This window comes from Pseudophryne corroboree, chromosome 11 (genome assembly GCF_028390025.1).
Source record: "Pseudophryne corroboree isolate aPseCor3 chromosome 11, aPseCor3.hap2, whole genome shotgun sequence".
NCBI classification, from domain to species: Eukaryota; Metazoa; Chordata; class Amphibia; order Anura; family Myobatrachidae; genus Pseudophryne; species Pseudophryne corroboree.
In genome coordinates, this window is record NC_086454.1 from 298381623 (window position 1) to 298453711 (window position 72089).

Consider the following 72089-nt stretch of genomic DNA (forward strand, 5'->3'; position numbering starts at 1 on the left):
TTAAGGCAGATAAATGTTTAAATTTAACCCCTTCAGCCAGTAGACAGGCAGTGTGCCCGCAGAGAAGGCGGGGCCACAAATTGCCCACCCCTATCACAGGGTTATGTCACAAGGTTTTGTCACAATGTGCCCGCATAGGGGAGTGCATGTGCGTGCAGCACAATCTTGCTAGATATGCATTTAATCAAGCATAATTAAGATCTGAACATTTCACAATTTTTTTGAAACATACTTCCCATATGATACATCAAGGGCTACTCATGTTGAATTTATCTTGATGAGTTCTTATGTATGAATAAGAGTAGAAGCGAAAGACTACGTTATCAAGTTTTAGGCTCATCACTTACTGACTATTACTTAGATAATTTAAAAAGAGTGCGCCCAAACAAGAGTCATACTTTTCTCCTTGTACATATACTATTGTTTTCCTTTCGTGACGCTGGGCGCACCGCCATACGGACAGATAGGAATTTCCAATCATTATTGTCCATCTCTGGCTCTCATATAATTACGTGTGTACTTTGAATCTAGGTCTGTGCAGGATCCAAAACCTTCTTTTCTGTACACATCACAGTGCTCCCAGGTCATATTATGCTACATCACAGTGCCCCTGGTCATATTATGCCACATCACAGTTCCCCTGGTCATATTATGCCACATCACAGTGCTCCCAGGTCATATTATGCCACATCACAGTGCCCCTGGTCATATTATGCCACATCACAGTGCTCCCAGGTCATATTATGCCACATCACAGTGCCCCTGGTCATATTATGCTACATCACAGTGCCCCTGGTCATATTATGCTACATCACAGTGCTCCCAGGTCATAGTATGCCACATCACAGTGCTCCATGTCATATTATGCTACATCACAGTGCTCCCAGGTCATATTATGCTACATCACAGTGCCCCTGGTCATATTATGCCACATCACAGTGCTCCCAGGTCATATTATGCCACATCAGTGCTCCCAGGTCATATTATGCCACATCACAGTGCTCCCAGGTCATATTATGCCACATCACAGTGCCCCTGGTCATATTATGCTACATCACAGTGCCCCTGGTCATATTATGCTACATCACAGTGCTCCCAGGTCATATTATGCCACATCACAGTGCTCCCAGGTCATAGTATGCCACATCACAGTGCTCCTGGTCATATTATGCCACATCACAGTGCTCCCAGGTCATATTATGCTACATCACAGTGCTCCCAGGTCATATTATGCTACATCACAGTGCTCCCAGGTCATATTATGCTACATCACAGTGCTCCCAGGTCATAGTATGCCACATCACAGTGCTCCTGGTCATATTATGCTACATCACAGTGCTCCTAGGTCATATTATGCCACATCACAGTGCTCCCAGTTCATATTATGCTACATCACAGTGCCCCTGGTCATATTATGCCACATCACAGTGCTCCCAGGTCATATTATGCCACATCACAGTGCCCCTGGTCATATTATGCCACATCACAGTGCTCCCAGGTCATATTATGCCACATCACAGTGCTCCCAGGTCATATTATGCCACATCACAGTGCTCCCAGGTCATATTATGCCACATCACAGTGCCCCTGGTCATATTATGCCACATCACAGTGCTCCCAGGTCATATTATGCCACATCACAGTGCTCCCAGGTCATATTATGCCACATCACAGTGCTCCTGGTCATATTATGCTACATCACAGTGCCCCTGGTCATATTATGCTACATCACAGTGCTCCCAGGTCATAGTATGCCACATCACAGTGCTCCTGGTCATATTATGCTACATCACAGTGCTCCTAGGTCATATTATGCCACATCACAGTGCTCCCAGTTCATATTATGCTACATCACAGTGCTCCCAGTTCATATTATGCTACATCACAGTGCTCCTAGGTCATATTATGCCACATCACAGTGCTCCCAGGTCATATTATGCCACATCACAGTGCTCCCAGGTCATAGTATGCCACATCACAGTGCTCCTGGTCATATTATGCTACATCACAGTGCTCCTAGGTCATATTATGCCACATCACAGTGCTCCCAGTTCATATTATGCCACATCACAGTGCCCCTGGTCATATTATGCTACATCACAGTGCTCCCAGGTCATAGTATGCCACATCACAGTGCTCCTAGGTCATATTATGCCACATCACAGTGCTCCCAGGTCATATTATGCCACATCACAGTGCCCCTGGTCATATTATGCTACATCACAGTGCTCCCAGGTCATAGTATGCCACATCACAGTGCTCCTGGTCATAGTATGCCACATCACAGTGCTCCCAGTTCATATTATGCTACATCACAGTGCTCCTAGGTCATATTATGCCACATCACAGTGCTCCCAGGTCATATTATGCCACATCACAGTGCTCCCAGGTCATATTATGCCACATCACAGTGCCCCTGGTCATATTATGCCACATCACAGTGCTCCCAGGTCATAGTATGCCACATCACAGTGCTCCCAGGTCATAGTATGCCACATCACAGTGCTCCCAGGTCATATTATGCTACATCAGTGCTCCCAGGTCATATTATGCCACATCACAGTGCTCCCAGGTCATATTATGCCACATCACAGTGCTCCCAGGTCATATTATGCCACATCACAGTGCCCCTGGTCATATTATGCTACATCATAGTGCCCCTGGTCATATTATGCTACATTACAGTTCTTCCAGTTCATATTATGCCACATTACAGTGCCTCCACTTCTATTGTACCACATTACAGTGCCCCAGTTCATATTATGTAACATTATAATGCCCTCCAGTTCATTTTATACCACATTACAATGAGGTCCAGGGGCATAATTAGATATATATTGCAGGCCACAAGGTAAACGTTTGTAAGGGCCCCTGTGAATGGTGAAATAGATGTAACACATGTAACTGTGACAGGGAAGGAGGGCCCATCTCAGCTCTGGGCCCCATAGCAGCTACAATACCTGCACCTATGGCAGCTACACCCTTGAATGGCGGTAATCTTTCCACACACCCCGCACCGACCACCTACAGTATTCAGCTCCACGCCCCCTGCTGTGCCAACCTGGCGGCCCCTTCCCGGAGAGCAACCAGAAAGTCTGCAAGTATGGTACAAGTGACAAAAGGGGCTAATTTATCATAAATCGCATATTCAGTGTGATCTGGGCGTGATCTTATCGCCCGGGATTGCATTGCAATATGCAGTCACATCGAGTGGATGTGATATGCTGTGAGGGCTCCGATGCATGTGCGGCGACCGCGTGTGCACAGCGGTCACTACTGGGGAGTAAGTGACCACTGCCGCCTGCAAATGCGGTGAGTAGCCCATAGTATACAATGTGCTACATCCATTTTCAGATGGCGATAGCTGCACGGGGGAACTTTGCACCATAGTTGCCGACTTCTGGGCTGCTCTCTCCGGGAGAGCAGCCCGTCGGCTCAGCAGGGGGGGGCGGGCAGTGAGGTGACGTGACAGGGGGGGCGGGCCAGAGGCAGAACGGAGGCGAGACAGAGGTGGAATGGGGCGTGGCTTCTGGACCGCATCATTTAAGCCACGCCCCCGCTGTGTAATGCCGCAATTACCGGCATTATACAGCAGGGGGCGTGGTTATGATGATGCGATTCAACAAGAATCGCGTCCTCGCCTGCCCGGACTGCCCACTTTACTCGTTAAGTGGGCGGCGGGCAGGGGGTGACCCGCGGATATCGGGAGACTTGCCTGCTCTTCCGGGGGCCCGGGGGGGGTCACCCGTTTTTCGGGAGCCTCCCGGCCATTCCGGGAGGGTAGGCAAGTATGCTTTGCACTGATTGAGGAGATTGTTTAATCTGTCAGCATTGCATTCCACATAAAAACCTATGAGGATGCGGCTGCTGGCGGGAATGGAGGGATTGTCATTGTTACAAAAATGACGAAAGAAAGGTCATCTCCCCTTACATCATAAAACAGCACAGCTCCTTAGCACATATGCAATATATACAGTTGTTATTCAAAGTAATAGCAGCTAGCTTCTTTAGGCCACTCCCTGTTACAGAGAGAGACGAGAGGACTGCCACAGTGCCACAAGGAGGCTAATACTGTACTGTGTGTAATATATTCCCAGGCTCTCACAATGGTGTCTATGATGTCATCCATTCAGGGAACAGGAGAAGCCATCCAGTGACGCGGCTGCAGAGCAGGAGGTGAACTTTCAGGAACTAGTACAGACAGAGGAAGGAAGCAGCAGCAGCTCTGAGCACAGACAGAAACAGTATATAGTATTATTGGCTGAGACAGTGTCAGGACTCGGCAGCATCATCTGTCTGTTACCTCACTGCATGGAAGTGACTCCGCTTTCCCAATACTACCAGCTGTGACCTAATCAGGCGTAGGAGGTACGGAGGCTCCCGCTTCTCATATAAGCTCCCCAGCAGCCCCCCACCAGCCACCATGGACAGGATGTCAGTGACAGAGGTGTTTGCCGGCATCCAGCTGCCTGGACACCTCCACAATGCACAGTCCCTGCAGTATGCTCAGGACTTCCAGTTCAGAGAAGAAGATGTCGTGATTGTCACCTACCCCAAGTCAGGTATGAACTCTGTGAGCTGCACTTGCAACCTGCAGGTGGCGCTGTAGCTGCTGGTGCACTACAAGACTCAGCATACTAACGGGACATGCAATCATAACTAAACTTTAGGTTGTCTGACAGAATTCTGGCGTCCATTGCAGTCTAGAGCTGGAGTCAGATTACTGGGGGCTCATTTCTACAGCTGCTTTCACTGATTATTACTGAGTGTTACTGATTATCACTAGTATTACTGCAGCTGCTGCATAACTGGGGGCATGACAGCCCTACTGTATCATAAGTGATGAGTATCTTATATGGGGGCTGTTATACTGGGTCATTTATAGGATGCTATACAGTCCTATTAATCTCATGCTTGTAAAAATGCTTTCAGAATTGGCTCTAAAATTATTTTCATTTTATTACACCCAAGTAATCAATTACATTGGGCACAAACCTGTTATCCTAGATTTACACTTGATGTACTTTCTGGTAATAACGTATGTAAGGGTTTAAAAAAATTATTATTATTTACCTTTTATATGGTTTGGTTTGTGCATGTTCTCCTGCAACTTATTGTATCATCTGCCCGGCCCCTCTGTGTGTGATTTCGTACTGGTACAGCTGTTGTAGCCCTGGCATGTGACACATCTCCTGTGCTCTGCATTGCAGACAGTTGTGTCCAAGGTCAAAAAACCCAGAAACCTTGTTTGGTAATGGACATACTGTAGGAGATGAGAATATTCGGGGGATGTAGTCATTAGATCGACAATATCAATGTCGGCATTGTTAAAATGTCGACAGTCTCAGAACATTGACTTGTGAAATGCCCATATTTTCCTAATGTTGACATTAGGGCTAGGCTGTGGGGTGGAAGGGTTAGGCTACGGGGGTTCAGTATGATTTACCGACGGACACAATACCGACGGTCAAAGTCCAGACTGCCACTGACAGACAGTCAAAATACAGACAAGATCACAATACTGACATTCATTATGCCGACATGTTCAAAATGCAGATAGAATACTGACGTTTGAAATGCCGACACTTCAGAATACCAACATGAGTTTTTCTTGAATTTTTGTGTGTGTCAGTGTCGACATAGGTCAACATGGACATCGTGTAAGTGTACCGCTTCGGGCACACTATTATATTCCCCCTCCAGGTCCACAGGGATGGTAAAGTATGAACAGGTCTGTTTTGGGGCAAAATTCCTTAAAAAACATGTTGGCATTTCGACATGTCGGCATTTCAAACGTCTATTCTGACTGTCGGCATTTTGAACATGTCTGTATTTTGTCTGTCTGGATTATAACCGTCGGAATTGTGTCCGTCGGCAAATCAACTGCTACCTGGCTACAGGGGGGGATAAGCTGGGAGCACTGGACGATATATCTGTAGTGCATCAGCGGGTGTGTCCACCTGTTATGTTTGTAAATGATGTTGTTCACAGACATAGCGTGGGTCCTGCAGCACAGCCAATGTAGATATATATGGACATGTCTGGCCATTTATACGGGTGACCTGCTGACCACCTGTACACTGACTGCTGACGCTGACGTCATTGCTGAGTGGGTAAATTCAAATGCCCACCCAGTTATGATGTCTGGACTGACATACTGAGCGTCTGATCGGTAAGTGTATATGCTTATCAGAAACATCCACCCGTTTGACGTGATGACAGGTCGGCGGATAAATATTTTGGGTGTGTATCCAGCATTAGGCTACAGGTGGTGGAGGGGGTCAGGTTATGGGGGACTGTACTTACCGGAACGCTGGTTCATCAGATCACTCCACTGGACCTGATGACCACACGACCACCGGGACCCAGAAGCCGCTGGAGATACCGCTGCTGCTGCTACCTGGAATGTGGCTCTCAACACATCATAGCTAACTAGGATCGTAGTCAGAACATTTTCCTGTCCTGAGGCCCCCTGTGTCTGTCCTGTCCTTGTCGGCCAGCGGTGGGTACTGTGACAGTGGCGTCAGACAGAACGTTGAGGCTGCGCTCTGAATCACTGTCACTATGGAGCTTAGGGAGTTATTTATCAATGCCTCTGATTTTTCTGCTCTAAAATGCATTGTTTTGCTGCTTGCCACAATGATACAGAATGTGATAGTATCGGTATTTATCAAATTTGCTCCGGCCACTGAGGTTCTTTGCCAACCTACCTATCAGATTTTCCATGTCTGCTTATAGGGGATGTGAATTCGAGATGTATAACTGTACTGTGTATGCACAAACCAATAAGGCTACACATGCCAGGTACTGTCCTGTAGTACAGTTCTGCAATCCAAGCAAAACCCTAAACCACGCCGTAACGGTTCTTCACGGCTGTACTAGAGCGTACTTATACAGTCGCTCACAGAGCGACATCGTCTAATGTTTCCCCCTCCCGTGCCGGCCGGTCGGCGGCCGCCTTTACACACTGAGCGATATGACCGCTCATATCGTTCAGTGACGTCACGCCTCCGCCAGCCTGCATGAAGGTCGTGGACGACAGTCCACATCCTTCATGCATGCCCTACCGACAGCGACGATCGTTGCCGACCCGCGGGGCCGCGCATCGGTCGCCGCTGGCGGCATACACACTTGACGATAAAATGAGCGACGTCGCTCAAGGAGGGGGAAAATGATCGACGTCGCTCATTTTATCGTTAAGTGTGTATGGACCTTTAGTTTCTTATTGTTTACCAATTCCTTCAGTCTGTAAATATCTTGTTGTAAACCACATTATGGGGGGTTGCCAGTTACTTGACCGCGGGGGTAGGAGGCATCCGAAGCATAACCCACGATAAGTGGGCTGCCGTAGCCTCGATAACACTTGGGATCAGGGACTTATCCCCGATCTAAATCTGTCTCATGGTGAGGTATGTAATTGCCTGGACCTCCAGACCGGGATCCGGTCTGAAGATCGACAGTGTCTAGGTCGACAATGTTTAGGTCGACCACTATAGGTCGACAGTCACTAGGTCGACATGGATGGAAGGTCGACAGGGTTTCTAGGTTGACATGTGCTAGGTCGACAGGTCTAAAGGTCGACATGAGTTTTTCACAATTTTTTTTTTTTTTTTTTTGGTGGAATTTTTCAAACTTAACGATCCACGTGGACTACGATTGGAACGGTAAAGTGTGCCGAGCGAAGCGGTAGCGGAGCGAAGGCACCATGCCCGAAGCATGGCGAGCGGACGCGGTGCACTAATTTGGGATCCCGGTCACTCTACGAAGAAAACGACACACAAAAAAAAAATCCTCATGTCGACCTTTAGACCTGTCGACCTAGAAACCCTGTCGACCTTCCATCCATGTCGACCTAGTGACTGTCGACCTAGTGACTGTCGACCTATAGTGGTCGACCTAAACATTGTCGACCTAGACACTGTCGATTTGATGAACCACACCCCTCCAGACCACCCCTCTCTCTCTCTCTTCCAGCTGATCAATGTTGGCCTCTGACGAAACCACTGCAGAAACAATGGCTTCTCTTGATCTGCGGATGTAATGTTTAGTATGTACAGTACTCCTGTAATCACTGGCTATGGACGGCGGCACACTGCTACCACCTCAGTACTTCTGCAGTTGGGTTTCTGCCACGGTCCTCGTAAAACCACTTCTGTTTTACTGCGCACCCAGTCAGAATCAGATAATGTCTATTGACTTTTGATGGTAATTGCTGATAGCTTTGGGGGCAGACGTAGAGCCACAGCTGAGCTGTCTGATGGGAAGTGGGCACATAAATCAACGTCATCAATGTCTGGCAAATGTAAGATTAGACATTTACCACATTTTATGTTGTAACAGAGAATATTTACTATATATGGAAAAAATATGCAATATTCCAGCGCTCCTCATTTAAACACGTACACTTAAACATGGCACAGTGAATAGTTATACAAGTGGCACTTACAAACACCAGTGTAGCAAAAGGAATTAGTGTACCGCGTCCCCTCTCTTCGGGCAAGGTGCCTAGCTCTGTTGCGGCTGTGCTCGGCACAGGTTACTATTCCCATTTGTGGTCCACGTGGATGGTAAAGTATGGAAATAGTTGATAAAAAGTGAAAGAAAATAAAAAACCTCATGTCGACCATTTGAACCTGTCCACCATAAGCAGGGCCGGATTTAGGCTGGTGGGGGGCCCCGGGCAACGAATGTGTGGGGGCCCCCACCACTAAAAATTGCAGCCAAAGAACCCCCCACCACGTGCGCGGACGGGTCGGCGGGCACACTCACACACTTACATTCACACACACATACTCACCCACATACGGAGCAGCAGCTTCACAGCAGCACACGCCGGCGGCTCAGTCAGTGTCTCGCGGGTGAAATCCCGCGAGACGCTGACTTAGCCGCCGGCGTGCGTTACTGAGTCACACGTTAGGGGCCCCCATAGACAGCGTTTTAAATCGGAGCAGTCTTTGCCAGCAGCCGCCGAGGAGCTCCGTGTACACTCTGTACACGGAGCTCCTCGGCGGCTGCTGAGGGAAACTGCTCCGATTTATAACGCAGTGTGTGGGGGCTCCGGGACGGCCACCCTTCTCGCCCCTAGGATAATCCGGCTCTAACCATAAGCACTGTCGACCTTTCATAGGTCGACCTAATGACCATGTTGACCATTTCATGGCAACTTATTGACTGTCTAACTAGACACTGTAGACAACATACCTTTTAAAATGTCCTATAAGCATAAGAGATCCACGTGGATAGTCCATCTGTATAATAAACCCACAGGTCATCCCACTATAATAAAATGATGATATATGGATATAGCCGCCTCTTATTTCCTGAAACACTGTACAGGTGAAACTAAGAAAATTAGAATATCATGCAGAGCCGGCCCTAACCAATATGATGCCCTAGGCAAGATTTTGGCTGGTGCCCCCCTAGCACCACCGCTAGTTCCGCCTCTGACCCTACACCCCTTTCCCAGCACCATCACCCCCCACCCATAGCAGTTCTTTTTATTTTTTCCTACCTACCCCCTGTAATTTAAATAAGAACAGTGTGCACATTCGGTGCACAGCCCAAAAAGGTATGTGTTTTTTCTGGCAAGGTGCATGGCCACACAATAGTACCCCAAATTCAAATTATGCCTCACAGTAGTGCAACTTTATTCACAATTTATCATGCGATAGTGTCCCTTATTCACATTACATCACACAGTAGTACCACTTTATTTTATATACGTTACTCCTCACAGTAGTGCCCCTCATTTACATAACATCATACTAAATTGTTCCTTATTCACATTACACCACACCATATTGCTCCTTATTCTCATTACACCACACCATATTGCTCTTTATTCTCATTACACCACACCATATTGCTCCTTATTCACATTATACCACACCATATTGCTCTTTATTCACATTACACCACCCCATATTGTTCTTTATTCACATTAGACCACACAGTAGTGCCCTTTTTATACGTTACGCCACACAGCAGAGCACCTTGTACACATAATGCCACACATTGGTAATGCATTTATACACAATACCACACAGTAATGCCTCTTACACATATGACACCCATTATTAATGTCCTTATAAACATAATGCACCTTACACATTATGCCAACCTTTATTAATGCCCTTATAGACATAATTTCCCTTACACATATGCCGCACATTGTTAATGCCCTTATAAACATAATGACACACATAATGTCCCTTACACATATGCCGCACATTATTAGTGCCCTTTTACACATAATGACACACATAGTGCCCCTTACACATATGTTACACATTATTAATGCCGTTATACACATAATGACACATATAGTTCCTGGCGTGAGTCAACTGGCAGTTCTGCTAATGTCGGATGCCTATTTTTTATGAAAATGCATCTTATTTGCATTGCTATGTGGCTAGGGTGCACAAGCAGCTTCTGCTGATTAAAATTATATGTGGCATGCCTATATACTGTGTGCGACTGTGGCTGTATCTGCATACGAAATGCTACACACAGAATATAGGAATGCCGCATATCATTTTAATCAGCAGAAGCTGCTTGTGCCCCTAGGCATACCAGATGCCCTAGGCAATTGCCTAGTTTGCCTATACCTAGGGCCGGCTCTGATATCATGCAAAAGTTCATTTATTTCCGTAATTCAACTTAAAAGGTGAAACTAATATGTCATACAGACCCATTACATGCAAAGTGAGATCTTTCAAGTATTCATTTGTTATAATTTTGATGATTGTGACTTACAGCTAAAGATAACCTCAAATCCAAAATCTCAAAAAATTATAATTTTAATAAAATCAATATAAAAAAAATAAAAAGGGATTTTAAATACAGAAATTTCTGCCCTCTGAAAAGTATAATCATGCATATGTACTCAGTACTTGGTTTGGGCCCCTTTTACATGAATTACTGCCTCAGTGCGGCGTGGCATAGATTCTATCAGCCTGTGGCACTGCTGAGGTGTTATGGAAGACCAGGATGCTACAATAGCGGCCTTCAGCTCTTCTGCATTGTTCGGTCTCATGTCTCTCATCTTTGTCTTGGCAATGCGCCATAGATTCTCTATGGCAGGGGTGTCCAAACTTTTTGCAAAGAGGGCCAGATTTGGTGAAGTGAAAATGTGTGGGGGCCGACCAGATACACAAATGCCCCCAGCAGTGCTGCCAGATACACATTATATGCCCCCCAGCAGTGCTGCCAGATACACATTATATGCCCCCCAGCAGTGCTGCCAGATACACATGATATGCCCCCAGCAGTGCTGCCAGATACACATGATATGCCCCCAGCAGTGCTGCCAGACACACATTATATGCCCCCCAGCAGTGCTGCCAGATACACATTATATGCCCCCCAGCAGTGCTGCCAGATACACATGATATGCCCCCAGCAGTGCTGCCAGATACACATTATATGCCCCCAGCAGTGCTGCCAGACACACATTATATGCCCCCCAGCAGTGCTGCCAGATACACATTATATGCCCCTCAGCAGTGCTGCCAGATACACATGATATGCCCCCCAGCAGTGCTGCCAGATACACATGATATGCCCCCAGCAGTGCTGCCAGATACACATTATATGCCCCCAGCAGTGCTGCCAGACACACATTATATGCCAGCACCCTGAATGATAACAGTAACCAGATATAAATTCCACATAATAATAGAATTCAGAGATCTTCGTTACACATATTTGCGCAAATGTGTGGTTAAGCTCCAAAGCCGCTTCAAGGCGTCTCTGTATATTTGGGGTCCCTAGCGCTATATCTAGGTGCAGGGTGTGGCACCCCAAAACACCAGCTTAAGCCAGAAAGCCCAGCGTAGCATACCAGTGAAAAAACTATAGTGTTAATAAATTAGTATTTAGGAAGCCGAAGCTATAGAGAAAGTGATACAAAAATGAAGTGTAATTAAAATAGAGAATAGTGTTAAAAAATTAATAAGTGAAAAGTGTTAATAGAATGTAAAGGTATGCCACACTAAAACCATCCAGCTCAGCCAGTCCAGAGGCACCACACCTCACACCTCCATTACCCCAATCTGGGTCTAAGATTTTTTTTTCTTGCTCAGAAATACCCCTCCATTTCGAGCACCTGAATGATATCACTAAGCTAATTGAGCATCTACCATTTATATATACACATTATATGCCCCCAGCAGTGCTGCCAGACACACATTGTATGCCCCCAGCAGTGCTGCCAGACACACATTGTATGCCCCAGCAGTGCTACCAGACACGCATTGTATGCCCCCAGCAGTGCTTCCAGACACACATTATATTCCCCCCAGCAGTGCTGCCAGACACACATTGTATGCCCCCAGCAGTGCTACCAGACACACATTGTATGCCCCCACAGTGCTACCAGACACACGTATGCCCCCAGCAGTGCTACCAGACACACATTATATGCCCCCAGCAGTGCTACCAGACACACATTATATGCCCCCAGCAGTGCTGCCAGACACACATTGTATGCCCCCAGCAGTGCTGCCAGACACACATTGTATGCCCCCAGCAGTGCTGCCAGACACACATTGTATGCCCCCAGCAGTGCTTCCAGACACACATCATATGCCCCCAGCAGTGCTGCCAGACACACATTGTATGCCCCCACAGTGCTACCAGACACACATTGGGGTCAATTCTATTCGGCAACTAAAGAATAGCGCCGGGAATTAGCTCCCGACGCTATTCAATTCTGCTACTAGTTGCCCGCAATTGTCGGGAATTCTTCTCTCATCCCCGGGGGATGAGAGAAGAAACCCGACAAAAGTGCTGCCTCGCGGCCGGCGCAAGGCTGATTCTGTCGGGAATCAGCCTTGCGCCGGGTAGTTAAGTCGGAGAATGCCCGTTCTCCCGACAAAACTACCTGTTAAGTCGGCGAGAACGGGACATCGCCGACTTAACTTTAGCTGAATTGAATAGCGTCGGGAGCTAATTCCCGGCGCTATTCTTTAGTTGCCGAATAGAATTGACCTGTATGTATGTCCCCAGCAGTGCTACCAGACACACATTATATGCCCCCAGCAGTGCTGCCAGATATACATTGTATGCCCCCAGCAGTGCTACCAGACACACATTGTATGCCCCCACAGTGCTACCAGACACACATTGTATGTCCCCAGCAGTGCTTCCAGACACACATTATCTGCCCCCAGCAGTGCTGCCAGACACACATTGTATGCCCCCAGCAGTGCTACCAGACACACATTGTATGCCCCCACAGTGCTACCAGACACACGTATGCCCCCAGCAGTGCTACCAGACACACATTATATGCCTCCAGCAGTGCTACCAGACACACATTGTATGCCCCCAGCAGTGCTGCCAGACACACATTGTATGCCCCCAGCAGTGCTGCCAGACACACATTGTATGCCCCCAGCAGTGCTGCCAGACACACATTGTATGCCCCCAGCAGTGCTACCAGATACACATTATATGCCCCCAGCAGTGCTACCAGATACACATTGTATGCCCCCACAGTGCTACCAGACACACATTGTATGCCCCCAGCAGTGCTACCAGACACACATTGTATGCCCCCAGCAGTGCTACCAGACACACATTATATGCCCCAGCAGTGCTGCCAGATATACATTGTATGCCCCCAGCAGTGCTACCAGACACACATTGTATGACCCCACAGTGCTACCAGACACACATTGTATACCCCCACAGTGTTACCAGACACACATTGTATGACCCCAGCAGTGCTACCAGACACACATTATATGCCCCCAGCAGTGCTGCCAGATATACATTGTATGCCCCCAGCAGTGCTGCCAGATATACATTGTATGCCCCCAGCAGTGCTGCCAGATACACATTATATGCCCCCAGCAGTGCTGCCAGACACACATTGTATGCCCCCAGCAGTGCTACCAGATACACATTATATGCCCCCACAGTGCTGCCAGATACACATTATATGCCCCCAGCAGTGCTGCCAGACACACATTGGAGAACTACTTACAAGTGAAAATGCTTTAGCCCAGAACACCTATGAGGGGGTGAAGCACTGAACTTATAGAGACCGCTGATCACCGCACACTGATGCAGAGCTGCAGTAAAGATGGCCACCGTGATGATCCTCCCTGGTGTCTCCTTTTATGGATTCATACACACAGGAGGGCTGGGTTTGTCTCGGCGGGAGAGGCAACCCCAGCCCTCCTGTCTCACCAGATCATCAGCAGACCAGCCTATAATTTAAAATCCCTTTTTTTTTTTTTTTTTTTAAATTGATTTTATTTAATATTCTAATTTTCTGAGATTTTGATTTGGGGTTACTTTAAGCTGTAAGCCACAGTCATCAAAATTATAACAAATAAATGCTTGAAATATCTCACTTTGCATGTAATGAGTCTATATAATATATTAGTTTCACCTTTTAAGTTGAATTACGGAAATAAATGAACTTTTGCACGATATTCTAATTTTCTGAGTTTCACCTGTTTGTACCCTTCTCCCAGGTGCAGAAGCGACATAGGTAGGGAAGACACAAGAACGCAAACAAGCCATAGTGCAGAGACCTTTGATATATTAAAAGGTTTTAATAACAAAATGCACTTTAAATATGTATACATTTTATAAGCATAATATAACTCGTTGGTGGCAAAGCAGGAACAAACATGTCACTATTCAATGTCCCAAGCAGACAGATAGGGAAACAGCGGGGTTTCCGTTCTGGATCCTGTACCCGCCTCACAGTATGCCCACCAATGTCCAGCAATCACCAATGGAGTGTCGCAACAGTGTCATGTTTGACACGTTTCAGACCTCAGCGGGTCCTTCCTCATAGGCATGGCTGGCTTTTCCTACCGTCCCCTTTATATTTCCCTCTGTTAAATGGATCCAGCTGCACCTCATTTCCAAAACCACGCCGTTCTTCCATTCTATAAGCTGCGATGGTAGTGGCACATGTGGAAACAAGATCCAATATGGCCGCCGGATTGCATTCCACCTCTGTTTCCAGCACAGATGAAGGCATTAATTTAACATTGAACATGCAGGACCAACGCTTCTGACCTCGTGTTCCAATATGTGTTCCACACACTCTCCTATAGCCTATAAAGGCTTAATATGCGTTCCAAGTATAATTTGTGTTCCGCATAGCAACAGTGTCCTATATGCTATGCGGATTTTGGAAATGATACCACATTGGGTCCAGTTTCCGCATATGTCACTTCTGCCGTGGCTAACAGAATGGAAGAGTGGCGCAGTTTTGGAAATGAAGTGCAGCTGGGTCTATTTAACAGAGGTGTATATAAAAGGGATGGGGGAAAGAGCCAGCCATGATTCTGATGGAAAGACCCGCTGTGGTCTGTTACACGTCAAGCGCGGCTCTGTTGTGACACTACATATTGTAAGTTTATTAAAACCTTTGTAATGTTTCAAAGGTCTCTGCACTGTGGCTTGTTTGCCTTCCCTACCTATGTTGCTTCTGCACATGGAAAAAGGGTACATACAGTGTTTCAGGAAATAAGAAAAGGAATCTATATCTGTATACCATCATGTCAATATTGTGGAATGATCTGTGGGCTCATTATACAGAAGGACTATTCACAGGGGATCTCTTATGTGTCAAAGTAAAAAAATATTGAAGAACACACAGCACGTATAAACTGCACACACATGCCCACTGCGCGTGCACTTGTTCTGCAGTGCGTGCACATGTACACACTTTGCGTATGGTCGCTCCCGCGGTCCTGCGCATCGGCGCGTGGTATGGGTATTTACGGCAGAGTTTGTGTACGCATGGAGGGCCATCAGAACACATTACATATTTAATCCAAATAGTGCACAATGTACACATAGTCTCCTTGCACCACATCAGAAAGTTATAGCTGTTTAAATGGTTGCAGAACAAAGGGATTCACCTTTACAGGATAAGAGGGGACAGACTAAGGTTATAAGGTGGTATTTGGTATCCAGCTGTAGGGTATTTTAAGGGAAACATTCCGGTGTTGGTCTGCGGAAGATCGCATGTTCCTGCGGATAGTTATGTGCAGAATATAGATATAAACTGTATTTACTGTATATTATGTATGTGGCGGGAATCCAGAGGAGACCACCCACAAGAGCAGTTGAGAAAGACATCGCCTACCTTTTCAAATCAACCGATGACCTCTCCTGTACTGTAAAGGTGCATCCCTGTGTCCAATGGACAAAGGGATTACAGTATCCATTGTATTGCTTTTGGAAGACTTGTATAAATAAAGCCTGCTGCAGAGCGGCCAGTCACAAGACTCACAACGTTATCTATTTGATTACGGAGGACTGGACCAGGAAGCGCATGCGAATATTCTCACGTATGTACATTGACTGTAGCCATTATTCTGTTATATATATTGTCTGTATTGTAGTGTATAATTTGTATTGTAAACCCCCTTTCAGAAATAATCCACTGTGGTGTCGGAACCCAGCGGTTAATCACAATTGGTGTCATGTGCTCATTGCCCTGCTAAGGTTTAAAGTGTATTATTATTGTTATTATTGCATTGCATTGCTGTAGAAGGTTTTAAGTGTATCTCTGGGTGTGTACGCGCTGAGAGTACTTTGTACCGTCAGCGCGGCGTGTGTACGCAAAGTCCGTACACTGTACGGGACTCTGTCCACAAATAGAGTAAAAGGTGCGTAGAGTGTGAACTAAGTATAGCGGCCGCAGCGGCTAAAGGTTTAAAGTGTACTGACGGTGTGTTTAAGGTATAGCTTTTATTCCTGTAAAAATAATCGACATTATCAATTGGGGGCATTGTCCGATTTTCCACATTTTTACTGCTTAACAGGTCACAAGCAGACTTAATCTATCAGCATAAGGGTGGACAGGGATCCTACGTATCCTTTTCTTGGTCGGTGGATATACTGAAAACCCTACTTAATTGCTGATTAGATGGTGTCTGCTCTGTATGGTTTGTAGGGATGCTGGTAAGAACTCGTAAGGTAAGCAGGAAAAAAGCTATTTAAAATCTGTGAATTTATTTTTGTCGCCAAATGCGTACACAACAAAAGTGTACACCCATACCCTGTGCATACTCTCCCACATTGTTGCCATAACATTCAGATTACTAGATTCGTAATATAAACAAAGGAAGTAAGTGTAAAACACAAATGCAGTCTGGCCTAGTTATAGAGGTTTATACAGAAAAGAAACTGTGTGGCGTGTTAAGTGAGCAATTATAATTAATATTGCTCACATTTATAGAAATTGTATGATTTGTGCTATTGCGGACGTACGGTTTTGTACACGTGTCTCGGACAAGGTACGGAACTGCACACGCGGCGTAAGCACGGTCGCGTGTTTACGCAAATTGCGTAAGAATACGGTCGCTAAGTACAAATTACACGATAGTTCGTTTAGTTTAAAGGTGGGATAGTAGCCACGCTACAATAACACAAGATTGCCCAGCTTCCAAAGTTTAGTATAAAACCCTTATTTACTGTATTGCCTCTGGGAGTAAAGCTGCTTGTCTGAATGACAATTTTCTGTACAGAAAAATAAAGTGCATTTGAGTGAGCGAGTGCAGGAGTGAGTGGATACTGAACCCAAGAACTAAGTGAATAAGGTGGACTAATAAGTGGTCTAAGTGTGCACACTGGGTTAGTAGAGATCCGGTGGCGTAGGGTTCGCAACCCTGCGTTATTAAGAGTGGACTAAAGTGGTCTTAGTGGACTGAGTGGTATCCCATACAACTCTGAGGTGGTCTACTAAGGTGGTACTAGGTGGTCTACAACAATCGTAGGGCATATAGATAACTAGTATCTATAGGCTGTGTTATTGCATCACACGTCCGTTTGTTTTGCACAGAGCAACGTGATATTATTGTATCATCTGTGGAAGAGCATACGCAGACGTGATTGTATAGACCATGGGGTTTTTCTTTGATAACTTCGGGAAATCTCCCTGGTGGGCTTCACTGGAAAGAGTGAAAAATAGTTATCTAATTTCTCTGTTTTTCACCCTACAAACAATTCCAGTGAAAGAAACCGAAAAGGAAATTTTCACTGCCTCTCTCAGGAAAATATTCCAAACAGAACTTCCACCGAAAGAAATTACGGTGTAAGGTCTGATAGGAGCCCTAAGCTGGGTACATTGCCTTCGCTATCAACAGTGTATGGTAGTACTGGCCAGCGTGGGCGCGAGTGAGTGGAAGGCGCTCAGGTATACCTCCACCGTCTACTTATATTGAGTATTTTGGAGTTTGTGGGAATTTTTTAAAAGGTATTAGAAGAGACCCACAAATATGGGAGCCAGTTGCTCAAGTAAGAGACGTTTAGACAGGGTTCAGGCAGAATCGTGGCCAAAAGGCTCCGCAAGGTTAATCATGTGTGAAAAATATGGTTCACACACAGAAGGTTTATGCAATGAGTGAATATGTATGACTAACAATGATAGGGAACCATTCCCTAGGGTGGGCAGCTTTGAACCAGAGGTACTGCAGAATGTAAGCAGTAGAATGTCTTCTTAAATCCAGAAAACAAAGGATTAGACATAATGATTGTTTAAAATTATGGCAACAGGAGGGGGATATGCAAAGAGAACAAATTCGCAAAACAGGTTCAAGACCTAGCGGGAATGAGAACACAAACACACCAGTGTCGACACAGGTCGAAGGGGAAGAGATGGCTACAGTCAATGGTATATCCGTAAATTATAGTAGTGTGCAAAAACAATGTATTAACCCTAATTTTTGCAAGATGTATCCTGTTTTGAAGTCTTTTCAAGGTTATAGGTCACAAGAAGATGAAGGATCCAGCCAAATTCCAGCTCTTCACCAAGCAGTTATTTTGCAGGAAACTCAGGTGGGACCTGTCCAACCAGGTAGAGCAGTAACAGTATTCCCCAATGAAAGAACTGGTGAGCTCACAGCTACCGGTAAGTATGAGACAGTTCATTGCACAGAAACAACAACACCACACAGTAAACAGATTAGGAACGGAACGGTAGGATTACACCCGGTCTTGGAAATAGTAACTCCCAATGGGGGAACCGATAGTCAGGAAGTAGTCCTCACCAGGAATAATGCAATGTATTGCCCGTGGCCCAGAGATGAGCTGCGATCAATCATTTCAGAATTCCCCGACCCTCGGAAGCATTTAGCCAGATGTCAGAAATTTATCAGAGATCTGGGTAATGCGTATGAACCGACAAAAACACACTGGCGGATAGTTTTGAAAGCATGCCTACCCCCTAATATTGACACCCAAAAATTTACCACTGATTGTAGGCTAGAGTCGGATAGTCCTATGACTGACAGAAACAATCAGGAAAATATAGAACGAATTAATAGGTAACTAGAGTTGTGTTTCCCCACTGAGTGGAGAAGAATTTTCTCCATAAAACAGAGGGAAAATGAAATGACATCTGAATATTTCCATCGGGCCCTGCAAATAATGGATAGATACATGGGGGTATCAGATACAGGGAACGATACGAATTACAGGAAGGTAGCTGTCTCGGTGCTAATGGACGGACTCAATAAGACAGTGAGGGACAGAGTACAAACATCTTTGCCTAGTTGGAAAAAGGTCACAGTAGCTTGTCTTAGAGAATGTTCGATTGAACACCATAAGAATATTGCTAGGCGTAGAGAACTGCAGGAGGAGAGGCTGAGGATTGAAAGAATACAGGCCCTGACACCAAAGTCTCCTCAACCTAAACCCCAAAACACGGATAGTAAGAAAGGACCTAGGATATGCTACACTTGTAGGAAGGAAGGGCATTTTTGCCAGGGATTGTAGGAGTAGTAGAACACATAGCCAATATAGACCCCTAGTCAGAGAAAACAAGCCACGTTATTAAACACATAGACGGGATCAAGGGACATATAGTAAGGAATCACGATACAGTATAGAAAAACACAGATTCGGTTAATGGGAAGAACAGAAGAACAGAATAAATGCAACTTTACCCTTTTGACAGAACTTACTGGGGTTAGGAGGAGGCCTCTAAACTTCTGCTTCTCTCTCTAGCAGAAGTGACCTCTAAATAACTTAACAAGAGTTTTGTTAGAGATGGTAAACATATTGAGCGCTCCCACCCAGGAAGCACAAAATATGTTAGATACCCACGAAGACTAATGTTGCATTTTCACTGTTTTAGATGCATGTCCATCACAAGTTGAGGAAATTATCTCAAAGATACCGGGTTCCCTATGAACTTAGAATGGACAAGACACTAGATTGATGGCTGGGATAGTCCCAGTAGAGATATAACACACATAGAATTGTTTTAAGGGGAACAGACCGATTAGGGAATCATTCCCTGTAGTGCCCAATCCAGATGTCAAACTTTGTAAAATCTTCTTTGCCTTTACAAACTTACCTGTTACTAAACCCTGTGATTTGTCTTCAAAGTTTCCTCTTCATTTCTTACGTTCACTGACAGGATTACAGTTCAAACGTCACATGCCTACTCGGTCTTTTCAGAGTTCTGCCCAAACCCAGTATATCTCACCAGTATCAGTGTGCCTGGCCATGCACAAAGGGTGGAGAATGGGAATACTGGTGAAGGGAGACTGTGCATAGATACCGATATACATGATGGTGTGACAGCCTGATGGTGAACGCAAATCTGACAAATTTTCTTTTTATTATTTCCCCTCTCTTTTCACTTTCCAAAGATGGTTCACTTCACACAACAGTTAAACACATTGAAATGCAAGATTTATGTTCCCTACAGAAAGGTCGCTGACCCGGAAAGAACCCTTGACAAAGAGCAGAGTGTAGAGAACACCGTATCACTGGAGTGTCTGTTCCGGGAAGGTTGAGAGGCAGTACTGTTGAGACGGCACCTGAGCGCGGAGAACAACAAGACCATAGGCGGTTGTCGCACCAGTTTTTTTATTTTCTCCATCCCCCACTACCCTCCTTCTCTCCTTCTCTTTCTCCCCCTTCTTGTTTCCCTTCTCTTCCCTTAACAAGATGGACTTACCCCAAGAGACTGCGTTCCGGGTTTTCCTGTTAATCCTGATGTTGACCAGGACAGTCTGTTTCGGTGAGGGTCCCAGAGAGGTCGAGAAAGGATCTGGAATGGGTTCTGATGGCGGGGATGGATTTGTAGAATCTCAAGAGCAACACATCACTCGAGCAAAGGCGAGTATCAGAAAGCGATCTGGTAGTCAGGGAGCTCAGAGGCACTGTGAAGGATTATTGGCTGAGGAAAATTGCATTTGTAGGAATTGTGAGAACCTAGTCGAGGATGGTTGCATCCAGAGATGTCAGTCCAGCCTTAATATCGACATGGACCGTCATCCGTTAAGTGATTACCACTCACTAGTGGGTAAGGTCTTAAACCAGACAGAATGCTGGGTGTGCTCACAAGTACCTCAAGGTCAGAGCAAGTCAGGATTAGTACCGTACCTTTAGCAATAGATGAGGTACTCGAATTACGGGGTGGGAGACCGGTGGACAAGAAATTCCATATTTCTAGGCCCCCTAGTTTGAAGCTCCACCAGTATCATGTAGATAGATCCTTATTATGTTTCAATATTTCCAATTACCGAAAACCGGGAAATTGGGAAGTGACGTGGAATAACCAGACAATGGCCTTTTCGCACAGAGCTGATGGGATACCCATAGACTCTGAACTTGTGCGCCAAATAGCCAAAAGTGGAAGGTATTTTCGGTATAGGTATACTCGAGGAAGCAAGACCATGTGGATTGGAGAAGTATCACCAGGGTACTGTGCTCATATCATCCAGCCTGATACTTGTACTAAGCAGATGGGAAAACTAGGGATTGGGTTTTTCACTTGGAAAGTTTGTAATATGGTAATGTCATATTCTGTCCCCTATGTTCTCCCCGATGATGCCTATTTCATATGTGGGAGGAAGGCATATAAGTGGCTTGCCCCGAACTCAGAGGGATTGTGTTATGTTGGAAGAGTGTTGCCAGAGGTCATGACCATAACCCATGATAAGATGAAAGATGTTCACCGCAGTGCTCAGGCTCCTTATACTCATACTCACTATGAACACATCGTCAAGAGACACCTCATAGAGAGGACAGAACACGTAGCCTCTGGTTTGATCCACGAATCCACCGGGATTCAATTCCTTCTCGCATTAGACATCACCCGTACTGCCAGAGGAATTATAAATTATAGGTATATCCATGCGCTAGCGAACTTGATAGATAATATCACTGAGATGTATGACGACACCTTCAGGTATACGGGAAGGGAGTTACAAGCTTACAAGACGGAACTGATCCAGCACAGGATGGTCCTTAATTATATCACAGCCGTGACGGGTGGGTACTGTGTCACTTTGGCAACTCAGTATGGTGTGAAGTGCTGTACGTATATTACAAACAGCACTGACGACCCCACAGAGATTATCGATCAAAAGATGGATGATATATTGCAGTTGAAGTGGGAGTTCCGGAGGAGACACAACCTTACCCTGACGGCTGTGGGTAATGAGCTGACCGGCTGGGTCTCATGGTTGAACCCACGAAATTGGTTCTCAGGATTAGGAGAGTGGGCTCAAAATGTTGTTATGAGTGTAGGAAAGTTTCTCCTTTGTATCCTGGGAGTCGTCATAATTATTGCTTTGATATTTAGATGTGTTCGAATTCTGACGCGGCGCAAGCACGGCACAAATTTGATGAGTTTAAGGAGCAAGGGCATTGTTATAGCAGCAGATTTCATTTACGACCCATCCATAGAGACAGTGTTATGATAAGGATTGCAAATGAATTCCATGGCCTGTTTCTTTCACCCATTTTTCCTTTGTCTCCCCCTCTGCCCAGATACACCCATCCGGAAAAGACATCAGCCCTACCCAAGAATGTTTATGAAAATGTTATGTGAATGTATTTTAGATATGTGTCTTATCTTCATCTCTACAACCTTCAGTTAATGACACACATAGTCGACAGGTGATATCCACATATACTAGCACTCGCATATGTTTCCCCTCCATGTATCATCAACTAAATGTGCACCCCATTTGTTGGAACAAGAAGCCGAAAAGAGCTCGGTTGTGTTTGTCGGCCCACTTACAGACCCTTAATACGGGATAAGAAGGATTTAATGTATACTTCGCAATACCTCGAAGCTTATCTAAAACATATACGGCACGATGATACATGCCCCTCAGACATGGATTCATACATACATGCTTTTTACTATCCCACTAGGTCATACATTTCCCACCTACAACTCTCCTCCGACCATCCAATCGTCTGTAGATATTGTATTGATATTTTTCTGTTTAGTGATTAGATAGTGGCAGTTATTGGGGACTGCCAAAGGGTGGACTGTCAAAGTAAAAAAATATTGAAGAACACACAGCACGTATAAACTGCACACACATGCCTATGCGCGTGCACTTGTTCTGCAGTGCGTGCACATGTACGCACTTTGCGTATGGTCGCTCCCGCGGTCCTGCACATCGGCGCGTGGTATGGGTATTTACGGCAGAGTTTGTGTACGCATGGAGGGCCATCAGAACACATTACATATTTAATCCAAATAGTGCACAATGTACACATAGTCTCCTTGCACCACATCAGAAAGTTATAGCTGTTTAAATGGTTGCAGAACAAAGGGATTCACCTTTACAGGATAAGAGGGGACAGACTAAGGTTATAAGGTGGTATTTGGTATCCAGCTGTAGGGTATTTTAAGGGAAACATTCCGGTGTTGGTCTGCGGAAGATAGCATGTTCCTGCGGATAGTTATGTGCAAAAGCAGAATATAGATATAAACTGTATTTACTGTATATTATGTATGCAGCGGGAATCCAGAGGAGACCACCCACAAGAGCAGTTGAGAAAGACATCGCCTACCTTTTCAAATCAACCTATGACCTCTCCTGTACTGTAAAGGTGCATCCCTGTGTCCAATGGACAAAGGGATTACAGTATCCATTGTATTGCTTTTGGAAGACTTGTATAAATAAAGCCTGCTGCAGAGCGGCCAGTCACAAGACTCACAACGTTATCTATTTGATTACGGAGGACTGGACCAGGAAGCGCACGCGAATATTCTCACGTATGTACATTGACTGTAGCCATTATTCTGTTATATATATTGTCTGTATTGTAGTGTATAATTTGTATTGTAAACCCCCTTTCAGAAATAATCCACTGTGGTGTCGGAACCCAGCGGTTAATCACAATTGGTGTCGTGTGCTCATTGCCATGCTAAGGTTTAAAGTGTATTATTATTGTTATTATTGCATTGCTGTAGAAGGTTTTAAGTGCATCTCTGGGTGTGTACGCGCTGAGAGTACTTTGTACCGTCAGTGCGGCGTGTGTCCGCAAAGTCCGTACACTGTACGGGACTCTGTCCGCAAATAGCGTAAAAGGTGCGTAGAGTGTGAACTAAGTATAGCGGCCGCAGCGGCTAAAGGTTTAAAGTGTACTGACGGTGTGTTTAAGGTATAGCTTTTATTCCTGTAAAGATAATCGACATTATCATATGTTTATAGGACATTTATACTTTTGCTACATTGGTGTTTGGAAGTGCACCTTGCGTTGTATTAGTATTCACTGTGTGGTGTTTAGGTGAACATGTTTAAATGGGGGGGGGGGGCGCTGAAGTATTGCAGATTTTTTCCATATATAGTTGTTATTTGGAAATGATAGAGGAACACTATACAATCCTAGAGGCACTTTCTTTTTCACTGCACACTTTCTGGAGTACATTTTTACAGAGTAGATCTGCTGCCTACAGAAAACAAAATGATTAAATATTACAATGAAGAATTGGAGTTTTTGCTATGCACAAAATGTGGAAATATGAGTACGTTTGAGTGTAGTTTACGTTTCGGTACATATGTGATTGACCAATTCCCTTACCTAAGTTTCTTTCTTGTGCCAGTAACAAGCTATGGAATTAAGAGGTTGGAGACAGTTCTAGTAGTGTACAAATAAAGCAGCCGCCTATCTATTGTGTTAATCCCCAGCGCAGACAGTCTTCAGCAAATTGTGGCCATGATTTAGAGCATAATCAAGGACTCTTAATGGCTGTTTGTACTGTGGGTTCTTTCTATATATTAGTCTGTAGTACTGCTAGGTCCTACATATAGGGGTATTCAACTTACTTGGGGTGTTTGCAGGGTATCCACCTTGTGGGGGAGGCCAGTAAAGACCTATATTACCAAACAGATGCTAGCAGTATTTATCTAAATATATATTGTTTTACATTTACTGTATAGATTTGTCTTTTTCATGCTTATATATATTTACATCCTCTACAACAGGGACCACATGGATGCAAGAGATCTTGACACTGATTTACAGCCAAGGGGACACGGAGATTGCCACAACTGTTCCAAATTGGATGCGGGCTCCTTGGCTGGAGCACACATACTTCAAAGAGACTCTAAAGGAAGGAGAGGGCCCCAGAATCATAACCACGCACCTCCCGAGTGATGTTCTTGCTCCTGCCCTGCAGAAGTCTAAAGCAAAGGTATGCTGGCCGATCATTGGACAATGACATTCTGAAATTGGTCATTAAAATGTGAGGGTATGTTACACTAAATACTGATGTTGTCTGTATGCTATGGAGATAAAATAGTTCTTAATGAACCTTTATTTGTGTTATGTATGTTTGGTGCAATATGCTTAGCTCTGTGATGGGTGACATTGTCTATAAAGTTGTGTGAATTCAAAAGTTAGGTGTAAAACGAGTATGTGTGCCGTTGTTCTTCTAGCTCTGTAGTCAGGTGGTTATGCAATGGCCCTCTCACAGTGACCTCTGCAATTGCTGTACTGCTTCAGTGCCAGCTGGAGAGCGGTACTCAGGGATGCGGAAGTCCCCATTGAGACAATCGAGTTGGATCACCCACCTCTTACTGGACAGCATTCATTTGCCTCCTGTTGGACAATTACTATACCTTACTGCTTATCTAAATTACAGGTTGAGTATCCCATATCCAAATATTCCGAAATACGGAATTTTGAGTGAGAGTGAGCTATCAAAACCTTTGTTTTCTGATGGCTCAATGTACAAAAACTTTGTTTAATACACAAAGTTATTACAAATATTGTATTAAATGACCTCCAGGCTGTGTATAAGGTGTATATGAAACATAACTGACTTGTGTGAATGTACACACACTTTGTTTAATGAATAAATATTGGCTAAAATGACCTTCAGGCTGTGTGTATAAGGTGTATATGAAACATAAATGCATTCTGTGCTTAGACTTGGGTCCCATGACATAATAAAAAAATAAAAAAAATGCAATAAAAATTTGCTTCTGGTCACTTTTATGCTGACTCCAGTACTGCAGGGTGAGGCCGCCTGACTAAGTATCGCCATGTGGGACTCAGAAGTCACTCCGATGGCCCCTCCTACAGGGAGAATCTTTATACATTATGAGGTTTTCCTCTGTTATGGCGCCATAGCTGTGGGTGACCTCCTTGGCATGGGAATTTTAAGGACAGGTTGGGGTGTAGATATTTGGGTTGAGGGTCATGGTACGAACATTCTGCGTGCCTGACGTATGACAGGATCTGACACAGACTGCACTTTTGTGCAAGACACTTTAGTCTGTGTATATTGCACCACAAAATGGATTTTGTAACGCAACACATGTGTTTTGTCTCATGAAATGTATTTCATGAAAGATACTACAAGTAGTAACAAATGTAGTCTGTGCTACTATTTATCTTTATACTTTTTTTTTTAATTTTATTTAAAGTTCCCTCTATTAGTGGCAGGAATTGTAATGTGCAATGACAACATTTTTCGTCCTCTGTACATGTGACTCTGCATAACTCGGCTGCTGTAGGTTTTCCATCCATCTGTAGTAGTGTACTCTGTTTTTGATTACACAGAATAGCCGTGTTAGATATATATATATATTAGCTGAATACCGTGCTTCGCTACAGGATGAGGATGGTAAATTAGAATTATAGTTGTTTGTTAATTTACGTTGGTTAGAGATCCAGTATATAGGCATATCTTGCTTCCCTGACCCACTTTGTGTAGTGGCCGGACCCTTTTTGGTCCCCCAAGGGACCCTGCTCTTCTACTATACAAATCTCAGTCTGTGGCTTCCTGCTGCCTCCATTCCCCTCCTCACATCATGTCAGTGCCCCTGTAAAATTATCATATTTACAGTTTCTTATATAGCGTAGCGTAAGCATCTCCTGGTATACTCTGTGCTGCTGTGAGACCCTGCTACTTCTACTATATAACTGTCAGTGTGTGGGTTTGTGCTACCTCCATTCCCCTCCTGACACCATGTCACTGCCCCTGTCACATGCAGCCAGAGCCGTAACTACTTGTGTGCCAGGTGTGCCTGGCACACAGCACAGTCGCCTGGAGGGCGCAACTGACCGCATCCCCATGATTTTGGTCAGCGGCATTGTAATGAGTCAAACTGACTCATAACAAGCCGCCTGAGAGTAGAGGAGCAGCAGCGCCGGAGGCAGGGGAGAAGGAGGAGGAGGAGGGAGGGGGACTCGGGAGCCGCAGCAGCGCACTGTAATTGGTGGCAGTGCTGCTGCAGCTGTCCCTCTCCTTCCACATAGGCTGGCCGCCGCCGCTGTGTATGCTGGGATGCACTTCCCTCATCCCAGCATTCACAGCGGTGGCGGCCAGCCAATGTGGAAGGAGAGGGACAGCTGCAGCAGCACAGCCACCAATTACAGTGCACTGCTGTGGCTCCCGAGTCCCCCTCCCTCCTCCTCCCCTGCCCGGTATCTGCCAGCAGCTACACCGAGGAGCCTGACTGCCTGAGCCAGCGAGGAGAGATTAAGTATCTATCTATCTGCCGTAATGTGTAAAAAGGGGACGCTGGCTGCTGTAATGTGTAAAAGGGGCTCTACCTGGTGTAGTGGCGCTACTGTGTGGCTTAATTTGAATAATGGAGACTACTGTGCACCGTAATATGAATTGGTATTATTTTGTGGACACACCCCTTCCCCATGAAGCAATGCCCCTTTATTTTTTTGCGCGCGACTACAGCCCCTATTTTACATAATGGGGGGGGGGTGCCGATGCCGTTTCTAGCACACAGCGCTACAATGTCTAGTTATGGCACTGCATGCAGCCCTGTCTTGCCTGACATATCATGCATCTCCTAATATACTCTGTGCTGCTTGGGACCCTGCTCTTCTCACTATATGACTCTCAGCATGTGGCTTCCTGTTACCTCCATTCCCCTCCTCACATCATGTCACTGCCACTGTCACATGAAACCCTGTCATCACTGACATGTCCTGATATAGTCTGTGCTGCTGGCCCACCCCTAGGGGTGTATTACCCCCACAGTGTTTGTTCCCAGATTGTATGTCATATGTGTAGCAAGTTTGGTGTAAATTGCACCAGGCATTCCAGAGTTATGCTGTCTCCTGAAATACTCTGTGCTGCTGCCTGTGCGGGTGCTAGGGGTGTGTTACCCCACAGTGTTTTTTTCCCAGATTGTAAGTCATATGTGTATCAAGTTTGGTGTAAATTGCTGCAGGCATTCCGGAGTTATGCTGGAACGAACATACATACATATATTCATTTATTTTTGGTGATTTCCGTGGATGGGCAGTGACATTTGTAAAACCGGTTCTTAGCAAGCACCTGGGACCTAAGGAGAAGCTACCTGCCAAGTTTTAAGATTGTAGGCCTTGTGGTTTAAGAGATTTCGTAATGAGTCAACCAGTGAGTCAATCTCCTATATATATATATAATTTTTTTTTTTTTTTAATCCGATTTGAAAATCTGCATAGAACAGATGTGTCCCCATACGCTTGGCGCAAGATGCCTGGCATGATTGAGCTGCGCTGAGTGGTGTATTATCTTTTTCATGTGACTGTGCGTCTTAGTCACAGTCAGATGCAACAAAACGCTTCACTGATTAATTTGATATACGAATCTGTAAACAAAATATTACAGAACTTGGCAGGAAAAAAAGCTGCTGCATCGTAGCATTTTGTGTACAGATTCAGACCAATTTGCATACAGGACGTTAATATGCTGTCTTACAGAGATTAGATCAAAAATATGTCTTGTTTTCAGGTCATCTACATAGCAAGAAATCCCAAAGACGTGGCCGTTTCCTTCTACTATTTCCACAAAATGGCAAAATTCCTCCCAGACTTGGGATCCTTTTCTGAATTCCTGCAGCTCTTCCTTAAAGGCGAAGGTAAGAGTTCAAAATGATCACCATAGTACCTGTTAAAATGATCTTGTCTAGTAGGTTTGCCCAGAGCGTCCTCACTAGAAGCCCGGACGTCACGCCCGACCTCCTCTTACTACAACATGCTGGCCACCCAGAGTCTGTAAAGAGCAGGGGGCGGGGCTACTGTACAATCCGCCACCAAGAGTGCCGGGAAGTGCGGAGCTGTGATGGGGGTGTTGCCAGCAACTGTTCTGACCAGATGCCGCCCATGTATCTAGCCACAGCACTGTTAATCGCCCTAACGGTCATTGTTCTCCTATTGCTCAGTTTACCCATTTATAATAGCAGTGTCTCTCCTCTGTATGTACTGTACGCCCTAATTACATTTCTGTAATATAGAGCTCAAGACAAAAAAATGAAAGAATAAAATGACTAGACGTGTTTTCGGTGAATGAATGTCGGTGATCCACAGGGACTGTCCTGAGCTATTTCATATGACATAGAGCCTGATTCAGAGATGTGCATAAACCCAGTGTTAACATAGATCCCTGATTTTGGATCTGTGCAGAAGCCACGCATCTGGGGCCGCAATGTCACTTGTAGTGCCTCAAATGCAGCGGAATGATTGGCATGCTGCTTGTGTTCGGGAGTGGCGACTGGCAGGGTTGCAGAAAACAGGGGTGTGTTGGCCCCATTTTCAGGTCATGCTATACCCAGTGGCTGCCTCCTTGAATGTCGCTTCCTTGGCTTCAGCAGACTGAATTTCCTGGTCATCAAGACTAACCTGAGGGTCACTCAGATGGCCGCTGTTTATGCAGATTATCCGATGGCGGATCAGAGAAGCCGGCAGGAGGCGTCTGTTTACACATGACGCCTTGTGCGGCCAGTTGCATATTATCGCGCGGCCGCTACGTACAAAGACACAGTGTCGGTGAGATCTGCGTCCATCTGTGATACAGGCCCATAGTTTGAAATGCTATGTGCCCTGATGCTGGCTGGCTTAGCGTGCTGGGAGTTGTAGTTCAACAACAGAAAGTCAGTTTGTCATTGCTTATGTCTGTTTCATCCCTCAGTGTACTACGGATCGTGGTTCGACCATGTGAAGGGCTGGTACAGGCAAAGAAAGAACATGGACTTCTTCTATATCACATATGAAGACCTGAAGAAAGTAAGGGACTTCTCTGTAGTTGCAAACTTAGGATATATTTTATTACTTCACTTTTGTAGTGGAAATAAATATTTTCACGTATTTATAGCGAGTCATTGGTGATGCCGGTGCATCAGTGAATGCCAGTGCGCCAATTTAAAGGGTACATTTTATATTTGAGAAATATGCTAAGCTAGTTTATAGTGTAACACCAGGTAGGCTGGGAGACCAAATCACCCTACACCTAGCACCTACAATTGCTGAACGCTGATACGGGCAGTGTTTCCCAACTCCAGTCATCAGGGACCTCTAACAGTACATGGTTTCCAGATCTCCTAGATGGTGCACAGGTGTAATAGTTACTGACTAACCCACAGGTGGAGCTAATTATTTCACTTGTTGATACTGGGGAGATCTGTAAAACATGCAATGTTATGGGTCTTTGAGGATCGGAGTTGGGAAAATACTGAGGCAGTGGTTCCCAAACATGGTCCTCAAGGCACCCCAACAGTCCAGGTATTAGAAATATCCCTGCTTGTATACACCTATGCCTAAGCATGGGTAATGTTAGAACTTGGACTTTTGGGGTGCCTTGAGGACTGTTTGGGAACCAATGCACTGAGGTAAGGTATTACGGATAACAACCCTTTCACATTGCCAAAATATTCTGGGTTATTGCCAGGTCGACCTGGGTTGAGGTGCAGTGTGAATGCGCTACTTAACATTTTCCCGGGTCCATTGACCCGGCATTTCAACCTGGGATTAAAGCAGGGTTATACACTGGTACGACCCGGGTTGAAGTGCAGGGTCGATGCGACCCGGGACTCATTCACAGTATAGGAAAGCCGGCACTTGGAGATAATCTCATCTCCAAGTGTAAGCCCCGGATGCATGACCGCTGACCCGGCAATAAGCTGGGACCAGCTGCAGAGTCTGAAAGGGGCCAAAGCCGGAACGCACCAAGTTGGACCCGCGTACAAAGTCCCGGGTGTGTCCTGGCGATGTGAAAGGGGCGTAACTTTGGTTGTAGTAATAGTAAACGCTAGTAGAGCTTGGTGTGCCAGGCCAAATGCCTTGTGTTGTCATGTATGCACATTATTTAGTAATCACAGGAAGTACTGTACAAACAAAAGATCTTTTTATTAAGTGCTAAAGAGCATCAGAAATCTGCATTGGTGCTGACTCCTCTCATCCGTCACCCCAAAGAGGTACTGTAGCACTTGCTTTGTTTCGCTGGGTTTTCTGATATCTAAAGTTGTGCCCCTTTAAATTGGATATCTAGCCCATGCCTCAGTTATAAACAGCTAAAACTGTAACAACGCACATATCCAACCTGCCGCTAGTGAGTCACACAGCATATTAAACCTTTGATATTTAGTATAGATTCCATTTTCACACTGCAGAAATGAGGAAGTGTGCTTCTTGGCAGCAGGTGCCGTGCTGGTCTGTTACACACATCTAGGTTCCCTGTTTACACCCCAGTGCTCTAGAATAGTCTTCATATATGCCATGGACACTCCTGGTATAAAACTGCTGATCCGGATCAGACCATGTAAAGAGCCTAAAAAGCCAGTTACTGTTCCAAAATGGGCCATTTGTTGAATTTTATGTGTTTATCTTATAGCCGTACCCAAAACATCCAACTCTCCTGATTAGGGCTGCACGAAAATCCTGTCGCCCATTACCTTGATCAGGCAGTTTATGCTAGTATGTAGTTGGCCATTTTTTAGATTTTATTTTTAATAAATTCTTTACTTTTTATTTATGGAAATAACAATCTCCACATAGAACAAAAAAAAGGAAAAAAACGCAATTTCCGGAAGTTCCGTAAGATAATAACAAAAGCATGGTGACAGTACATCTGGAAGCATAATAACAGACTGTCCACCATGAAAAGTTATCAAATATAATAAAATGATCAAAAATGAAGTATCCAACACATAACAAGAAAAAAAGTGGGGGTGGGGGGGGGTGGGTAGAAAAGGGTGACAATGCTAAATTCTTTTGTCGTATAAACAACCCTTAATGAAGTCTAAGAACACTGTACGCTGTTTACTTAAGAAGTACCGTAAGGGTACGCTAGTTGCGTAACGATCGCTCAGCCGAAGGCGAGGCGCTCAAGCGTCACGTTCGCTCACGGCCCAGTGATCACAGGACAACACGTTATTGGCTATGACTAGAGTAATGATTCGCTACGGCGTAGCGGACGCTCGAGACCACGAGGAGATCACCAGCGGCGCAGACGCTCACAACGCTATACCTTTATGTCTAAACCTTTTATCAAAGTAATACACAGAATACCTTAATGTGAATACAGGGTGTAAGTGCAACCTTGTGTAACCTGACTAACTACAAAGCTGCTTGAGCGTCACCGACGCTCAAGTGAACACTTAACACTATGAGAAAAATACACAGATACCTGTTTAGGGTCCAAAGCCTATTATCTGTATTATAACTATTATACTTGCAAAAAGAATCACAGTACAAATGATACACTACAATATAACAGAGACTTCCTAACCAAATAACTATACAAGAAATACAATACAATACTATGCTGATCTAATACAATACGATAATAGTCAATGGGAGATACAAGAGAAAGAGAAGGGTGAGAGAGAGAGAGACGGAGAGAGAGAGAGAGACGGAGAGAGAGAGAGATTGGCTCACAGTAAGACAATGATTACGGAGAGAAACTTACGCACAAAGGGTATGATCGCATGCGCCTCGATATCCAGCTCCCGATTATCAGCAAGAAAACCGTTGATGAGAGTGAAATTGGATATGGTCGGCCTGCCTATTTATGCCCCACACACAATGCAATCTCATAGTCCCTACAATCCCATTGTCCATTGGACGAAGGAATTCGGCCCCGCATCATAACAAAAGGTCATAGGTTGATTCATACAGGTGGGCTGTGACGATTTCCAACAGCTCAGGTGGGTGGGAAACTGGGTTTCCCGCCGCATACCTGAGTACGAGTAAATAATAGAAATGGACATAAACTTCTTATGTCCATAACTATCCGCACGAGCGATTAATACGCTCCAAACCAACATCGGAATATTCTTAATTAAATACTCTTCCGATGGGTACCAAACACTGCTGTATGATTCCTGTTAGACCCTTCGCACAATACAAAGAGGGATTCCTCCGTTCAGGGACATTCTATATTAACCAAACTTTCAGAATCTATCAAAGGGACCATGGTCTACAAACTACATTAATTGTGAAAATATGTAACGAATGAGTCGCACGCTACGGTTACATAAACTCTACCGTAAATACGCATACCGTGCGTCCGCGGGTGCACGCTATTGCGGGTATGCGCCTTCACGGGAGAGCGTACGCATGCGCAGCGCAGACCAGTGTGCGGTGCAAATATGGCAGAGTGTATGGGGATATTTTTCTGACTTTGACAGTCCACCCTTTGGCAGTCAATAATAACTGCCACCTTCAAAACATTTCAAAAGGAGAAAAATATAAGTCAGGGGTTAATTGATTTCCATGGTGGGGAAAGGAAGAAGAGTGGAGTAGGTGTGAAGAGGGTATGACCTAGTGAGAAAGCAGAAGCATGTGTGTATGAGTCCATGTTTGGAGGGTCATGTATCATCGTGCCGTACGTGTGGTAAATCAAGCTTCGAGGTATTGCGAAGTATACATTTGAATTCCTTCTTATCCCGTGGTACAGGTCTGTGGATGGGCTGTCAAACTTTACCGAGCTCTTTTCGGCTTTTGAACAAAATGGGGAGCACATTTTAGTTGATGATACATGAATGGGGGAATATGTGATTGCTGATATCTGTGCCTGTATTCCCTATACTATGTGTGTTATTACCTGAGGGTTGTAGAGATGAAGATAAAGAACACTTATGGAAAATGCAATGATATTCTATGTCAGGGAAATGTACATCTGTTGTTGAAGTTTTGTTCGGTATCTGTTGAGAGTCGTCTTCTTTGCGCTGTATTGCTCCTTGGGCATGAGCAAATAGCTTTGTCAGTGCCATCAGATTTACAAAAAATGTTGGGCTAGCGTGAGTTTAAAAATACTAGGGAAACTGGGGATCCATGGCAAAGTTCATCAAGTGTCCATATCATAGGTTGTCAAAACTTCATCTTTGGTGCTTGTCTGTTGTCTGTATAGCGTCTCGTCAACTTCCTCGTCCAAGGGGGTCTTTGTATCTTGGAGAAAAAGCAGAAAAACAGGTGAAAGAAACGGACCTTATAATCGCATTTTCATCACATCATGGTTTCTATCATTGGGTCATAAATCAAATCCAGGTTAATTACGGTTTCCTCACTCCTCAAGCTCATCACTTTTGTACTTTGTTTGCACCTCATTAAAGCCTGCCCGCATCTATAAATATCAATCCAATAGATATAACAACACCTAAGATACATAGGAGAAACTTTCCAACATCCATTATGACTCCTTGAGCCCAGTCTCCTAAACCGGAGAACCAATTTCGCGGGTTCAACCATGACACCCAACTAGTCAGCTCATTACCTACAGCGGCAAGGGTGAGATTGTGTTTTCGGCGAAATTCCCATTTTAATTGGAGAATATCGTCCATCTTTTGGTCTATGACCTCTACCGGATCCTCGGTGCTATTTGTGATATACGTGCAACACTTTATGCCGTACTGTGTTGCCAATGTAACACAATATCCGCCTGTTACTGCTGTAAGATAATTAAGAACCATCCTATGCTGAACTAGTTCTGTTTTATAAGCTTGAAGTTCTCTTCCAGTGTATCTGAACGTGTCATCATACATTTCAGTGATATTATCTAACAAATTGGCGAGTGCGGAAATGTATCTATAATTCATCACTCCTCGAGCGGTGCGAGTGAAATCTAACGCTACCAGAACCTGAATCCCGGTGGATTCATGGATAAGATCAGAGGCCGGATGCTCTAACCTTTCTGACAGTTGTCTTTTAACTCGGTGCTCGTAATGAGTGTGAGTATAAGGAGCTTGGGCACCACGGTGTATGTCCTTCATTTTGTCATGTGTAACAGTCATCACTTCAGGCAATACTTTTCCAATATAACACAATCCTTCAGAGTTTGGGGCAAGCCACTTGTACGCCTTTCTCCCGCATATGAAATATGCATCATCGGGGAGAACATATGGGACGGAGAAGGACATTACCATATTACACACCTTCCAGGTGAACTCTCCTGACCCTAATTCTTCCATCTGCTTAATGCACGTATCAGTTTGTACGATATGTGCACAGTATCCTGGTGATACTTCTCCAACTCTAGTAATCCTATTTCCTAAGGTATATCGATACCGGAAAGATTTTCCTCTACTGGCTATGTGGCGTACAAGCTCTGTATCTGTAGGCATTCTATCTGCTCTGTGTGAAAAGGTCATGGTAAGGTTGCTCCATGACACTTCCCAATTTCCCGGCTTACGGGGATTGGAGATATTAAAACATAAGAGGGACCTATCCACATGGTATTGGTGGAGCTTCAAACTAGGAGGGCTGGAGATGTTAAACCTCCGGTCCACCGGTCTCCCACCACTTAGCTCAAGTACCTCCCCTAACGTTAAAGGAAATGGTACTAGCCCTGATTTGCTATGACCCTGAGGTACTTGAGAGCATACCCAACAATCTGTTTGGTTTAATACGTTACCCACTAAGGAGTGATAGTCACTCAATGGATGCCGGTCCATATGGATATTAAAACTGGATTGGCATTTCTTTATGCACCCATCCTCAATCAAATTGTCACAGAGCCTACAGATACAGTTTTCTTCAGCTAACAATCCATCACAATTTCTTCTATCGGATCGTTTTCTGATACTCGCCTTTGCTTGTTGGTTTGGTTGATCTTGGAAAACTACGCCTCCATCATCATAATCGGAACCCATTCCAGAACCTCTCTCGACCTCTATGGTACTCTCGCCGGAACAGACTGCTCTGGTCAACATCATGGTTAACATCAAAATCCGGATCACAGTCTCTTGGGGCAAGTCCATCTTTGAGGAGGAAATAGAGAAGGATGAGAAGGGGGAAAAAGAAATTTTAAGGGAGAGGGGATGGGAAGTGGAGAAAAACAATAAAAGGGAGAAGGGAGTCGACAGCTGCTTTCGGTCTTCAAGGCTCAGGTGCCGCCTCAGTCCTCCTGGAACAGACACTCCAGTGATACAACCTCTACCGTCTGTTCCTTATCACGGGACTTCTCTGGATCAGCAACCTTTTTGCAGTGGGATGAATGGACCCAAGTCTCTCTCTCAGCAACCTTCAATGCTGTGGTGCTAGTCAATAAGACCTGGTATGGTCCTTCCCATCTATCAATAAGACAACCTGAGCGTAGAAAATTTCGTATCATTACATAATCCCCAGGTTCAATGTCATGACAATTACTATCTGGTAAATCAGGAATCACCAACTTCAGATTATCATTTTGATTCCTCAACTGCTTACTCATGTTAATCAAGTATTTTACAGTTACTTCATTGTTACATTTCAAATCATCCTGAGGGTTAATCATAACCTGTCCCCTTTTGAAATTCTGTTTGGTCGACAACCGCATGTCAAGAGGGGACCTGGGAGTGGTTCTGATGCTATACAAAACAATGGGTAAAGCTTCTGGCCACGTCAATCCTGTCTCTGCCATTACTTTACTCAATTTATTTTTAATAGTGCTGTTCACTCTTTCGACTTTCGCACTCGCCTGTGGACGGTACGGAGTGTGCAGCTTGCTATCAATACCCATTAATTTACACATTCCTTGAAAGACATCACCGGTAAAATGGGTACCCCTATCACTTTCAATGATTCTAGGGATACCATATCTACATACAAATTCCTGTACAATTTTTTTAGCTGTAAACATAGCGGTATTTGTAGCTGCTGGAAATGCTTCGACCCAATTCGAGAAAACATCTATACAAACAAGTACATATTTCAAATTTCGACATGGGGGTAATTGAATGAAGTCAATTTGTATTACCTGGAAAGGGCCGCCGGCAGGTGGGATATGGGATGGTTCTGTAGGTATTGCTTTTCCAATATTCTTTCTCAGACAGGTAAGGCATGACATTGCTCTTTTACCCGCATGAGAGGAGAATCCTGGGGCGCACCAGTATGCTCTTACCAATTTGCACATCCCCTCCTTGCCTAGATGAGTCAACCCGTGAGCTGCCTCAGCCAGGCATGGAAGATATGCTCTGGGGGCCACTGGTTTACCATGTCCATCCGTCCAGAGCCCTGAGGACTCCTGGCCATATCCCTTTGCCTTCCAGACTGCCTTTTCCTGTGTGGAACACAAATTCTGCATCTCACACAACTTCTGTGTGTTGATGGTATTGAATACCATCAGTTGTGTGGTGTCGGTCTGTATGGGGGTAGCAGCTGCAAGCTTTGCGGCTTTGTCTGCTCGGCTGTTACCAAGGGATACTGGGTCTTGGCTATATGTATGTGCTTTACATTTGATAACAGCCACTCTGTCGGGTTCCTGTATCGCTGTTAGAAGCCTTTTTATATAAGCTGCATGCGCTATCGGTGTACCAGCTGCCGTCATGAAATTTCTGAGGCGCCATAGGGCTCTGAAATCATGTACTACCCCGAAGGCGTATCTAGAATCGGTGTAGATATTGGCTGACTTACCCTTAGCCAATTCACATGCTCTGGTTAGGGCGACCAGTTCAGCAACCTGGGCTGAGTGAGGTGGACCTAGCGGTTCCGCTTCTATGGTGTCTTGGTCATCTACGACTGCGTATCCAGTACACAAGTCTCCCGAGTCTGACTGTCTGTGACAACTACCGTCCGTGTAGAACGTGAGTTCTGCATCTTCCAGTGGATTGTCACTGATGTCAGGCCTTGCGGTAAAATTTTGGGTCAAATATTCCATACAATCATGTGCATCTTCCTTTGTATTAAATCCTCCTTCCCCATCACTCTCACCTTCCACCCTTTGTGTCTGACCAGGCACACCTGGGAGAAATGTTGCAGGATTTAATGTGCTGCATCTCCTTATGGTGATGTTTACTGGGGCCATTAATGCCAATTCCCATCTTGTAAACCTTGCTGATGAGACGTGTCTGGTTTGGGCAGAATTCAATAAGGCAGATACTGCATGTGGTGTATGGATTGTGAGGTTGTGGCCTAGCACGACATCTTCGCTTTTTGTCACTAGCAATGCTATCGCCGCAACGCTACGCAAGCATGTGGGGAGGGATCGCGCTACCGTGTCTAACTGAGCACTGTAGTATGCAACTGGCCTGCTGGTATCACCGTGTTTTTGGGTTAGTACACCTGCTGCGCAACCAGCACTTTCTGTTCCGTATAGTTCAAAGGGTTTCCCATAGTCTGGCATACCTAGTGCTGGCGCCTGCGTTAGGCACTGTTTGAGTCTCCCAAATGCTGTTTCGGATTCGTCTGTATGCGAGATCCTATCAGGTTTGTTTGAGGAGACCATTTCCTGCAAAGGTAACGCCAATATGGAAAACCCTGGGATCCAATTACGGCAATACCCACACATTCCTAAAAACGTCCTGATCTGTTGCTGGGTTTGTGGCAGTGTCATGTCTCTAATGGCTTGGATTCTATCAGCGGTCAGGTGTCTCAGTCCTTGTGTTAGACAGTGTCCCAGATATTTTACCTTAGTTTGGCATAATTGCAACTTGTCTTTGGAAACCTTATGTCCTTTGTCTGAAAGATGAAACAGGAGCTGTTTCGTATCCTTCAGGGAAGCTTCCAGCGAATCTGAACACAGTAGTAAATCATCTACATACTGTATCAATACTGATCCACTCTCCGGTTGGAAAGACTGTAAACAATCATGCAAAGCCTGAGAAAATATACTTGGACTATCTATGAAACCTTGGGGTAACCGAGTCCACGTGTATTGGACTCCTCTGTATGTAAATGCAAACAAGTATTGGCTGTCAGGGTGCAGAGGTACCGAAAAGAATGCGGAGCAGAGGTCAATAACAGTGAAAAATTTGGCAGTGGGAGGAATTTGCATTAGGATGACAGCTGGATTAGGCACTACGGGGAACTGACTCTCAACTATTTTGTTAATCCCCCTTAGATCCTGCACTAGCCTGTAACCCCTCCCCCCACTCTTTTTAACAGGGAAGATGGGACTATTTGCTGTGCTGGACGTTCTTACTAGAATGCCCTGTTGTAGCAAGCGCTCTATTACTGGGAAAACTCCTAACTCCACCTCTGGCTTCAGAGGATACTGTGGGATTTTTGGAGCTATCCTACCATCTTTTACTTGTACAACTACTGGAGCTACGTTTGCCATTAATCCAGTGTCCTGTCCATCTTTTGTCCAAAGTGACTGTGGTATCTGAGATGTCATCTCTTCTATTTGGGATGGATTCCTATTTGTCATAATGGGATGTGACATTAATTTTGATGGGGAGTCTAACATGTCTCGTACTTCCTGAGCGTGATTCTCAGGAATGTCCAAGAATACACCTTCAGGAGTACAATAAATGACGCAACCCATTTTACATAGTAAGTCTCTTCCCAGGAGATTGGTTGGTGCCGATGCAGCTAGCAAAAACGAATGCTTGGTATGCAAAGGCCCTATTGTAATCTCGGCTGGTTTGGCGACTCTGGTGGGACAGTTCCAGCCATGGGAGTAACAGGAGTAGTCCAGCACTACCCGAGCCTCCAATTGACAATGCTAAATTCTTTTGTCGTATAAACAACCCTTAATGAAGTCTAAGAACACTGTACGCTGTTTACTTAAGAAGTACCGTAAGGGTACGCTAGTTGCGTAACGATCGCTCAGCCGAAGGCGAGGCGCTCAAGCGTCACGTTCGCTCACGGCCCAGTGATCACAGGACAACACGTTATTGGCTATGACTAGAGTAATGATTCGCTACGGCGTAGCGGACGCTCGAGACCACGAGGAGATCACCAGCGGCGCAGACGCTCACAACGCTATACCTTTATGTCTAAACCTTTTATCAAAGTAATACACAGAATACCTTAATGTGAATACAGGGTGTAAGTGCAACCTTGTGTAACCTGACTAACTACAAAGCTGCTTGAGCGTCACCGACGCTCAAGTGAACACTTAACACTATGAGAAAAATACACAGATACCTGTTTAGGGTCCAAAGCCTATTATCTGTATTATAACTATTATACTTGCAAAAAGAATCACAGTACAAATGATACACTACAATATAACAGAGACTTCCTAACCAAATAACTATACAAGAAATACAATACAATACTATGCTGATCTAATACAATACGATAATAGTCAATGGGAGATACAAGAGAAAGAGAAGGGTGAGAGAGAGAGAGACGGAGAGAGAGAGACGGAGAGAGAGAGAGATTGGCTCACAGTAAGACAATGATTACGGAGAGAAACTTACGCACAAAGGGTATGATCGCATGCGCCTCGATATCCAGCTCCCGATTATCAGCAAGAAAACCGTTGATGAGAGTGAAATTGGATATGGTCGGCCTGCCTATTTATGCCCCACACACAATGCAATCTCATAGTCCCTACAATCCCATTGTCCATTGGACGAAGGAATTCGGCCCCGCATCATAACAAAAGGTCATAGGTTGATTCATACAGGTGGGCTGTGACGATTTCCAACAGCTCAGGTGGGTGGGAAACTGGGTTTCCCGCCGCATACCTGAGTACGAGTAAATAATAGAAATGGACATAAACTTCTTATGTCCATAACTATCCGCACGAGCGATTAATACGCTCCAAACCAACATCGGAATATTGTTAATTAAATACTCTTCCGATGGGTACCAAACACTGCTGTATGATTCCTGTTAGACCCTTCGCACAATACAAAGAGGGATTCCTCCGTTCAGGGACATTCTATATTAACCAAACTTTCAGAATCTATCAAAGGGACCATGGTCTACAAACTACATTAATTGTGAAAATATGTAACGAATGAGTCGCACGCTACGGTTACATAAACTCTACCGTAAATACGCATACCGTGCGTCCGCGGGTGCACGCTATTGCGGGTATGCGCCTTCACGGGAGAGCGTACGCATGCGCAGCGCAGACCAGTGTGCGGTGCAAATATGGCAGAGTGTATGGGGATATTTTTCTGACTTTGACAAGGGGAAGAAGAGGGGGAGGTAGGGTGGGGGAGTACTGTGGTACTACTCAACGAACATCTCAGTGCAGTGTCTGGGTAGTAAGGTCCTACATTAGAGTATGGGGCACAAGAGCAACATAGGTCTCAGTAGTCTTAAATTCCATCCAATTAAACCAGATGGCTGTATAATCTGAATATTTCTCTAGGGCTGCATAGAAAATATTGTCCATATGCATAGAAAAATGGATACGCTGGAACCATTCCCACATTGTCGGCGGCACTAGAGAGTGCCAGGGTACTAGGACAATGGGGGTCATTCCCCGACTTGATCGTAGCTGTGCTAAAATTAGCACAGCTACGATCATTCCCACTGACATGCGGGGGGACATGCAGTGCCGCCCCCCCCCCCCCTTGGAGAAGTGCAAAGGCATCACACAGCGGCGATTAGGGCTACAATCAGGTCTGAATTAGGCCTCAAAGGGGGGAATTCAAGTGTTTGAAAAGTCGGTTGGGTGACTTTTTTTCCTGTCTATTAGATAGGAAAAAAACAGTCACTCAACTGACTTTTCAAACAATTGAATAGCCCCCAAAGGGTGTAAGGTCCTTGTAGAGTTCAGTTACTCCTTTGTGAGGAAATGAAATGGCACAACTGAATATAAAACCAGTAATCCTTAAGTATATTCTTGTTTTTGCAAATCTCCAAAAACATTTTGAGTTTGCCATCTGCAATTAAATGGTTCAGCCTCGTCACACCTGCCTTCCCCCATCTAGCAGCTAAACCACTAGAGATTCCTGGGGAAAACATCAAATTGTCAAAGATAGACAAAAATAAAAGTGATGTTTTCCCTGATGAAACTCCCTGCTTCTAGCGAAACGTCTTCCATAAGGACAAAGTGGGTCCTACTGTCGGATGTAACGAGCGTCTAAGTTTGACCATGGTACTGCATGAAAGTTAAGGTATGTGGATGAGGCCTCTAAATCACTGCATTGTTTTCTATCAGAGCCTGGACGAGACCAGTCTATAATCCTATGCAAAACCGTGGCTTGATAGTATGCTGAGATCATAGGCAACTGTTGGGTGGTTGGCCAATTTTTAACACCAGTCAGATCAATTGATTATTTTATTAAAACCTTATTAGTTCATGTGGAGAAGTGTCTGAGAAGTCAACTGTTTCTTAAAATGCCCAAAACCTCAGTGGCTAATGTTTCGTCATTTGGTAGGACTTAAGAAGGTCCATAAAGAGAATTTGTGGCTTCCTGGGTTGCCCCATGTACTCTACAGAGGTGGATAAAGTGGAGCAGCACTGCAAATTTTCGATTATGAGTCAGAATGTGATGGTGAATTACACACTTATCCCTCAGGAAATAATGGATCATGAGCAGAGCAAGTTCATGAGGAAAGGTAAGTAACCTTGCATGCAATGTTCATCCGTTTTTATGTCTATTTTACTAGATAGCTGAATTGCAGTGATTTAAAGGAATATTCTGCTGAAAATAACATATTGTAAACTAGGGTTTCCCAACTGTATGTTTTACAGATCTCCTCAATATCACAAGTGAAATAATTAGGTTCACCTGCGGATCTTTCAAAATTAGTCAGCCAGTAATGATTACACCTGTGTGCCAACTAGGGTATATGGAAAACATGTAATGTTAGATGTCCCTGGGGACTGAAGTTGGGAAACACTTCAAACAATGCTTGCTCAGTAATACAGATGTACATTCCATGTTTGAGTGTCTAGTTCACAATATAATCCTAACTTGTATATGGCCCATAATCAGTGCCGTCATCAGGCGGGTACAAATGTAAAGGACATGTGCTGATAACTGGGCCAGCTGGTGGTGATGGACCCATCAGTGAATGGCTACTTTCAGACAGACCTGTGAATGATAAGTCATTTGCAGCCAGGATCATGGGAGCCTGAATTGTCATGTTCTTGGGCCCTTCCTCCAGACCAGGTGCTCTACTGTTGCAATGTATAGTAAGCACAGCCACTAAGTTCCCTATGTGTATCCCTGACCACACCTCTCCTCCTCCCGCAGCTTCCTGTCCATTGACCCGTGCAATTTACTGTATATTGCCAGATGATGGTAGCATTGTAGCGAGTTTGGACACCCATAGTAAGACTTTAAGGGGTATATTCAATTAGGGTCGGATCCATTCCGACATGCATTTGTCGGAATGGATCCGATAACCCCTATTCAATCTCATCTCAATTCGACTTTTAAAAAGTCGAATTGAGACGAGGGACCCAGAGGAGGAGAGGGGAGGGAGCTGGGGGGAGACCAGCGGGGATAGCCGCGGACAGACGGAGTAGAGCAGCGCTACAGTAGCGCTGCAGGAGGTTGTCTCAGAGCCGCCAGACCTCACGGCAGTGTCCACCCGGCTCCAGCAAGCATGACCTCACTTGCTGGAGCCGGGTGGACGCTGCCGTGAGCGGCACGGCTGTGAGACATCCTGCTGCAGCGCTGTGCTGTAGCGCTGCTCTCCCCTGTATGTCCGCGGCTGTCCCCCGTCACCCCGCGGCTCCCCCGCCCCCACCTCCTCTGGTTCCCACATCTCAGTCCGACATTTTTTTATGTCTGACTGAGATGGTCGGAAACGGGGCCAAATCCTGTCGAATTTGGCCCCGTTTCACTCAAAACTACGTGAATTGGCAGCTATACCGCCGATTCACGTACTATTCAACAAGTCGAATTCCACAACTTCTCGAATAAAAACTGATGGGATTGAATAGGTCGAATCACTATTCGACCTTAAAAAGTCGAAAACTGCCGTCTTTTCGACAGACGTCCGTTTTCGACCCTAATTGAATATACCCCTAGATGGGATTAGCCATTTTCTGCTGCTAAACACTGTCTGTTTGAGCGCGATATGCATGGGCACCCAAACATCAATTAAATTGTTACAATTGTTTGGGCATCTAAACAGTCCTAATGGTATTATCAGACGTCTCAAACAATTGAATTCCCCCTTTGAGTAAAAATACTTTACAGAAATCTCTGAAGTGCTCGATGCTGGTGAACTTTTCTCAGCCATTTAATTTTGAACCGTGTTTTTGTAGGAATAGAAAAACTGCTACTAGAGGGCATACCTTCTTATTTTGGTGGAGCTCCTAAGAGGACACAATACACTAGTGATGTCAAACTATAGCTTCTGTAGGAGATAATGACTTAAATACAGCTGTCCACTGTAGTGCCCTCTATGCATGAAAATGTTAAAGGGACAATGTAGGAAGGTCTGAGGGACATGTAAGGTACATGTGTCACACCAGTACTATGGGAGTTGCTATTAGAGCATGCACCTTCTGTGGGCACCATGGCTCCATGCTACAACTCTGTGTCCACCTGCCATTGGTGGTGGAAGGAGCTGGCGTTCTGCATGCTTCATTTGAACTTGACCCCACAATTTCTGATAGCAGCCCTGATAAGAGACATTGAAGCAGGGCATTTCCCATTTGTGAGTACTGACAAAGTTTGGAGTGTACTGTAAACTCTCCACCTCACTATACCTTGTTTCTTTATTGCAGGTATCGTTGGAGACTGGAAGCAGCACCTGACAGAACAGCAGAGCAAAGCCTTTGATAAGGTTTTTCAGGAGAAGATGTCTGATTGTGATCTACATTTTGTCTGGAGTTTAGAATAAACAGTGGCTGATATAAATGTGGGACAGCAGCCGCTCTCAGGTGGCATAAACATTTCTGTAGAGACTGCAGCTGCTCTCAGGTGGTATAAACATTTATGTGCTGGACTGGCATATCGTCCAAGTGTGTACCCACCTTTAGCTATTCCCATGTACACACAATGCACGGATATCACCAACCTGCCTACAGAAATGTACGTACTTTATATACCTCAATACAAGTCTCTTATCCTTTGTTAGCACTATAGGTGGTTATTACCGTAGTTACAGTATGTTATAAAGCAGCAATATCTTCCTGGGCGACGTACAGCAGTACATTACAGTTTTTGTAGTAGCACAATATGATCGAGCATCCTGCACAAAGAGCTTGCAATCTACAGGGAAAAATAAAAGGTGAGGGAAACGTGTAGTGTTAATTAGTGAGTGTAAGGGGACAGTAACTAGTTCCTGTAACTAGTTTTACAGGAACAAGTAATTGAATGTTACAGTTCTTTATACACTGTTTGGTTATAAAAGTATTCACTTCCTTTCAGGGCTGTGCCTAGAGTTCTAGGGGCTCAATTGATATGGTCCCAATACGCTTATGTAAGAGCTCATAGGTCACAACTTTACAAAATGCCCCATCCAACCAGATGAAACTTGAGCAAAAGCGCAAAGAACTGGTGATGACTGCAGTGCCAAATGTTGACTTGCGGGGATAAAAAAGGTTGAACAAAGGTTTCTGTTGCTAAATGATATAAGGAAATGCTATTTTGGAGTAAGTTATTGATACATTTAAAGGGACTGTAATATAACGTAGACTATTTTTAAATTTCTTTGTATGTCTACAGTTTATGTATAATTGTATTCTATAAAAATGTAGACTCATTCTACCTATGTTAACTTTTTTTTAACATAAAAATGCAATAACATTTTTTTTGTTTATAGAAAACTTTTTTTATACTCGGTTGTATATTGTATGTCATTGTAAAACCTTCAATAAATATAAAGATTTTCAGTATAAGCCCATGTGTAGAAACAAGATTTCACTGTGTGCTGTAAGCCAGCGGTTCTCAACCTCGGTCCTCAAGTACCCCCAACAGGTCATGTTTTTCAGGTCTCCTCACAGGATTGCAAGTGAAATAATTTGCTCCACCTGTGGGTCTTTTATAATGTGTCAGTGAGTAATGAATACACCTGTTCAACTGCTAGGTGACCTGGAAAACATGAACTGTTGGGCACCACTGGTGTATGCCATAGCAACAGGAACTCTTTCATGCTGGACTAGAGAAATGAATCTCACGATTAGTATGGACAACGGGCCAAGTCTCACAAAGACTATAGGAAAACAAATGCTATATATTCACCAAGTCAATAGGGTTTTGGTTTTTGAGGGGGGTTTTGTACTAAGTATTACAATTGTTTATACATTGCAGAAGTCTAGTATTTAACCTTAACCTGTATGTGTTCCCCTAAAGACTCTCTTCTTACCCCAGTAGACAGGAGTCACTCCATGACGTCCACATATGTGATTATATGTGAGTGCTTATACCAGGCATTCCCAACCGCGGTCCTCAAGGCACACCAACAGTGCAGGTTTTAGTGATATCCAGGCCATACTTGCCTACCTGACCCTCTCCATGAGGGAGAAAATGCTCTGTTCCCGGACTTTCCTAGTAATGTATGATTGACATCACCTGTGGTGAGCTAGTTAATTGATAAGAAAGGTGTTTCACCACAGGTGATGGCAATCATATATTGCCAGGAAAGTCCAGGAACAGAGCATTTTCTCCCTCATGGAGAGGGTCAGGTAGGCAAGTATGATCCAGGCTTGAACACAGGTGACTTCATTAATACCTTAGTTCAGAGGTTCTCAAACTCGGTCCTCGGGGGCACACACAGTGCATGTTTTGCAGGTAACCCAGCAGGTGCACAGGTGTATTAATTACTCACTGACACATTTTAAAAGGTCCACAGGTGGAGCTAATTATTTCACTTGCGATTCTGTGAGGAGACCTGCAAAACATGCACTGTGTGTGCCCCCGAGGACCGAGTTTGAGAACCTCTGCCTTAGTTATTTTGATTTAACCATCTGTGCTGAAGCCTGGATATCACTAAAACCTGCACTGTTGGTGTGCCTTGAGGACCGTGGTTGGGAATGCCTGGCTTATACTATTATAAATGGTGGAGATGATAGTCATTCTTACCCCGGTGCGGTATGTTAGCCAGCCCTCTCACTGGCCCACATGTACCCCACTCATTGCCAGGTGTATAGTATGTCACAAAGAGGCTGTCACTGTCACATATGCTGTGCAATGGAAACTGTGTTGTACAGATTCCCTCGTTGTTCAGTAAAACCCCCACCACCACCTCCCAGTCTTTTCCTGAGACTGAAAACTTGCACATGGCTCTATGGGGATTGCAGGCGCATTCAGAGCCAGTTCTATCCTTCCACGTTCTGATAAGGGTTTCTATGTTCATAGATTGGCTTGTATAGGCCCAGGAAACACACAGTCAATTGGGCCTTTTGCTCCTGCTTGACAGTGGTCAACTATGTGAGAATGCCCTCTTGTACTGGTGATGCACCATGTGGCTGCAAGTACTCTCTCACCTCTGGCTCATACAGTGGGAGTCACAGTAATTCAAATAGACAGACTAAGAAGTACAGAATCTGTTGTACTGCTGGAGGTTAAACTATTGGAAACCGAAAATCACAATCTTTCAACCCTATCTCTGTGCTCTGATTTTCCAGTGAATCCAGTGGCAGAGTATATGTCAGACGAGCCCCCAACTACACCGTGTGACTGCTTCAGCCAACCACGTAATTGCCTATCCTAGTTCTTGCTGTCTACTAAGGCTATCACTAGCGGTAGGCCCACTTACGAAAATTAGAGCCCGATAGAGTTGTGTGCAAGTGCATTTTGTGTTTGTTGCCTTTTCACATTGCAAATAAATCTTGAGCTCAGCATACAAAACTATGATCATCTACAGGCAGTGGTAGATTTCCCACATGTGCCCTAGGGTTTCACCTGCTGGGGGCAGGGCCGGATTAATAATGGGGCGGATGGAACTGCAGCTCCAGGCCCCCCATTCAAAATAGGCCCACAGGATCCCTTGCAGTACTGCCAGTGTTGACAGGAAAAAGTTTTTCCTGTCACCACCAGCCCAGCTTACTCTCCCCCTGACCAGAGCCGGCCTCCTAAGCCGTAAGCACCACCTCCCAGACCTGTGTCCGCCTCCAGGATCCGCCCACAGCTCAGCCTCTGTGATCTGTCCAAGCTCCGCCCCCGGGACCCGTCCAAAGCTCCATCTTCGGGATCCGTCCAAGCTCCGCCCCCGGGACCCATCCAAAGCTCAGCCTCTGGGATCCGTCCAAGCTCCCCCCCCCCGGGACCCTTCAAAGCTCCACCTCCGGGATCCATCTGAGCTCCGCCTCAGGACCCGTCCAAAGCCCCGCCTCCGGGATCCGTCCAAGCTCCGCCCCCGGGACCCGTTCAAAGCCCCGCCTCCTGTGCACCTTTGGATCATGGATGGCCTGAAGCTTTGCAGACTCTGCTGACAGTGTTAGAACTTTGAAGATGGATCTTCAGCAGGTGGGCAGAGCTGGGGGTCAGTGGGGTTGCCGGGGAAGGGGGGCTGGGGGGGAGTTGTGAGTGCTAGATCATTTAGGACAGAGGTCTGCTACTTGTTTGCACGGAATTTCACGATGCACCATTCACATAGGGGTCGCAGCTCCTCCTGTGAACATGCTGCATCCCATTTTTACTCCTCCCATGTCATCTGCTGCTCTTACACCAGTATCTTCCACTCCCCACCTGTATCTCCCCCCCCCCCCTCCCCACCTGTATCTTCCCACCCTCCCCACCTGTATCTCCCCACCTGTATCTCCCCCCCCCCTCACCTGTATCTCCCCCCTCCTCACCTGTATCTCCCCCCTCCTCACCTGTATCTCCCCCCTCCCCACCTGTATCTCCACCCTCCCCACCTGTATCTCCACCCTCCCCACCTGTATCTCCACCCTCCCCACCTGTATCTCCCTCCTCCCCATCTGTATCTCCCCCCTTCCCATCTGTATCTCCCCCCTCCCCACCTGTATCTCCCCCCTCCCCTCCTGTCTCTCCCCCTCCCCTCCTGTCTCTCCCCCCTCCCCTCCTGTCTCTCCCCCCTCCCCTCCTGTATCTCCCCCCTCCCCTCCTGTATCTCCCCCCTCCCCTCCTGTCTCTCCCCCTCCCCTCCTGTCTCTTCCCCTCCCCACCTGTATCTTCCCCTCCCCACCTGTATCTCCCCCCTCCCCAGCTGTATCTTCCCCTCCCCATCTGTCTTTGTCTTCCTTCACACCTGTGTCTATGCCCCCTCTCCACTGACAGTGCTGCAGCCAGACGCCATCACCACTAGCTGCAGCAACAGGGTAGCCGGAGTGGCCCCAGGGGGGGGACGTTGTGGACTGTCACTACCACCTCTCAGCTACTGACTTCAGCCATTATATGGAAGGAGGACACATCTGTTGTTCTAGGATCTAAACAGGAAGTGGCTATATTATTTGGATATTGCTATGGATTTACTTAAAAGAAAATCGCACCTTTATTGGACTATCCAGCATTATTAGGACTATTCTCAAAAGATAATTATTTGTTTTAAATCCCCATACCCTCCAACATTTTACACATAAAAATTAGTACAAATTAGAAAAGGGGACATGGCCACGCCCCTTTTCCTGTACTTTTGGTACAGTTGGAGGGCATGAATCCCTGGGTGTGTTCAAATACACGGTGTGTATCTATTGTTCACTGCAAGATGTTCAAGTGTGTATGTTGCAACAGGGAAGCGCTGATATAGATGCACATTCAGGTATGGGTCATTGGCTCGACCCAACTTAGGTCGACCACTGAAGGTCCACATTGCTGTTAGGTCGACAGGCAATGGGCATTAGGTCGACATGTACTAGATCAACAGGTAAAAAGGTCGACATGAGTTTTTTTACTGTTTTTGGTGTTGCTTTCTCCGTAAAGTGACGGGGAACCCCAATTAGTGCACCATGTCCCCTTGCATGCTTCGGGCAAGGTGCTTCCCTCCGCTACCGCTGCGCTCGGCACAGGTTACCATTCCCAATCGTAGTCCACGTGGATCGTTAAGTATGAAAAAATAAAAAATAAAAATGTTGAAAACTCATGTCAACCTTTTGCCCTGTCGACCTAGTACATGTCAACCTAACGCCCATGTTGATATATTGCCTGTCGACCTAACAGCAATGTCGACCTTCAGTGGTCGACCTAACGACCGCATCCCGCACATTCAATCTAATGGAGTACTGATGAATGCTCTAATTGAGAATCTTCAGCTGCATGTCCTCTTTTAATTGCACACTTATTTTTTTTTTTCTGTTCCCTTTCCACCTGTATCTATACCACCTCCCCACCGGTATCTATACCACCTCCCCACCTGTGTGTCTACCACCTCCCCACCTGTGTGTCTACCACCTCCCCACCTGTGTCTCTACCACCTCCCCACCTGTGTCTCTACCACCTCCCCACCTGTGTGTCTACCACCTCCCCACCTGTGTGTCTACCACCTCCCCACCTGTATCCCTACCCCCTCCCCACCTGTATGACTCCCCCTCCACATATGTTTCTGCCTTCTCTACCTGTGCTTCCACTACTCCCTCCATTTGTGTCTCTGTGCCACCTTCACTACCTGTCTCTCTGCCACCTTCACTACCTGTGTGTCCACCCCTATACCTTCCTACTAGTACCTCTGCCTCGTTCGCCACTTGTGCCATTGCCCCCTCCCTACCTGTTTCTCTGCCCTCCCCCCACCTGTGCTTCTGCCCTCCTTTCCACCTGTGTCTCTGCTCCTATCAACCTCTTTCTCTGCCATCCACCCCACCTATGGTTCTGCCTTCTCTCTACCTGTGCTTCTACCTCTGTCACTACCTTCCACTCCACCTGTGTCTTTGCCTTGTCTCCATCTGCGCTTCCGCCTCCCTCTCTAAATGCATCTCTGCCTCCCTCCCCACCTGTATCTCTACCCCCTTCTCCACCTGTGTGTCTGTCTTCTCCCCATCTACGCTTCAGTCTCCCTCTCCAAATGTATCTCTGCCTCCCCCCCCACCTGTGTCTCTATTCCTTTCACGACCCATACTTCCATCCCTCTTGCCACCTGCACCTCGCACAAACTGTGTAGAAAAGAGGGCAGTGCCTGATAGACCAAATGTAGCAGCAGTTTCATCATGGAGCTATCAGAGTTCCTAATATGAGTAATGCAGGGGACCCTGAATACAATGTGAAGATCAGGTCAGTAGTCTGTGTTGGGGGTATGTCCTGCACATCCCTGTTTCAAGATCCTGCGCATGCCTAAGCCAGCCACTAAGCTGATGCACTGTAGTGAGTATTTAGACATCCAGCGTAGTCCCTCTCATCCCCAGGACCAGGTACACACCCCTCTCTGCTCCTATACCCAGCTGTCCCCCTTTTCTTCCTACTCCTTCCTTCCTCAGGCTCACCCCTCCTTTCCCTCTATCCTGTTTGTTCTGCTTCACTCTAAAGGATGAGGTGTGAGTAGTTAACAGTAATGTAGTGTTGGGAGGTAGATTGGTGAGGTATAATGTGGGGAGGTAGCGTAGTGATATAGTGCAGGAATGTAGTGTAAGTAGGTAACGTAGTGTTGATCGGTGAGCTCTCTCCCCCAGTCAGCTGGTTGCCGGAATCCTGCTCTGGGACACTGATCAGCTGTCCTGTAAACCGGTGCCTCAATTTACAGTGTATGAGATGCCGGTTTACAGCTCAGCTGATCTGGGTCACACAGAGCAGGAGCCCAGTGACCATATGACTGGGGGAGAGAGCTCACTGATCACTGTGCAGCTTAGTGTAAGCAGAGGTGGGACGGGGTGTCACGGGTGTGAAAGGGGAGTAGACTGTGGCATGCGCTGTACAATCTCAGGGTATTTTTCATGAAAAAGAACTTTCTCACAAGCTCTGTCCCTGTATGCCATAATTGATACATTATTGCTATGTATTCAATCATCTCAATGCGATTTTGGTGGAATTTATCACATTCCATGCACATCTCAGATGCGGATTGTGATAAATATGCCCCATAGTGCGGAGATGTAGTGATATAGTGAAGAGATGTAGTGTGGGAGGGAGGAAGTGCAGTAGTATGCCACTACATCCCCCCCTGCCCTCACTCTGTGACGCTAATCACACCAACTGCGCGACATGCAATAGGCCCTTCATAGATTTCAGCTCCAGGCCCATGTGGACCTTAATCTGGCACTGGCTGGGGGTGGTAGTGAAATGCTTAAAGTGCCGCCAGTGCAATAAAGTGTTTTTGCTTATTGTGGCTCTACGCATGTGACATCACAATAACACACTGTGCCTGCACCAGCCGAACCGCTGTGCTGAAAGGCAGAGGAGCCATGGCACAATGAGGGGGCTGGAGCTGGAAAAACACAAGGGGGCTAGACTGACGGAAAGAGGTTGTTTGTGCAATGCCACCTATCACAGCTAAAAGGCTCTGCAGCTGTGCTTCCGCACCCTGCCCCCCACCTGCATTAGAGCAGCTGTTGATCCTTCTTTTATATAGCAATAGCAGCACCAGCAGGGAGGTGGGGGAGAGGATGCAATAATATGTGCCATGGGGCGGCCCGACACTTAAATCCGCCACTGACTACGGGTACTCCAGAGGCACCTTAGATGATTTATATTGCAGGTAAGTGGGTGCCTCTTGGTCATCCGCACACGTAGGCTAACTGTTCCAAGGATATCCCATGGCCATGTAGGCGGACTGCGTTGTTCAGAGCTATTGCATGCTCAGATATCCATCTCACGTCCTAGAGATCTCTTACACCAGGCCCGTGCAAATGTGCGCTGGTAGGGATGTCCGCTACTTTTACAGGCAGCTGAATCGGGTTGGTAAGGTTGCATAGATTCAGCCATCTTAGAATACAAGTGAAGATCCACATCTATCTGCAAGCACAGAATGCAGCCGTAGCCTGAGAATTGTGAATCAGGCTGCATATCTCCAGCAATACACGTGAAAGCCTATTTATCAAGGATAATAGCAGTATGTACAACCACAATAGTGATATCCATTTAATATTTTTTTTTTTTTTATTACTTTTAAACGACACAGAAGCCGTCTTGTGTTTGAGAAGCCGGCTTTGGACATTCCTATATACGCTGACAAAACCTGAAACATTGGACGCAGTGGCGACAGCGGGGTTGGTGACACCCGATGCGGCTAATAGCCCACCCCCTCCCCTGCAAAAAAATGCCAAAATGGGAGTGTGGCCTCGCGGAAGTCCCTTGTTTACATCACTATGGGGGTGTGGCCTCACGGGAAGTTCCTTTCCAGTTACATCACTCACTGGGGGGGTACCTGTCTGCACTGCTGGCTCCGTCTCAGTGAGAGTAGCCGCGCGATAAAGTCCCACTGCTGCCCCCAATCACTGAGGATCGGATGCACATCACTCGACCATCGGCCTCCTGAGTGAGCAGCTTTCCTGACATGTTGAGGGCTCCCCAGGTGAAATCGCAGAGGCAGATTTTTGGCATGCCCAGAAAACTGTCTCGACACTCCAGCGCTTGTCTAACCACCCGTTACCTCCCTTAAACACTGACTGTGTGTCACTCACTTAGTGCATGCACACAGAATTTATTTGCTATTTGCTAATCATTGCAAGTGCGCAGTGCAACTTTGGCGCATGCACATATGCAAATAATCGCTCAGCTGCATACAACATTAACACTGCGTCCCTAAAGCAATAGCAAGACAAGTAGTCAGACATTTGCGTCATGCACTTATTTTTCCACAAATGCATCTCGGGAGAGCGACCCAAATGCCAACTAGCACATCTAGTGCCAGCAGTACCATTAGGCAGCTGCATAGGGTGCCAGCACCTAGTGGTTGCCACTGAGGCCGCCTACCACAAACATGAGTCTCAGAGACATCCTTCTACATGAAGCTGACAATGGAAGCTGATTCTGTTATCCTCAGCTGGCTCTATCTCCACACCTCCTCCCTGCTCTGGGCCAGCACGTACATATTGTGTGCTGTGAAACAACCAGCACAGCTCCCTAGTGCTGTCCCAGTAGCGGCAAGAACCTATTCAGTTAATGTAGCCTCTGACGTCATCAGACCATGTGAACCATGGGACTGTGAAAGTCAGAAAAATATCACGCTGCACACTGCCATATATGCACCTCATGCGTGTGCCCGCTGCACGTGCATGAGCCCTCCCGTGCGTGCGTATACTCGCGGTCGCGTGCATGAGCGGACGTGCGGTATGCGCATTTACGGTAGAGTTTGTGTTCGTCTAGCGGGCGACTCAATCGTAACATATTTTAATCATATAATGTATTTTGTAGATTATGGTCCCTTTGATAGAATCTGAAAGTTTAGTTAATGTAGTATGTTCGGGGACAAAGAGATCCCTCTTTGTTTGATACGAAGGGTCAGACAGGGGTTACACAGTGGTGTTTAGTATCCATCGGAAGAGAATATAATTAGCAATATTCCGGTGTTGGTTTGAAGCGGATTAATCGCTCGTGCGTATAGTTATGGACATAAGAAGTTTATGGACATTTACTATATTTGCACTTTATTACCCATGCGGCGGGAAACCCAGTTTCCCACCCACCTGAGCAGTTAGGAATAGTCACAGCCCACCTGTATGAACCAACCTTTGACCTTTTGTTATAATGCGGAGACGGATTCCTGTGTCCAATGAACAATAAGAATGTAGGGACCATTGTACTGTAGTGTATATAAGGTCAGCCGGCCTGAACAGCTCCCCCACTCTCTCCACAAAGGGTTTTTCATATTGACAAACTTGGGGTCTGGTACCAGGCTGCGCTGCGATCGTTCCCAGTGTGTGTGTGTAAGTAATTCTCTGTAATCATCTCGCTCTTTGTTTGTATTGGCCACATTCTCTCTCTCTCTGTTTGGTTTAAAATTGTAATATTATTGTATGTTTATGTCTAGATATTCTGTTAGATTTATATGTTAGTATGTAGTGTATGACTTGTAAACTGTTTTTCCCCTTTTCGATATAACTTAAAGCTTGTTAGTAAAGGTGTTGGATCCTTAGCACGGTATTGTGTGTTCATTATATTGCAGAGGGTAATAGGAGCGTCTCTATCGCTCAAACAGCTTTAGTGTAAACAAGGTTAAGCAGCGTTATATCGCTACAGTGTTTCAGTACAAGGTCTACAGTATAAGAATATCCTTTCTGTGTGTTACATTCAAGGTCTACTGATTGTTATCTTGTGAGCGTCTGCGCCGCTCGTGATCTCCTCGGGGTCTCGAGCGTCCGCTACGCTGATAGCGTAGCATTACGGTAGTCGCTCACCTGTTGTGTGCCCGATACCAACTGCGTATTCTCGCAAGCGTTTGTGTCGCTCGAGCGGCTCGCTTCCGATACAGCGTCCGCTACACTAAGGGCGTACCCTTACGGTACCTCGTGCGCCAATTGCGTACTGTGTCTCTTAACCTCTTTATAGTGTGTTATATAGGATAAATATTAGGCTTTATCAATTGAGGGCTCGTCCGTCCTCCACATATCCTCACTACTGTAATCAGACTTTATCTGTCAGCAAAGGGCGGGAACGCAGTATCCCTTCGTATCCGTATTGGTGGTGAGGGATACAGTGGTGCTGACTAGATGAGCGTCTATTACGCTACGTTGTAGGAGTGCTGGGGTGGAATCCGGAACCGGAGGTAAGAACAATACGTTAGTATCTTTTAAAACTGTTTATTTCTGTTTTTGCATACACACACATGCACGCACACATCTACATTGTTGCAGCTCACTTTCTTGTTGCCATTAGAATTGATTATTAGACACGTGCTGAAGAAATCTGGTGCTATTTAGTTGAGATTAAATAGGGTAATTTTTAAGGGAATAATTGTAAAGGACACGCACACAGCATAGCAAATACTGTGTGGTGTACGGTAAGCGATTTCTTTTGAATATTGTTTACATTGATAGAAACGTGTTGATTGTGTCGCTGTGGGCGTATCTGCACTTTGTGCATAAGTGTCTCAGACAACGTGCAAAAGCACGTACGTGACGCAAAGGCATACGCACGTGGCGTGTTTTACGCAACGGAGCGTACGGATACGCCCATTGAGACTTGAATCACACAATAACCTTGTTTAGGGTGGGCGGTATAGTATAGCCACCTGATAATAGCACACGGTTGTTCAGTTTTTCCAAAAAGTATTAGTTAAAAGAAAACCTTTTTCTACTGCAAACCCAGGGATTGGACTCCTACCTGTATGAAAGGAATTTCTGTACAGAAAGCTCAGGGGTGTATATGAGTTTATAGGAGTGAGTGTGGAACTTAAGGTATTATTTTTGTGAACCCACAAATCGGGATCCCGTCGGAGACCACATCAGGTGAGTGGACACTTGGTGGCGTGGAATGGCTTGCCCGCGTTAACATTGTAGAAGGTAAAAAGGAGCAAGTAGTTTCCGCAGGCAAAAGGACTGCGAGGTATTTAAGCGCAGCCCGAGGGGTTTGGCGTAGCACCCATATAGTCAAGTTAAAGCTCCGGCTGAAGGTTTCGCAGCCTAAACAACTGATTCCATTGGTCGTAAAGCGTATAAATATTTAGTTATTTATGCGCTGTGCGACTGGACCGCACGTAATTGTGTGCATTAGTTTGTTACCTTGATACCCATTAAAAATTTATTGTGGGATCATAAACGCTATTTGTACATTCTAACGTGATTTGTGTAGGTTTTTGTTATTTTAAGGGAGTTTCGCTGTTCACTAAGGAAATCTCCAACAACCAATACTTACTGGGGAGGGATCGCATACTCCCACGCACCCCAGTAAATAGAGGTTACAAAAGATCCCACGGATTGGACAGGCCAATTGGGGCGCAGAGTGAGTGAAGGCACTAGTTGAACTTTCACCGTCGCCTTACCGCGGGCAATCAGGTCTGTTTGTGAGAATTAGCTAAGACAGCAATATCTACAAACGATGGGGGCCAGTTGTTCAAAGAAGGGACGTCCAACAAGGGTTCACGTTGGTAGTTGCTGGCCCAAAGGGTCCGCAAGGTATCAGGTATTCAAAGAATGGGAACGAATGACAGAGGATGATGGGGAACAGTCTCCCCGGGTAGGCAGTCTGAACCCTGAGGTATTACAGAACCTACGAAAAAGGATAGGTCTAATAAAATCTGCCAAGCAGAAGATTAGACAAAATGATTGTTTACAGTTATGGCAACGGGAAAGTGAAATACAAGGAGAGTTAGCTCATACAGCTGACTCTCACCTTGGTGAGAGAAATGTGGCAATGAGAGAGAGGGTGGTTACAGAGAATGACACACTGGTGAATGATAAAAATGCACTTAGTAACTGTATTATAGATGATAAGAATAATTGTAATAAACGTAACAATGATAATTGCAATACTGTTCAATGTACAACTGTTAACCTGTGCAAGTCGCACCCCATGTTAAACTTCCCTCAGGAATACCAGCAAGAAAGTGAGCCCAGAACGATGTCGGAACCTTTTCCAGCAGCCATCACACAAGACATCCAGGTGGACGCGACCAATTCGGTAAAGGCAGTAATCAAACCCCCTAACGGAGGGTCAGGTGAGGTCGTGTCCACAGGTACGTACGGTGTTATATATCATGCACAAACAAATGTACCTCATATTGAAGAACCAACACAAGATGATGTAATTGAATTTAGTCCTGTCAGGGTGATCACAGTCCCCAATGGGAAGACTGACGCTCAGGGAATCATTCCCGTCAAGGACAGTGCAATGCGCCGTCCCTGGTCTCGGACAGAATTAAGGTCAATTATGTCTGAATTCCCTGATCCTAGGAAAGATCTAGATGCATGTCAGAGATTTATCAAAGAACTAGGAAACTCCACAGAACCCACCAACAAAGATTGGCGGACAGTGCTGAGGGCATGTTTGCCCTCCAGCGTTGACCCTGCGAAATTTATTGCTGATTGTAAAGTAGACACAGAGGTACCTCGTACGGAGGAACACAATCAGGAATGTATTAAGCAGATCAACCGACAGTTAGGAGTATATTTCCCTGCCGTTGTCAAGTGGAATGAAATTCTCTCCATAAGACAAAACAAAGGGGAAAGTACTTCTAATTATTTCCATCGGGCATTGCAGGACATGACTAGGTATACCGGTATAGCAAACATTAAAACAAATGTGAAGCATAGAGAAGTAGCGGTTAAAGTATTAATGAATGGTTTAAAGGAGGTGTTGAGAACAAGGGTACAGACCACCAACCCAAACTGGAGAAATATCTCGGTGGCTGCACTAAGAAAGTCCGCTGTTGGGCATGAGCAAAACATCAGCAAGCACAGGGAAACACAGAGACGTAAGGAGCCTCAGATCCCTGTGGGTAAGTCCAAGGTGATAAGGTGTTATAATTGCCAGAAGGAAGGCCATTATGCAAGAGATTGTAGATCAAGAAATTTACAGAAGGTATATAAACCCCCTAGACAACAACATAACCATGGTATCCAAGGAGTCAGGGAAGTACAGGGAAAGCGGTTGATGGTGATGAGCATCCAAGCGTTTGAGGAGGCATCAAATCAACCAAGACCTCAGGTCACTGGCACTTGGAGGAAGCCCAGGGCTTGTTATCTTTGTAAAAGAGAAGGGCATTATGCCAGTAACTGTAACAGCCCACATAAAATCAAACCCCCTAGACAAGAACACGAGCAGAGTTACGACACTTGGAAGTATAATCAGGTATCACGCATGTCAAATTTTGGTCCACACATATAATTTATGATTAGGAAAATTGATCATTAGGACTGATGGTAAGCCTGAGGTAACGGTTAATAAATTGGGAGGTCATTCCCTGAAGACACAGGAATGACCGGGTAAAATTTGTAATGTATCTGTGAAATGTTTTCTTTTTCCCCATCTCTGACGGTCATCAGCAGGACTCAAACATTGCATAGCTACTTGGTCTTTGCAGAAGTCTACCAAACCCCAGCATGACCTACCCGCATCAATGTATCCTGGCCAGATACAAAGGGTGGAGTATGGAGGTGCTGGTGGGAGGGACTGCGCAAGGATACTATTGGACATGTAGATATGACAGCCTGATGATGAACGGCAGATCTGACAATGTTTTAAAATGTTTGAAAAATGTTTTTTTTCCTGTTGTTGTTTATTGTTGGTTTATGTAATATATATGTATATGAATTGTTCTCTCTCTCTTGTTTTTTTTTGTTTTCTCTCTTCTCACTCATGTTTTCATGTTTTAAAGATGGTATGTCACACATCAGTTAGACAAATGGTGATGCAAGATTTTTGCTCCTTACAGAAAGATCGCTGGTGTGGAAGAAATATTGTATCACCGGAGTGTTCGGTTGGAAGACTGAGAGACAGCACCTTTGAGATGACAGCAGAACAAGAAGAACAACAAGACTAGAGAACTAATTATCGTAACAAGTTTCTCTCCCCCTCAAACTGTTTTTTTGTACTCCCATTACAAATTTCTCCTTTTCTCCTCCTGTAAGATGGACTATGCCATACACCCCCATATCCCTAGTACTTTAAATTTTACGCTAGCCCAACACTTTTTGTAAGTCTATGGAAATTGAAAAAGCTTTTGGCACACCGTTTATAGCAAAAGCATCGGGAGACTACAGTCAACATGTACATCGAGACAAGACAAGACAAGACACAAGACCTCAGTCAGCAAATGTATATTAAACTCACATAGTTTATCACTGCATTTACCATAATTGTTCTTTATCTTCATCTCTACAACCTTCAGGTAATAACACACATAGTCGATAGGGAATATAGGCACAGATACCAGCACTCACATATCCCCCTATTCATGTATCATCAACTAAAATGTGCTCCCCCATTTTGTTGCAACCAAAAGCCGAAGAGAGCTCGGTAAAGTTTGATAGCCCATCTACAGACCCGTACCACGGGATAAGAAGGAATTCAAATGTATACTTCGCAATACCTCGAAGCTTGATTTAAAACACATACGGCACGATGATACATGACCCCCCAAACATGGATCCATACACACATGCTTCTGCTATCTCACTAGGTCATACCCTCTTCCTACCTTCTCCTCTCCTCCCCTACCCAATCATAGAAATGTATTATACATGACATATATTTTTCTCTTTTTGAACTGTTTTAGGAAGTGGCAGTTATTGGTGACTGCCAAAGGGTGGACTGTGAAAGTCAGAAAAATATCACGCTGCACACTGCCATATATGCACCTCATGCGTGTGCCCGCTGCACGTGCATGAGCCCTCCCGTGCATGCGTATACTCGCGGTCGCGTGCACTCGCGGACGCGCGGTATGCGCATTTACGGTAGAGTTTGTGTTCGTCTAGCGGGCGACTCAATCATAACATATTTTAATCATATAATGTATTTTGTAGATTATGGTCCCTTTGATAGAATCTGAAAGTTTAGTTAATGTAGTATGTTCGGGGACAAAGAGATCCCTCTTTGTTTGATACGAAGGGTCAGACAGGGGTTACACAGTGGTGTTTAGTATCCATCGGAAGAGAATATAATTAGCAATATTCCGGTGTTGGTTTGAAGCGGATTAATCGCTCGTGCGTATAGTTATGGACATAAGAAGTTTATGGACATTTACTATATTTGCACTTTATTACCCATGCGGCGGGAAACCCAGTTTCCCACCCACCTGAGCAGTTAGGAATAGTCACAGCCCACCTGTATGAACCAACCTATGACCTTTTGTTATAATGCGGAGACGGATTCCTGTGTCCAATGAACAATAAGAATGTAGGGACCATTGTACTGTATTGTGTGTAGTGTATATAAGGTCAGCCGGCCTGAACAGCTCCCCCACTCTCTCCACAAAGGGTTTTTCATATTGACAAACTTGGGGTCTGGTACCAGGCTGCGCTGCGATCGTTCCCAGTGTGTGTGTGTAAGTAATTCTCTGTAATCATCTCGCTCTTTGTATTGGCCACATTCTCTCTCTCTCTGTTTGGTTTAAAATTGTAATATTATTGTATGTTTATGTCTAGATATTCTGTTAGATTTATATGTTAGTATGTAGTGTATGACTTGTAAACTGTTTTTCCCCTTTTCGATATAACTTAAAGCTTGTTAGTAAAGGTGTTGGATCCTTAGCACGGTATTGTGTGTTCATTATATTGCAGAGGGTAATAGGAGCGTCTCTATCGCTCAAACAGCTTAAGTGTAAACAAGGTTAAGCAGCGTTATATCGCTACAGTGTTTCAGTACAAGGTCTACAGTATAAGAATATCCTTTCTGTGTGTTACATTCAAGGTCTACTGATTGTTATCTTGTGAGCGTCTGCGCCGCTCGTGATCTCCTCGGGGTCTCGAGCGTCCGCTACGCTGATAGCGTAGCATTACGGTAGTCGCTCACCTGTAGTGTGCCCGATACCAACTGCGTATTCTCGCGAGCGTTTGTGTCGCTCGAGCGGCTCGCTTCCGATACAGCGTCCGCTACGCTAAGGGCGTACCCTTACGGTACCTCGTGCGCCAATTGCGTACTATGTCTCTTAACCTCTTTATAGTGTGTTATATAGGATAAATATTAGGCTTTATCAGGACATACCATGTGACCTGTAGCAGCAGGGGAAGAGCAAGTTCAGTGGGCTTGCAGTTTTACTATCCATGTCAACGTCTATTCACTTTAGTATCCTGTGGCGAGTGAAGTGAGCCCGCAACGGTATACTTTGGGTCCCATGTTCTGAACTTTGCTCCTCCCCCTGCCGTCGCAGTTCATATGGTGTGTCCCATGGTTCACGTGGTCTCATTCTGTCTGAGGCAACATTAACTGAAGGGAAGATAGACACCACCACCCCATCCCCTGCTCTGTCTCTACCCTTCTTTCCCTTCCAGCCATGCAATAGGAGCTCTGCCTCCTAGATCAGGAGCTGACTGCTGTACAGCTGAGAAAATGATGGTTTGGGGAATGGGACATGTGTCCCATGCTGCCTTCCCTCAAGGGGCAACACTTGATCATTATTTGGGCTGTACTGTAGGCAGAAGAGGAGAGGGAGGGGGCAGTGACTGAGCACCCCCTGCCAATACGGTTCATATGGTAAGCCCCATGGTTCACGTGATCTCATTCTGTCTGAGGCAACATTAACTGAAGGGAAGATAGACACAACCTGCACGGGTAGCGTCTAAAAAAAAAATAATAAATTAGTGATGTGCACCGGACATTTTTCGTGTTTTGGATTTTGGTTTTGGATTCAGTTACGCACCCGTGTTTTGGATTTGGACGCGTTTTGGCAAAACCTCCCTGACAATTTTTTGCCGGATTCGGCATAGAATTTGGGGGTCATTTTGATCGCATAGTATTATTAACCTCAATAACCATAATTTCCACTCATTTCCAGTCTATTCTGAACACCTCACACCTCACAATATTATTTTTAGTCCTAAAATTTGCACCGAGGTCACTGGATGACTAAGCTAAGCGACCCAAGTGGCCGACACAAACACCTGGCCCATCTAGGAGTGGCACTGCAGTGTCAGACAGGATGGCACTTCAAAAAATAGTCCCCAAACAGCACATGATGCAAAGAAAAATGAAAGAAAAAAGAGGTGCAAGAGGGAATTGTCCTTGGGCCCTCCCACCCACCCTTATGTTGTATAAACAGGACTGGCACACTTTAACAAACCCATCATTTCAGCGACAGGGTCTGCCACATGACTGTGACTGAAATGACTGGTTGGTTTGGGCCCCCACCAAAAAAGAAACAATCAATCTCTCCTTGCACAAACTGGCTCTACAGAGGCAAGATGTCCACCTCCTCCTCATCGTCCGATTCCTCACCCCTTTCACTGAGTACATCCCCCTCCTCACAGATTATTAATTCGTGCCCACTGGAATCCGCCATCTCAGGTCCCTGTGTACTTTCTGGAGGCAATTGCTGGTGAATGTCTCCATGGAGGAATTGATTGTAATTCATTTTGATGAACATCATGTTCTCCACATTTTCTGGAAGTAACCTCGTACGCCGATTGCTGACAAGGTGAGCGGCTGCACTAAACACTCTTTTGGAGTACACACTGGAGGAGGGACAACTTAGGTAAAATAAAGCCAGTTTCTGCAAGGGCCTCCAAATTGCCTCTTTTTCCTGCCAGTATACGTACGAACTGTCTGACGTGCCTACTTGGATGCGGTCACTCATATAATCCTCCACCATTCTTTCAATGGTGACAGAATCATATGCAATGACAGTAGACGACATGTCAGTAATCGTTGGCAGGTCCTTCAGTCCGGACCAGATGTCAGCACTCGCTCCAGACTGCCCTGCATCACCGCCAGCGGGTGGGCTTGGAATTCTTAGCCTTTTCCTCGCAGCCCCAGTTGCGGGAGAATGTGAAAGAGGAGCTGTTGACGGGTCACGTTCCGCTTGACTTGACAATTTTCTCACCAGCAGGTCTTTGAACCTCTGCAGACTTGTGTCTGCCGGAAAGAGAGCTACAACGTAGGTTTTAAATCTAGGATCGAGCACGGTGGCCAAAATGTAGTGCTCTGATTTCAACAGATTGACCACCCGTGAATCCTGGTTAAACGAATTAAGGGCTCCATCCACAAGTCCCACATGCCTAGCGGAATGGCTCTGTTTTAGCTCCTCCTTCAATCTCTCCAGCTTCTTCTGCAAAAGCCTGATGAGGGGAATGATCTGACTCAGGCTGGCAGTGTCTGAACTGACTTCACGTGTGGCAAGGTCAAAGGGTTGCAGAACCTTGCACAACGTTGAAATTATTCTCCACTGCGCTTGAGTCAGGTGCATTCCCCCTCCTTTGCCTATATCGTAGGTAGCTGTATAGGCTTGAATGGCCTTTTGCTGCTCCTCCATCCTCTGAAGCATATAGAGGGTTGAATTCCACCTCGTTACCACCTCTTGATTCAGATGATGGCAGGGCAGGTTCAGGAGTGTTTGCTGGTGCTCCAGTCTTCGGCACGCGGTGGCTGAATGCCGAAAGTGGCCCGCAATTCTTCGGGCCACCGACAGCATCTCTTGCACGCCCCTGTCGTTTTTTAAATGATTCTGCACCACCAAATTCAATGTATGTGCAAAACATGGGACGTGCTGGAATTTGCCCAAATGTAATGCACGCACAATATTGGTGGCGTTGTCCGATGTCACAAATCCCCAGGAGAGTCCAATTGGGGTAAGCCATTCTGCGATGATGTTCCTCAGTTTCGGTAAGAGGTTGTCAGCTGTGTGCCTCTTATAGAAAGCGGTGATACAAAGCATAGCCTGCCTAGGAACGAGTTGGCGTTTGCGAGATGCTGCTACTGGTGCCGCCGCTGCTGTTCTTGCTGCGGGAGGCAATACATCTACCCAGTGGGCTGTCACAGTCATATAGTCCTGAGTCTGCCCTGCTCCATTTGTCCACATATCCGTGGTTAAGTGGACATTGGGTACAACTGCATTTTTTAGGACACTGGTGACTCTTTTTCTGACGTCTGTGTACATTTTCGGTATCGCCTGCCTAGAGAAATGGAACCTAGATGGTATTTGGTACCGGGGACACAGTACCTCAATCAATTCTCTAGTTCCCTGTGAATTAACGGTGGATACCGGAAACATGTTTTTCACCACCCAGGCTGCCAAGGCCTGAGTTATCCGCTTTGCAGCAGGATGACTGCTGTGATATTTCATCTTCCTCGCAAAGGACTTTTGGACAGTCAATTGCTTACTGGAAGTAGTACAAGTGGTCTTCCGACTTCCCCTCTGGGATGACGATCGACTCCCAGCAGCAACAACAGCAGCGCCAGCAGCAGTAGGCGTTACACTCAAGGATGCATCGGAGGAATCCCAGGCAGGAGAGGACTCGTCAGACTTGACAGTGACATGGCCTGCAGGACTATTGGCTTTCCTGTCTAAGGAGGAAATTGACACTGAGGGAGTTGGTGGTGTGGTTTTCAGGAGCTTGGTTACAAGAGGAAGGGATTTAGTTGGCAGTGGACTGCTTCCGCTGTCACCCAAAGTTTTTGAACTTGTCAATGACTTCTGATGAATGCGGTCCAGGTGACGTATAAGGGAGGATGTTCCTAGGTGGTTAACGTCCTTACCCCTACTTATTACAGCTTGACAAAGGCAACACATGGCTTGACACCAGTTGTCCGCATTTCTGTTGAAATAATTCCACACCGAAGAGGTGATTTTTTTTTTTGTAATTTGACCAGGCATGTCAATGGCCATATTTGTCCCACGGACAACAGGTGTCTCCCCGGGTGCCTGACTTAACAAACCACCTCACCATCAGAATCCACCTTGTCAATTTCCTCCCCAGCGCCAGCAAAACCCATATCCTCATCCTGGTGTACTTCAACAGTGGCATCTTCAATTTGACTATCAGGAACTGGACTGCGGGTGCTCCTTCCAGCACTTGCAGGGGGCGTGCAAATGGTGGAAGGCGCCACCTCTTCCCGTCCAGTGTTGGGAAGGTCAGGCATCACAACCGACACAATTGGACTCTCCTTGGGGATTTGTGATTTAGAACGCACAGTTCTTTGCTGTGCTTTTGCGATCTTAACTCTTTTAAGTTTTCTAGCAGGAGGATGAGTGCTTCCATCCTCATGTGAAGCTGAACCACTAACCATGAACATAGGCCAGGGCCTCAGCCATTCCTTGCCACTCCGTGTCGTAAATGGCATATTGGCAAGTTTACGCTTCTCCTCAGACGCTTTTAATTTAGATTTTTGGGTCATTTTACTGAACTTTTGTTTTTGTATTTTACATGCTCTCTACTATGACATTGGGCATCGGCCTTGGCAGACGACGTTGATGGCATTTCATCGTCTCGGCCATGACTAGTGGCAGCAGCTTCAGCAAGAGGTGGAAGTGGATCTTGATCTTTCCCTATTTTACCCTCCACATTTTTGTTCTCCATTTTTTAATGTGTGGAATTATATGTCAGTAATATATCAATAGCAATGGCCTACTACTATATATACTGCGCACAAAAACTTAAATGCACCACAGGTATGGATGGATAGTATACTTGACGACACAGAGGTAGGTAGAGCAGTGGCCTACTGTACCGTACTGCTATATATTATATACTGGGGGTCAGCAAAATTATGCACTGTCCTACTACTATATATATACTGCGCACAAAAACTTAAATGCACCACAGGTATGGATGGATAGTATACTTGACGACACAGAGGTAGGTAGAGCAGTGGCCTACTGTACCGTACTGCTATATATTATATACTGGTGGTCAGCAAAATTATGCACTGTCCTACTACTATACATATACTGCGCACAAAAACTTAAATGCACCGCAGGTATGGATGGATAGTATACTTGACGACACAGAGGTAGGTACAACAGTGGCCTACTGTACCGTACTGCTATATATTATATACTGGTGGTCAGCAAAATTATGCACTGTCCTACTACTATATATATACTGCGCACAAAATTTAAATGCACCACAGGTATGGATGGATAGTATACTTGATGACACAGAGGTAGGTAGAGCAGTGGCCTACTGTACCGTACTGCTATATATTATATACTGGTGGTCAGCAAAATTATGCACTGTCCTACTACTATATATATACTGCGCACAAAAACTTAAATGCACCACAGGTATGGATGGATAGTATACTTGACGACACAGAGGTAGGTAGAGCAGTGGCCTACTGTACTGTACTGCTATATATTATATACTGGTGGTCAGCAAAATTATGCACTGTCCTACTACTATATATATACTGCGCACAAAAACTTAAATGCACCACAGGTATGGATGGATAGTATACTTGACGACACAGAGGTAGGTAGAGCAGTGGCCTACTGTACAGTACTGCTATATATTATATACTGGTGGTCAGCAAAATTATGCACTTTCCTACTACTATATATATACTGCGCACAAAAACTTAAATGCACCACAGGTATGGATGGATAGTATACTTGATGACACAGAGGTAGGTAGAGCAGTGGCCTACTGTACCGTACTGCTATATATTATATACTGGTGGTCAGCAAAATTATGCACTGTCCTACTACTATATATATACTGCGCACAAAAACTTAAATGCACCACAGGTATGGATGGATAGTTTACTTGACGACACAGAGGTAGGTAGAGCAGTGGCCTACTGTACCGTACTGCTATATATTATATACTGGTGGTCAGCAAAATTATGCACTGTCCGACTACTATATATATATACTGCGCACAAAAACTTAAATGCACCACAGGTATGGATGGATAGTATACTTGACGACACAGAGGTAGGTAGAGCAGTGGCCTACTGTACTGTACTGCTATATATTATATACTGGTGGTCAGCAAAATTATGCACTGTCCTGCTACTATATATATACTGCGCACAAAAACTTAAATGCACCACAGGTATGGATGGATAGTATACTTGACGACACAGAGGTAGGTAGAGCAGTGGCCTACTGTACCGTACTGCTATATATTATATACTGGTGGTCAGCAAAATTATGCACTGTCCTACTACTATATATATACTACGCACAAAAACTTAAATGCACCACAGGTATGGATGGATAGTATACTTGACGACACAGAGGTAGGTAGAGCAGTGGCCTACTGTACCGTACTGCTATATATTATATACTGGTGGTCAGCAAAATTATGCACTGTCCTACTACTATATATATACTGCGCACAAAAACTTAAATGCACCACAGGTATGGATGGATAGTATACTTGACGACACAGAGGTAGGTAGAGCAGTGGCCTACTGTACCGTACTGCTATATATTATATACTGGTGGTCAGCAGAATTATGCACTGTCCGACTACTATATATATACTGCGCACAAAAACTTAAATGCACCACAGGTATGGATGGATAGTATACTTGACGACACAGAGGTTGGTAGAGCAGTGGACTACTGTACCATACTGATATAATTCTGGTGGTCACTGGTCAGCAAAATTCTGCACTGTCCTCCTACTATATACTACAATGCAGCACAGATATGGAGCGTTTTTCAGGCAGAGAACGTATAATACTGGTGGTCACTGGTCAGCAAAACTCTGCACTGTCCTCCTACTATATAATACTGGTGGTCCCCAGTCCCCACAATAAAGCACACTGAGCACAGATATTTGCAGCACACTGAGCACAGATATGGAGCGTTTTTCAGGCAGAGAACGTAGATATTTGCAGCAAACTGAGCACAGATATTTGCAGCACACTGAGCACAGATATTTGCAGCACACTGAACACAGAAACTGAGAGAACGCCAGCCAAGTCCTCTCACTATCATCTCCAATGCACGAGTGAAAAATGGCGGCGACTCGCGGCTCCTTATATAGAATACGAATCTCGCGAGAATCCGACAGCGAGATGATGACGTTCGGGCGCGCTCTGGTTAACCGAGCAAGGCGGGAGGATCCGAGTCTGCTCGGAACCGTGCAAAAATGGGTGAAGTTCGGGGAGGTTCGGATCCCGAGGAACCGAACCCGCTCATCACTAATAATAATAACCTCAAACGAATGGAGAAAACATTTAGGTGCTGTAAGGGTGGAAGTTATCGACTGCCCTCTCGTTATGTCACTTCCAGATCCTGATCACGAAGGGAACTTAGACACAACCATGTGTGCAGGGGCGTAGCCAGTACTTTGTGGGCCCCATAGCAACATTTTGAAGGGGCCTGTCCCAATGCTTCTAGAGAAATACCTCTCTGCAGAAGTTAATTGTATGCCCTATAGTAATGCCCTAGTTTATTTTATGAACCATAGCAGTGCCCTAGTTCACAGTATGTCACATTTTATGGTTGCCAGCACACATTATACAACATAGTACTCCCAATTCATATTATGACATACAGTGTTTCCTGTTCATAGTATGCCACATTTCAGTGCCCCTAGTTCATATTATGGAAGTACCCTCATAGTACCCTCATGTTCATTTTATACCAAGGCAAAGTTTGTAAGCGCCTCTATGCATCACCCAATGAGGAAAAATATATATAACACATGTACCTTTGACTAGTGATGAGCGGGTTCGGTTCCTCGGAAACCGAACCCCCCCGAACTTCACCCATTTAACACGGGTCCGAGGCATACTCGGATTCTCCCGTATGGCTCGGTTAATCCGAGCGCGCCCGAACGTCATCATCCCGCTGTCGGATTCTCGCGAGATTTGGATTCTATATAAGCAGCCGCGCGTCGCCGCCATTTTCACTCGTGCATTGGAAATGTTAGGGAGAGGACGTGGCTGGCGTCCTCTCCGTTTATTAATAATATTTGTGCTGCTTATTGCTTAATTGTGGGGACTGGGGAGCAGCTGTATTATATAGGAGGAGTACAGTGCAGAGTTTTGCTGACCAGTGACCACCAGTATACGTTGTCTGCCTGAAAAACACTCCATATCTGTGCTCAGTGTGCTGCATATATCTGTGCTCATACTGCTTAATTGTGGGGACTGGGGAGCAGCTGTATTATATAGGAGGAGTACAGTGCAGAGTTTTGCTGACCAGTGACCACCAGTATACGTTGTCTGCCTGAAAAACACTCCATATCTGTGCTCAGTGTGCTGCATATATCTGTGCTCACACTGCTTAATTGTGGGGACTGGGGAGCAGCTGTATTATATAGGAGGAGTACAGTGCAGAGTTTTGCTGACCAGTGACCACCAGTATACGTTGTCTGCCTGAAAAACACTCCATATCTGTGCTCAGTGTGCTGCATATATCTGTGCTCACACTGCTTAATTGTGGGGACTGGGGAGCAGCTGTATTATATAGGAGGAGTACAGTGCAGAGTTTTGCTGACCAGTGACCACCAGTATACGTTGTCTGCCTGAAAAACACTCCATATCTGTGCTCAGTGTGCTGCATATATCTGTGCTCACACTGCTTAATTGTGGGGACTGGGGAGCAGCTGTATTATATAGGAGGAGTACAGTGCAGAGTTTTGCTGACCAGTGACCACCAGTATACGTTGTCTGCCTGAAAAACACTCCATATCTGTGCTCAGTGTGCTGCATATATCTGTGCTCACACTGCTTAATTGTGGGGACTGGGGAGCAGCTGTATTATATAGGAGGAGTACAGTGCAGAGTTTTGCTGACCAGTGACCACCAGTATACGTTGTCTGCCTGAAAAACACTCCATATCTGTGCTCAGTGTGCTGCATATATCTGTGCTCACACTGCTTTATTGTGGGGACTGGGGACCACCAGTATATTATATAGGAGGAGTACAGTGCAGAGTTTTGCTGACAGTGACCACCAGTATACGTTGTCTGCCTGAAAAACACTCCATATCTGTGCTCAGTGTGCTGCAAAAAACTGTGCTCACACTGCTTAATTGTGGGGACTGGGGAGCAGCTGTATTATATAGGAGGAGTACAGTGCAGAGTTTTGCTGACCAGTGACCACCAGTATACGTTGTCTGCCTGAAAAACACTCTATATCTGTGCTCAGTGTGCTGCATATATCTGTGCTCACACTGCTTTATTGTGGGGACTGGGGACCACCAGTATATTATATAGGAGGAGTACAGTGCAGAATTTTGCTGACAGTGACCACCAGTATACGTTGTCTGCCTGAAAAATACTCCATATCTGTGCTCAGTGTGCTGCAAAAAACTGTGCTCACACTGCTTAATTGTGGGGACTGGAGAGCAGCTGTATTATATAGGAGGAGTACAGTGCAGAGTTTTGCTGACCAGTGACCACCAGTATACGTTGTCTGCCTGAAAAACACTCCATATCTGTGCTCAGTGTGCTGCATATATCTGTGCTCACACTGCTTTATTGTGGGGACTGGGGACCACCAGTATATTATATAGGAGGAGTACAGTGCAGAGTTTTGCTGACCAGTGACCACCAGTATATATAGCAGTACGGTACGGAAGGCCACTGCTCTACCTACCTCTGTGTCGTCAAGTATACTATCCATCTAGATTCTATACCTGTGGTGCATTTTAGTTTTGCAGTTTGCTGATAGTGACCACCAGTATATATAGCAGTACAGTCCGGAAGGCCACTGCTCTACCTACCTCTGTGTCGTCAAGTATACTATCCATCCATACCTGTGGTGCATTTCAGTTATGCGCGGTATATATAGTAGTAGGCCATTGCTATTGATACTGGCATATAAAATGTGGAGGGTAAAATAGGGAAAGATCAAGATCCACTTCCACCTCGTGCTAAAGCTGCTGCCACTAGTCATGGCCGAGACGATGAAATGCCATCAACATCGTCTGCCAAGGCCGATGCCCAATGTCATAGTAGAGAGCATGTAAAATCCAAAAAAACAAAAGTTCAGTAAAATGACCCAAAAATCAAAACTAAAAGCGTCTGAGGAGAAGCGTAAACTTGCCAATATGCCATTTACGACACGGAGTGGCAAGGAATGGCTGAGGCCTTGGCCTATGTTCATGGTTAGTGGTTCAGCTTCACATGAGGATGGAAGCACTCATCCTCTCGCTAGAAAACTGCAGTGCCACTCCTAGATGGGCCAGGTGTTTGTGTCGGCCACTTGTGTCACTTAGCTTAGTCACACAGCGACCTTGGTGCGCCTCTTTTTTTCTTTGCATCATGTGCTGTTTGGGGACTATTTTTTTGAAGTGCCATTCTGTCTGACACTGCAGTGCCACTCCTAGATGGGCCAGGTGTTTGTGTCGGCCACTTGTGTCGCTTAGCTTAGTCACACAGCGACCTTGGTGCGCCTCTTTTTTTCTTTGCATCATGTGCTGTTCGGGGACTATTTTTTTTAAGTGCCATCCTGCCTGACACTGCAGTGCCACTCCTAGATGGGCCAGGTGTTTGTGTCGGCCACTTGGGTCGCTTAGCTTAGTCACACAGCAACCTTGGTGCGCCTCTTTTTTCTTTGCATCATGTGCTGTTTGGGGACTATTTTTTTGAAGTGCCATCCTGCCTGACACTGCAGTGCCACTCCTAGATGGGCCAGGTGTTTGTGTCGGCCACTTGTGTCCCTTAGCTTAGCCATCCAGCGACCTCGGTGCAAATTTTAGGACTAAAAATAATATTGTGAGGTGTTCAGAATAGACTGAAAATGAGTGGAAATTATGGTTGCTGAGGTTAATAATACTATGGGATCAAAATGACCCCCAAATTCTATGATTTAAGCTGTTTTTGAGGGTTTTTTGTAAAAAACACCCGAATCCAAAACACACCCGAATCCGACAAAAAAATTTCA

General features: G+C 45.4%; 1 protein-coding gene across 1 annotated transcript; it reads left to right on the forward strand.

Annotated features, from left to right (window-relative positions):
- Positions 1-4073: 4073 nt before the first annotated feature.
- On the forward strand, positions 4074-45940 carry LOC134969511 (sulfotransferase 2B1-like). Its single transcript, XM_063945507.1, has 6 exons — positions 4074-4562; positions 25227-25435; positions 28988-29114; positions 30164-30258; positions 42516-42696; positions 44825-45940. The coding sequence occupies exons 1-6, from the start codon at positions 4424-4426 to the stop codon at positions 44938-44940; spliced, it is 867 nt and encodes a 288-aa protein (XP_063801577.1). The 5' UTR covers positions 4074-4423; the 3' UTR covers positions 44941-45940.
- The last annotated feature ends 26149 nt before the right edge of the window (positions 45941-72089 follow it).

Excerpts from the sequence above, each read along its gene's own strand:
- LOC134969511 (XM_063945507.1), top strand. The coding sequence starts at position 4,424 with ATGGACAGGATGTCAGTGACAGAGGTGTTTGCCGGCATCCAGCTGCCT. Across the intron at positions 29,115-30,163 it reads GCTCTTCCTTAAAGGCGAAG|TGTACTACGGATCGTGGTTC; the intron begins GTAAGAGTTCAA and ends TTCATCCCTCAG. Across the intron at positions 42,697-44,824 it reads GAGCAAGTTCATGAGGAAAG|GTATCGTTGGAGACTGGAAG; the intron begins GTAAGTAACCTT and ends TCTTTATTGCAG.